The sequence below is a fragment of the Apium graveolens genome, unplaced genomic scaffold (genome assembly GCF_009905375.1).
Source record: "Apium graveolens cultivar Ventura unplaced genomic scaffold, ASM990537v1 ctg6069, whole genome shotgun sequence".
In the NCBI taxonomy this organism is placed as follows: domain Eukaryota; kingdom Viridiplantae; phylum Streptophyta; class Magnoliopsida; order Apiales; family Apiaceae; genus Apium; species Apium graveolens.
The window spans coordinates 10,395-82,483 of NW_027419210.1; the positions used below are offsets into that span (position 1 = coordinate 10,395).

General features: G+C 34.5%; 4 protein-coding genes and 1 long non-coding RNA gene across 6 annotated transcripts; 2 read left to right on the forward strand and 3 right to left on the reverse strand.

The window, feature by feature from the left end:
- The first annotated feature begins 23,175 nt into the window (after positions 1-23,175).
- Positions 23,176-30,302, forward strand: LOC141703001 (uncharacterized). The gene is made up of 8 exons (XM_074506623.1): positions 23,176-23,403; positions 27,563-27,642; positions 27,925-28,112; positions 28,679-29,072; positions 29,366-29,475; positions 29,649-29,708; positions 29,920-29,970; positions 30,177-30,302. Exons 1-8 carry the CDS (start codon positions 23,285-23,287, stop codon positions 30,267-30,269), a joined length of 1,095 nt encoding a protein of 364 aa, XP_074362724.1. The 5' UTR covers positions 23,176-23,284; the 3' UTR covers positions 30,270-30,302.
- Positions 30,303-30,369: 67 nt separating this feature from the next.
- Positions 30,370-36,482, forward strand: LOC141703003 (uncharacterized). 2 transcript variants are annotated; one of them, XM_074506624.1, is made up of 6 exons: positions 30,370-30,501; positions 30,840-30,905; positions 31,857-31,985; positions 33,756-33,878; positions 34,805-35,025; positions 35,960-36,482. In XM_074506624.1, the coding sequence occupies exons 2-6, from the start codon at positions 30,869-30,871 to the stop codon at positions 36,011-36,013; spliced, it is 564 nt and encodes a 187-aa protein (XP_074362725.1). In that variant the 5' UTR covers positions 30,370-30,501; positions 30,840-30,868; the 3' UTR covers positions 36,014-36,482. The 2 variants fall into 2 exon arrangements, with proteins under 2 accessions (XP_074362725.1, XP_074362726.1); XM_074506625.1 differs by lacking the exon at positions 35,960-36,482 and adding an exon at positions 35,569-35,771.
- A 1,136-nt stretch (positions 36,483-37,618) lies between these two features.
- On the reverse strand, positions 37,619-39,033 carry LOC141703000 (glycosyltransferase BC10-like). Its single transcript, XM_074506622.1, has 2 exons — positions 38,452-39,033; positions 37,619-38,269 (listed from the first exon to the last, which is right to left on the reverse strand). The coding sequence occupies exons 1-2, from the start codon at positions 39,031-39,033 to the stop codon at positions 37,619-37,621; spliced, it is 1,233 nt and encodes a 410-aa protein (XP_074362723.1).
- Positions 39,034-40,910: 1,877 nt separating this feature from the next.
- Positions 40,911-42,616, reverse strand: LOC141703005 (uncharacterized). The gene is made up of 4 exons (XR_012567328.1): positions 42,565-42,616; positions 41,543-42,197; positions 41,291-41,403; positions 40,911-40,985 (listed from the first exon to the last, which is right to left on the reverse strand). It is a non-coding gene; the product is annotated as an uncharacterized LOC141703005 (long non-coding RNA).
- Positions 42,617-44,147: 1,531 nt separating this feature from the next.
- LOC141703004 (berberine bridge enzyme-like 8) lies at positions 44,148-45,919 on the reverse strand. The gene has a single exon (XM_074506626.1). The coding sequence runs from the start codon at positions 45,836-45,838 to the stop codon at positions 44,243-44,245; it is 1,596 nt and encodes a 531-aa protein (XP_074362727.1). The 5' UTR covers positions 45,839-45,919; the 3' UTR covers positions 44,148-44,242.
- Positions 45,920-72,089: the final 26,170 nt, after the last annotated feature.

Here is a 72,089-nt window from a genome sequence, read left to right on the forward strand (position 1 = left end):
GGTTGGATAAAAATAAAAAGGGCAAGAGTGTAGATATCTCAAGTTACGGAGGGATAATTGGATCATTTCTGTACTTGAGAACAAGTAGACCAGACATCATGTTTGCAACTGTCTATGTGCAAGATTTCAAGCCAATCCAAAGAATCACATTTGATGGCCGTAAAGAAGATTTTCAGATATTTGAAGGGAACTCCAAACTTGGGATTATGGTATCCTAAGGGAATTGGTTTTGAAGCTATTGGATACACAGATGCAGATTTTGCTGGATGCAGGGTTGACCAAAAGAGTACCAGTGGAAGCTGTCAATTTCTTGGACAAAGACTTGTATCTTGGTACAGCAAGAAACAACAATCTGTATGAACTTCTACAGCTGAATACATAGTTGCAGGGAGTTGTTGTGCTCAAGTGCTTTGGATTAGAAATCAGCTAATGGATTATAGCCTAGTGTTACACAAAATTTCTATCATGTGTGACAATACTAGTGCTATATCTATAGTAGCTAATTCAGTTAATCATTCTAGGACAAAGCACATTGATGTGAGGTACCATTTCATTAGAGAACATGCTACTAATGGTACCATTGAGCTCATTTTTGTACCAACAGAAAAATAACTAGCTGACATTTTTACTAAACCTTTGGATGAAGCAACTTTTACTAGACTTGTAGGTGAAATTGGAATGCTCAATTCTTCATCCTAAGGCAAGAACTCAGCAAATATTGTGCAACAGATTAATCTCCATTAAATTAAAATTAATTTGATTAAATTGGAAATTAACTGAAATATGAATTATAAATATTTTAGAAATCTCTATATATTTGTCTTTCAAATATAGTTAACTTGGAATGTTTCAAATTCTGAGTGAACTGCTTAGTTGTTAATTTACATCCTTAATATGTAAAATTAACTCAAGGCAGAATTACAATAACCAAAAGTATCTAGAGAACTGAGTTCTCGATAAGTATAAAGTGACTTCTCGACAAGTCATTTTAGGACTTCTCGAGTCAGTCTTCGATAAGTCAACTTACTGACTTCTCGAGTGACTTCTCGATAGGTTCAAAATGACTTATCGATAAGTCCTTATAGAGTTCTCTAAAAGTATTCATTCACAGAGTTCTCTATAAGTACAAACTTTAATTTATCAATAACTCAGAACTGAGATAATTTAAATTGATAAATTATTTTAGTAAAATACTTTTGGAAAATGCATTCTAATTTTATTTTAAATTTATTCAAGTAAAAGTTCGAATTAATTCAGTCCACTTTTGGGGACAAACTGGGTATTTATTTGACATTTCGATAAGTCAAGTTTGAGTTATCTATAAGAGTGATTTAAAATGACTTCTCGATATGTACTTCACTTCTCTAAATGAGTTATCGATAGACAAACTCCAAATGTCTATTTTTGAGTTCTCGATAAGTCATCTACTTTCACTATAAATACCTAGACTTCTCGATTAATTTGAACTTTGAATTTTTTTTTAAATTCTAAGAAAACAGAATATTTATTACTTCATATCCTCAGTATATAAAGTTAATAAATAACAGATCAAAAGAAGCAAAAAGTATGAAAAACTGAACAAATTTATATCATAAATTATGTTCAGAAAAATACTTTTGACATACTTTGTCTCTAATTTCTCTGACCTATTGACACATTTACATACTCTTGTGATTTCTTGTTTATGTAAAAATAGGTTAGTCTAATGTTGGTAGACTAGTACATTATTTGTGTTGTTTTGAGTATGCTGATAGTGGTTAAATTATTTGACTATATGCTGATAGGAGTAGTTATTTTTTGTAGGGAGTACTTGTTTATTTGCATTGGGAACATTTATTCTAAATAGTGAACTAATATTCTTGAGTACTTGCATGGGGAATAGTAACTAATCATTTCTAACTATCAAATATGCTTATGTGATTATTACTCTTATTATCCGGGCAACTCAACAGTCTATTGGTTTCTATTTTTACTTCATCTATAAATTAAAACGCTTCACTCTTTATCATTTATCACTCTCCTATTCTCAACAAACATCTGATTTCAAACTCACCTCCTGTTCATCTCTCTCTCTCTTTCTCAAATGGATGCCCCGGTCTTTTACAGACTTAATCATGGAGCTTATGAACATGTTCATCATTTAGATGAAGATCAAATTTACTTTGATCCCTTCGGACTCTGTGTCCGTCTCAGGGGGGTTGTTTGTAGCCCCTTTGATATTCCAAGAGAGATCTTCGATGAACTCTCATGGGATTATAAACTCAGCATCCTTTTCTTTGAGATGGAAGTCTCTCTCAAGTAGGAGAGACGTCCAAGAGTAGCTGAGCAGCAACGCCTTGCTGCTCTGGAGTTGCAGGAGAAAATCATTTCTCCTGCACACTCCAGGTCCAGAGCTTATCAGCGCAGGGCAAGGAGCTTGGAGGCAGAGAAGAAGAAGTCCAAACTAGAGTAGTTAGGATTAGGATTTACTTAGTGAATCTATATCTTAATGTACTCTATTTCCATTATTAATGAAAATTCAAATTCTTCTCTAAGCATTCTTTTGTTTGTGTAATGATTCCTATGTGCTTATATCTGTATTGAATACTGTCTTCTCTGTAATAATGCTTGAAACTAAAATAACTTACAATGTCTTTGTCTAACGAAACTCAAAAAGGGGGTACATTTGTTCAATGCATTACAAGTTCAACACAACAGGGGATTCAGATAATCTATCCACAGGTATTAGTGCTAAAACTGCAACTAAAACATTTCAAAATGAAATTGCAGTTCACCAACACACATCAACACACACAAAAACTCAAACATAATCCCAATCAGGTAAATCCCAAAAGAAACCTGTTTTACAAAAGGACAAAATCCCCAGAATGTTCTTCAGTTGTTTTGTTGTTTGAGAAAAAGGAACTGGTATCACAAACTTGGAAACTTATTGATTTTTTATGAATATCACTCATGCACTTTCATGTGCAAAACAGTCTTAACAAACTGATAGGTTTGAGGGTAGTACTTCTGAGGGGGAGCTATCTAAATCCTCTCCAATTCAATTGGAGGTTCCTCAAGAAGGAACAACTCCCCTCATAACTCTAGCAAAAGCTGCCTTAGTCGTAAGAGCTAGAAGTACAATTGCCCATGATCGTGTCATGAGAAAGGCAAACATAGCACATTCAAGTGCCAATATGTTGCACGACATACAAGGGTTTGAGGCTGGTGCACATGGTAGTAACCCAGTCAAATCCCCTCCAATTTAATTGGAGGTTCCCACTATAAGTGGAGGACAACACACTGTCATAACCACAGAGCAATCTGTGAGCCAAATTGTGACCCCAGTCACAGATGCTTATGCACTCACTATTCTAGTGAAATGAGTATGATTAGGCCTATATGGATTTCCCCTAATCATATGATTATAGATTAAATCTTCTCAGTCACCTCTTATTTTTGTAAGACAAACAACAATTGAGCCTTTCATGTGAGAATGTGAGAAAAGATTGAGAAAATCACAGAAAATAAGAGAGACAGGATCTTTCCTGGCAAAATGAGAGGTAGATGAGTGTCTGGATTTAACAATCCTTGTGAGGTTACTCTGACTCTTAAAAGTCATGAGGATAGTGCACTGAGAAGTAGTGAGACTACTTATTCAAAAGAACAGAGAGCTTAGGAATTTCCTATTCTATTCTACTTGATAAACTCATCACTACAGACTTCACTAAAGCTTGAAGCTGCTGATAGTGTTCTAAATGAACATTGACAAAAGCTTGAACAATGTGCATCTAGCTGGATCTTTCTTCCTGAAGATAATGTCAAAAAGGGGGAGAATATATCTAAATTTCAAAACAGCTAATGGAAGTTGCCAGATAATAATATTCTTTTCTTGATAGGGGGAGAAGGAAGAATAAATCTAAATGCAACTCACAAAAGAAGAACAACCATTGGAGAACTAAATGGATGTGATTTGTCCATGTAAAACCGTTTAAGGACTTTCTCGGTATATGTTGATTGGTGCAGAAAAATTCCATCTCTTAAAAGCTCAACCCAAGGAAAAGTTTTGTTTTTCCAAGATCTTTCATTTCAAATTCTACCTTAAGATAATTAACAGTTTTTGGAGCTCTTCAGGAGTTCCAATTATATTTAAATCTTCAACATACACAGCAACAATAAAAAATGAAGACTCGGTCTTCTTTATGAATATACAAGGACAAATGGGAATATTTATGTATCATTCCCTTAACCTATGGTACCACATTCGACCAGACTATTTTAATCCATATATTGACCTTTGTAACTTGATCGCATAAAGATCACGAGGATGTGGGCTAGATATTTCTGGTATTCAAAATCCTTCCGAAATTCTAATATATATGTCTTTCTCAAGGGAACCATACAAATATGTTGTCACAACATCCATTAGATACATAACTAATCTTTTAATTACTGAAAGACTAATAAGATAACGGAAGGTCGTTCCATCCATAATAGGAGAATATGTTTCCTCATAATCAATGCCTGGTCTCTACGAAAAACCTTGAGCAACTAGACGAGCTTTGTATCATAAGATTGCATTTTTATCACTTCTCTTTCGCATAAATACCATTTTAAAACCAACGGGTTTTGTCCCCTTCAGGGGTTCGGACTACAGGTCCAAAAACTTTATGTTTATTAAGTGAACTCAATTCATTTTCGATTGCTTCTTTCCCCTTTGGCCAATCACTTCTACATCGACATTCATCGACGGATTTTAGTTCAAGATCCTCGCTTTCAATCATTATATCAAGCGCTACATTATATGTAAACATTTCGTCGACGGTAGTGTTATTTCGGTTCCATCTCTTTCTTGTGACAACATAATTTATCGAGATCTCTTCACTTTCGACATTTTCAGGTACCTGTACTTCTTCTAAGGTTTAATCTATTGTGTCACAGGTCACTTGAGGAGTCTCTTAAGGATATTTTATTTTCTCTATTTGGGCATCTCTACTCTTTGGTCCTTTTCTTTTCCGAGGGTTTTTATATTTATAACCGATCGGTCTTCCTCGCTTTATGTGAGGCACTTGTAATATATAATAGATAATGTCAAAGATTACTGGAGCTAACAATGTCATTAACATCCATGATCTGAGTGGAAGATTAATGAATAGTTATTTTCAGTAATCAGTTAAGCTTGGGGCCAAGCCTAAGTTAGTTGTATTGATATCTAAATTTGTATTCTATACTTGTAACACTTAAATCTGTAAAAATACAAAGAAGCAGACTGGAGTATTTTTCCTAAAACAGTATCAAACCTAAGGATTCTATCTGGAAGAAGATCAAGACGATCATGCCTCAGAAGAATTTTGAAGAAGCTTGGAGTTGAATAAATATGTTTGGAGAAAAATGTTCGAAGTCAAGATCTCTACAAGTCACAGATTTAATGTTATAGAGAAGTCATTCGAGAACTCCAGAATGACTTATCGAGAAGTCATTAAAACTCCAGAGAGTATTGACGGATAAGAAATATCTACTTGAGGATGAGCTATATATCCACTCGATGGATGAATAATATCTACTCGATGGATGAGCAATATCTACTCGACGGATAAGCTATACATCTAATCGACGGATGAGCAATATCTACTAAACGGATTAGCAATATCCACCGGGAGTGGAGAAGTCAGGAAAGCTACTCGAGAACTCAAAAAGATATCGACAAGTCATTCTTTCACTAGAGAACTCAGAGTTATCGACAAGTCTATATCCATTCGAGAACTCAGAGATATCTACAGGTCAAGTGAGGTTATGAAGGCTAGAGATCTCGATGAGCTGAAGACCTCTACAAGCCAAACTCATTATGGAGAACTAGAGATCTCGATAAGCCTTTATACTTATCGAGATATCAAGTGTTCAAATAAATCAAAGTGGAGATCTCGAAGTACAGTCTCAAAGTACAGAATTGCAGATCAGTTTAATATCCAAGATAAACAATCAACAAACAATCCAACAGCTGGATTGAAAAGTCTACAAAAAGTAGCTTGAAGTGTGTGCAAGATCAATGGCAAAGATTAACTGACAGAGGAAGATTAAAGTAAAGACAGGATACTAAAGATATGCTAAGCAAGAAATGGAAGATTTTCTTTTCTATAAATAGAAATGACAAGTGACAGTTTAGAAAAGATAATAGCATGTTTATTATCCACTATGTAAACCAACAGATAACTGAGCTAAAAAGTTAACACTGGTCCTCTAGTTAGAAGTAACAATTTAGATCAAAAAAATCTTGTAACACTCTCGAGAAGAAGCTGAGCTCTTTAACTTCGAAGAGCTTAAAAAATTTGTAGTAAAGCATCTTAATTTTTAATACAAAAATTGAGTGAGTTTTGAAGATCTGTGTTCTTTATTTTGTGCAAGTTTAATTTCTGCATGAACACTTTTCTATACAAGATTTAATTTACTTTGTTCAACCATTATCTTTCAAGAAAAGCCTAAAATCAGAAAAACACATTCACCCCCCCTCTGTGTGTGATTCATTACCTAACAGCACTGATTCACTTGCATTAATTATTTGTTCTTCTGGGACTTCTATTTTTACAGGATCATTTTCAGCTGGTATGTGTGACGTAGTCACTCTATTTATATCAGTGAATACATCAGACAACTGATTCGCAATACCTTGTAGATGAATTATTTTCTGAACTTCATGTTCACATTGATTTGTACGGGGATCATAACTATTCAATGGTGATGCATCCATGTAATTCCTTTTTTCAGCAGTTTAGTTTCTCCCCATATTCCAAGAATAATCTTATTCTCTCCTCCTAATCTAGGGAAAACAGTTTCATCAAAATGACAATCAGCAAATCTTGTTGTGAACATATCACCTATCAATGGTTCAAAATATTTTATTATAGAGCGAGACTCACAGCCAATATATATTCCTAATCTTCTTTGGGGACCCATCTTTGTTCGTCGCGGTGGAGAAATTGGGACATATACCGCACATCCAAAAGTTCTCAAATGAGAAATATCAAGCTCTCTTCCAGAAGCCAATTGTAAGGGAGAAAATTTATGATAACTTGTAGTTCTAATGCGTACAAGTGATGTTGCGTGCAAACTAGCATGCCCCCAAACTGAAGTGGGGAGATTCGTTCTCATAATCAATGGTCTGGAAATTAATTGAAGTCGTTTAATGAATGATTCTGCTAGACCATTCTGTCTATGAACATGAGCAATGAAATGTTCAATATTAATTCCAATTGACACACAATACTCATTGAAAACTCATGATGTGAATTCTCCAGCATTATCTAAACGGATCGTACCGATATTATGATCCGAAAATTGTGCTCGTAATCGAATAATTTATGCAAGTAATCTTGCAAAAGCCAGGTTGCGAGAAGATAATAAACACACATATGACCATCGTGTTGATGCATCAATTATTACCATAAATTTTTAAATAGTCCACATGATGGGTGAATGGGTCCACATATATCACCCTAAATCCTTTCTAAAAACTTAAGAGATTCAGTTCCAACTTTTGCCAAAGAAGGCTTGATAACTAATTTTCCTTGGGAACAAGCAGCACACGAGAATTTATTAAATTGAAAAATCTTCTGGTTTTTCAATGGATGTCCATGTGAGTTTTCAATAATTCTCCGCATCATAATTGAACCCGAATGTCCCCACCGATCATGCCAAATAATAAAATTATTTTGGTGCAAGAACTAACTTCCAGACATTGCTTCTTTTAAACTAATTCAGCTCTTCTTGCATGGCAGATATCCAGTCAGGATCCAGCAAAGCTTCATCAATTTTCCTAGGCTCTGCTTGAGACAGAAAATATGCATGTAAGCACTCATTAGCAGTTGCACTTCTAGTCCTCACACCAGCAGTAGGATCACCAATAATTGCTTCTCTGGTGTGACTTTTATCCCATTTCCTAGTGTGAGTTTGTTGACTTGTATCTTCATTATTTTCTTCATTATTAGTATGACTGGTGGATCCTTCTTTTCTTTCTCCCCCTGAGTTTGTTCCATCAAGATTAGGTGTCTGAGATGAGCTTCCATTACCATGATTTCCCTGTTCAGTAGACTCTTCTTTCATCATTTGTTGTGCATTGACATCATCTTCTCCATCAGAATCACTATCAATGTTGAGGTTTTAAAATGTAAGGGCTTTAACTTCTTTATTATCAAAGCATTCCAAGCCTGGACACTTGTCATCATCAAAGGTCACATCTGGGCTTTCCATAATCTTCTTTTGATTAGTCACATACACTTTGTAGGCTGTTCTTTCCGATGAATATCCCAGAAAAATTTCTTCAAAGACCTTTGAGTCAAATTTTCCCACATATTCAGAATTATCTTTCAAAATGTAATATTTGCTTCCAAACACATGAAGATGCTTTACAGTAGGCTTTCTCTTGGACATGATTGAGTAGGATGACTTGCCATGTGCCTTGTTAATGAGATATCTGTTCTGAGTATAACATGCAGTGTTGACAGCCTCTTTCCAGAAACTTGTTGGCAACTTGGCATCTTGCAGCATTGTTCTAGCAGCTTCAACCAATGTCCTGTTCTTTCTTTCAACTACTCCATTTTGTTGAGGGATCCTGGCAGCTCAGAATTCTTGAACAATGCCTTTGCCTTTGCAGTATTCACATAATATAGCATTTCTGAATTCTGTTCTATTGTCACTTCTCAGTCTTTTCACACAATTGAAATCTTCAGCCTACTTTTCTATCTTCTTGATGTGCTCAATTATGATATGTGGAGTTTCATCTTTAAAGTACATGAACCCTACCCAAGTGTATCTTGAGAAATCATCCACCATCACAAGTGCATATCTGTTCCTTGAGATTCATAAGACATTTACTGGTCCAAACAAGTCCATGTGTATAAGTTGCAAGGGTGCATTAATAGAATTCACATTTTTTGACTTGTGACTAGATCTTTTCATCTTTCTTTTCTGACAAGCTTCACAGACTTCAACTTGAGCAAACTCCAGCTTGGACATGTCTCTTACTAACTCCTTTTTGACTAAGTTGTTAATTGCCTTGAAATTCAAGTGAGACAAGTTCTTGTGTCATAGCTTACTTTGTTCTTCTGATGCCTGGGTGTAGAAGCAACAAATACCATCCTTATTTGTTGAGCCCAAGTCTGCAACAAACAAGCTTCCTTTCCTTGCTCATTTCAAAGCAATATCACCAGTTTTCTTGCTGACAAAGGTGTATTCTTCTTTGTTGAATAAAACTTCAAAGCCTTTGTCTACAAATTGGCTAACACTGAGAAGATTCACCTCAAGACCAGCTACTAGTGCTACATCATCAATGACAACATTTTCAGAAACAATCTTGCCATATCCCATTGTGAATCCTTTGCTGTTGTCTCCAAAGGTCACCAATGGGCCAGCTTTCTCCTAAAACTGTGATAGCAGGGTCTTATCACCTATCATATGACTTTCTTCACTTTGTCCTGCACACAATGAGATTCATGTGTGTTTAGTAACCCAAGCAGTGTTGGGTACTTTCTTCTTGTTAACTGATTTAGCAGAAGTAGAGTGATTTGTTTCAGATCAAATAGAGTTCAATAATTGTTGTGCATTTTCCCTTTCTGATATAGACTCAATTTGTGTTTCTTTTAGGTTTACTCTCAGTTTGTGACAACTCTTCATCACTTTCAAGTTGCAAGGGATGCAATCAAACTTATCACCGAATGAGTAGGGATCATCTAAATATGCTTCATTGTATTTGCAAGTTCCTTGAGTTGGCTTACTAACACCCTTTTTACAAAGATGGGTTAGATGATTTGTAGAACTACATATTCCACACTTCTTGCCAGGAATATCTGCAACATAGTTCAGATTGTTGCTTTTATTTTTCCCAATTCTTCCCCTTCTATTTTTTTCTTCTTACTTGCATCTTCAATCTTGGTTTCTTTGACAGGAGTCTTGGTACTTTGGTTGTCCATGCGATTTTCTTCATCCTTGGAAGATTGAATTGAATCTGCATTCTTCTTTTCATTATCCTCATCTGTAATTTCTTGCTTGATAATCAATTCTTCTTCACTGAAGTTTACCTCACAAGTCTTAAATACCGGTGACCCAACATTTTTCATCATTGCTGGAACATTTTCACTCTTTGTTGCTTTTCCTCTATCACCGGTGTTTTTCTTCTTTGCGTTTAAGGTATTATAATCAAGACCAATGGCAATGTTTGCACATGGTTTGTTTTTCTCATGGTACTGACCAACCAATTCAGATGCATTCTTCAAGGACTTCAACTTTACTTCACTTTTCTCCAATTTTCTCTTAGCACACCCTCAATCTCATTTACACACTTGAGCTTATTTTTCAGATAGCCATTTTCTTGTTTCAAAGCTTCAAGCTCCACTATCAACAATTCAGCTTCTTGTTTTTCATTTTCAAGCTTCTCATTTAACTTTGTTAATCTGCTAACTTCTTCATTAGTAGCAACCATGCTTGTATGAATGTGAAACATTTCTGTGCTCATTTTCAGGGTCAAAATACTCAGCTGGATCTTTAGGAGCATAATGAGCTGGTATGACCATGTCTCCATCTGTAGATTCCTCAACTCTTACCATAGGAATGAAGGGTCCATTCTTGAGAATTTGAACATAGAGTGGATTGGTCATCTTGATAAACAACATCATTTTCTTTTTCCAAAGAGTGTAGTTAGCTTTGTCAAAGGTAGGGATTTTGATGCTACTAATTTTCTGTGTATTCATTCTTCCAAGATCTTAAATCTGTTTTATTTCAGATTTTGCTCTGATACCACTTGTTAGGTAATGAATCACACACAGAGGAGGGGGGGGGGTGATTGTGTTTTTCTGATTTTAGGCTTTTCTTGAAAGATAATGGTTGAACAAAGTAAATTAAATCTTGTATATAAAAGTGTTAATGCAGAAATTAAACTTGCACAAAATAAAGAACATAGATCTTCAAAACTCACTTAATTTTTGTATTAAAAATTAATATGCTTTGCTACAAAATTTCTAAGCTCTTCGAAGTTAAAGAGCTCAGCTTCTTTACGAGAGTGTTACAAGATTATTGTTACCTCTAACTAGAGGACCAGTGTTAACTTTATAGCTCAGTTAACTGCTGGTTTACACAGTGGATAATAAACATGCTATTATCTTTTCTAAACTGTCACTTGTCATTTCTATTTATAGAAAAGCAAATCTTCCATTTCTGGCGTAGCATATCTTTAGTATCCCGTATTTACTTTATTCTTCCTCTGTCAGTTAATCTTTGCCATTGATCTTGCACACACTTTAAGCTGCTTTTTATAGACTTGTCAATCCAGCTGTTGGATTGTTTGTTGATTGTTTATCTTGGATATTAAACTGATCTGCAATTCTGTAGTTTGAGACTGTACTTCGAGATCTCCAGTTTGATTCATTTGAACACTTGATATCTCGATAAGTACAAAGGTTTATCGAGATCTCTAGTTCTCCATAATGAGTTTGGCTTGTAGAGGTCTTCAGCTCATCGAGATCTCTAGTCTTCATAACTTCACTTGATTGTAGATATCTCTGAGTTCTCGAATGGATATAGACTTGTCGATAACTCTGAGTTCTCTAGTGAAAGAATGACTTGTCGATATCTTTTTGAGTTCTCGAGTAGCTTTCCTGACTTCTCTATTCCCGGTGGATATTGCTTATCCGTTGAGTAGATATTGCTCATCCGTCGAGTAGATGTATAGCTTATCCATTGAGTAGATATTGCTCATCCGTTGAGTAGATGTTATTCATCCATCGAATGGATATATAGCTCATCCGTCGAGTAGATATTGCTTATCCGTCGGTACTCTCGGGAGTTTGAATGACTTCTCGATAAGTCATTCTGGAGTTCTCGAACAACTTCTCTATAATATTAAATCCGTGACTTGTAGAGATCTTGACTTAGAACATTTTTCTCCAAACAGATTTATTCAACTCCAAGCTTCTTCAAAATTCTTCTGAGGCATGATCGTCTTGATCTTCTTCCAAATATAATCCTTAGGCTTGATACTATTTTAGGAAAAAGACTCTAGTCTGCTCCTTTGTATTTTTACAGACTTTAAGTGTTACAAGTACAGAATACAAATTTAGATAACAATACAACTAACTTAGGGTTGGCCCCAAGCTTAACTGATTACTGAAAATAACTATTCATTAATCTTCCACTCAGATCATAGATGCTAATGACATTGTTAGGTCCAGTAATCTTTGACATCAACTATTATATATTACAAGTGTCTCACATGAAGCGAGGAAGACCGATCAGTTCCAAATATAAAAACCCTCGGAAAAGAAAAGGAGCAAAGAGTAGAGATGCCCAAATAGAGAAAATAAAATATCCAGAAGAGACTCCTCAAGTGACCTGTGACATAATAGATGAAACATTGGAAGAGGTACAGGTACCTGAAAATGTCGAAAGTAAAGAGATCACAATAAATTATGTTGTCACAAGAAAGAGATGGAACCAAAATAACACTACCGTCGCTGAAATTTTTGCATATAATGTAGCGCTTGATATAATGATTGAAAACGAGGATCTTGAGCTAAAATCCGTCGATGAATGTCGACGTAGAAGTGATTGGCCAAAGTGGAAAGAAGCAATCGAAAATGAATTGAGCTCACTTAATAAACATAAAGTTTTTGGACCTGTAGTCTGAACCCCTGAAGGGACAAAACCCGTTGGTTTTAAGATGGTATTTGTGCGAAAGAGAAGTGATAAAAATAAAATCTTAAGATACGAAGCTCGTCTAGTTGCTCAAGGTTTTCCGTAGAAACAAGGCATTGATTATAAGGAAACATATTCTCTTGTTATGGATGGAACGACCTTCTGTTATCTTATTAGTCTTTCAGTAATTAAAAGATTAGATATGCGTCTAATTGATGTTATGACAACATATTTGTATGGTTCCCTTGAGAAAGACATATATATGAGAATCCCTGAAGGATTCTGAATACCAGAAACATCTAGTCCACATCCTCGCGATCTTTATGCGATCAAGTTACAAAGGTCAATATATGGATTAAAACAGTGTGGTCGAATATGGTACCAAAGGTTAAGGGAACGATACATAAATGATCCCATTTGTCCTTGTATATTCATTAAGAAGACCGAGTCTTCATTTGTTATTGTTGCTGTGTATGTTGAAGATTTAAATATAATTGGAACTCCTGAAAAGCTCCAAAAAACAGTTAATTATCTTAAGGTAGAATTTGAAATGAAAGATCTTGGAAAAATAAAACTTTTCCTTGGATTACAAGTTGAGCTCTTAAGAGATGGAATTTTTCTGTACCAATCAACATATACCGAGAAAGTACTTAAACGGTTTTACATGGACAAATCACATCCATTTAGTTCCCTAATGGTTGTTCGATCACTTGATAGGAAAAAGGATTTATTTCGACCAAGGGAAGAAAATAAAGAATTACTTGGTCCTGAAGTACCACTTCTTAGCGCTATCGGTGCACTTATGTTTCTTGCTAATAATACATGACATGATATAGCATTTTCTATGAATCTATTGGCAAAACATAATTGCGCTCCAACTCGGAGGCATTGGTATGGAGTTAAACATATTTTTCGGTACCTTCGAGGCACAACTGATATGAGATTATTTTATTCTAATAAATCTAAATTAGTACTAATAGGTTATGCAGATGCAGGATAATTATCTGATCCAGATAAAACTCGATCACAAACAAGTTATTTGTTCACTTATGGGGATACAACCATCTCATGGCGATCCATAAAACAATCTTTGGCTGCTACCTCTTCTAATTATACATAAATTCTTGCAATCCATGAAGCTAGTCGAGATTGTGCCTGGTTGAGATCAATATATTAATATTCGGGAGTCATGTGACATGCATCATGACGGGATAGTCCCGACAGTGATGTTCGAAGACAACACAACATGCATTGAGCAGTTGGAGAAATGTTGTATCAAAGGTGATACTACTAAACATATCTCGCCCAAATTTTTCTTCACACATGATCTTCAAGAGAATGGAGAAATTAAAGTCCAACAGATTCGCTCAAGTGACAACCTTGCAGATCTATTCACAAAGTCAATACCCCCATCGATTTTTGAGAAATTGGTAAATAAGATTGGCATGTGTTGACTTAAAGACTTAAAATAAATCTCATAATCGATGTACTCTTTTTCCTTTACTAGAATATTTTTTTTCCAATGAGTTTTTTCCTATAAAGGTTTTAACGAGACACAATTATTGAAAAATGGACATCAAAGGTGGAGTGTTATGAATATATGTCCCTGGATTTTTATAGAACAAACCTTTGGTCCTCCAATTTCTCGACTTTTAATATTTCAAGTTCATGTATTCATTTAAGAGACTTTTAGATTTTCAAGTTCATATCCAACACCTATAAATAACACCAATGTTGAGCTTGTAAAGACAATTGAGAAAATAACATATTTCCTCTCTTTTGTCTCTTTATCCTTGCAATATATATTTCTAATACACAATATATATTTCTAATATACTTAATTTTTATACTTAGATTTTGTCACTTGGGTGGGTGCAAAATAAAATGTAAACACGGGTCAAGCACCTAATTTTTTAGAAATATTATTTAATAGAGTCTTATTATGATCAAAACATATTTATATGAATCTAGAAAACCTATTTTAACTAAACACATGTAACTTAGGTTGTGTTTGGCATTGTCGTTATAGAGAAGCTTTTCATTGAAGCTAAAAAATTATTTGATAAAATTCAAAAGCTACTTTAATTAAAAGTGTTTTTGACATAAAAACTGCAGTTAAAAATAGTAAGATTTCATACTTTTCGAAAAAGTTGTGTTTGAGTTTTGCGAGAAGCAATGTTGATTTCTCCATTAAATCTCATCAAAAACATTTTTTTTATAATTTTTTACATCAAAATATATACAAATTAAAAATATTATCAAACAGTCCTTTTATTTGTTTAACATCACTTTTTCATCGGTTCTTTTTATAACATCACATCAATTTTTAACAGAAATCTATTGTCATTAACCTACTTATTTTACAAAATTATTAAACTCAATCATATATAAATAATTTATTTAAAAACATCCAATACCAACTTTGACATGTATAATTCATTAAATGATTTAATATAATTCCTATTATTGATAAAGAAAATTAAAATATTAAAAGTTGCTGTGCATGCCTAGTATTAATTTTATCCATATAATAATTTAACTAATATATCGGGGATGAGCGAGAATCGTCTCGGGGTGAGCGAGAATTGAACCTAGAACCTGGGACGACAAGTGATAAGTCGAATTATCTGGACTATTATCCATATCTTAGTCACCAATAAATTGAAATTAACACTAACACTAAAAAAAATTAAAATATAAATATTAACATTGTATTAATCATAAAAATATGTTTTGAAAAACTATTGATCAGCCGGAAAAATAGGCCTTGACAGCTGACGATTCATCAGCAACAAGTTAGATGGGAAAGGTCGATGATCAAAACCCTAGCTTCTTAGTTCTCAGGCTAAATATTGAGCAGATAAGCAATACCCTCTATCCATTTTTCTTACTTGTACTTGTTATTTGTATATAAATTGCCCTTATATGTTGCATATTACTGTATTAGTCTGAACTTGCAAGTAAGAACATATTAAAGATATTAGTCAGGAACCCAATACTTGAACATAACCAAACTGGTTGTCTTTTGATTTTTTACTTGATCAAAATTTTTGAAATTGAGTTTTCACTGATATTCAGGGGTCATATTCTCTGCTTTTAGACCTAGTATGTACAAATAACATGCACACTCTATGTTGTAAATTTTATACAATTATTAATTCTCTGCTGCTGAAAATTACAGTACATGATTAGTTTGCTTATAATTTGGTTTAAGTGAACTCCGTCGGAGTAGTATTTCTCCATCCAATAATTTGCAGTAACTGGTCGACCGATCTTACTTCTCTAACTACTGTTACAGGATATATATATCCTGTGTTTAATTTCATAGATTAAGAAGCAGAAAGAGAGATTTAGAGAGAGATGAGGAGAGAAATTTAGAGAGAGATTTAAGAGATAGTTGGGATGAGGAAAAGCAGAGTTTTGTTATTAAATTTTACATAACCTCTAAATAAATTACATGCTCCTCTTTATAGAAGGAGAAATAAACTCCCCTAACACTAACCGATAATTTGATTGAACTCTATTAATATATGTTTGTGCATACTTAGTCAATCTGTTGATGGAATGACCAGAAACCCTGTCTAGCATGACATTCAATTATCTGGTACTAAACAAAGTGCGTCAGCACAGTTTAGGCTCTAAATGTGGCACCTTAACCAAAAACTGTAAGGCTGGAAGCAGGGGCAAGTTGATAGAATTTAGTGCTAGCTCAAATTAGTGTGACGTTGATGCACAGAATTTGGAAATCCCTAGCTCAGGAAAATGTATTATGGATGATAAAAAGATCATAAAAGCTGATATTATCTGTGTGTGGCACATGAAAGATTAGAGGAAGGTATTTATGATATGTACACATGCATCCGAGGATTTATATGAAACTGACTAAGGAGTCTGGAAATGGAAAAACAAAGAAGCGATATACAACAATGGTGTGAAGACTTTGGCACTACAAAGATATAGATAAATGGAAAGTTCATGGCTTGCAATTGGCATCTCGCAAAAAAAAGAACACAGCAGGATAATTATCAGAAGACAACACAAAAGGTTCAGAACTATAACTACAGCAGAGGTTTATGCTAAAACACTTTAATTATCAGAACCATGCGGTCTAGTTCGAGTTCATAATTAACCTGTGGGAGACTATGGCTATCTACAATCTGCTAAAGATTATTGAACATCGATTCCAGATAAGTTTTATTAACTTGCTTATTTTTCCCTTGCACATGCATTTGCAATAGCCTATCTTTTTCGTTGACAATGTTTATGGATTTGTTTTAACATTATTACTATCCTATTTTTTACATTAGGGTTGCTTGTTTGCACTGGGGCATGTCGGAAGAAAGGAGCACTACAATAATAATTTATTTACAGGAAAAAGTCATACTTGAATGATATCAAACTACAAAATTAAATAAACTAGACGACAAGAGGGTTGAAGCTAGATAACTCGCACCAAGTCATATTGGGGTCGGCATTAGAGAATCCGGCGAAGGTTCTCAAGCTAACAACTTAGAATGAATTCATTAAATGGTGATCCCACATGCAAGCTAATGAATCAAGTCCAGTAGATGTAGCCAGATTTCCCTGATTTTGGAAAGATAGCCTATACATGCTCCTAAGTCGACCCTCTAGAAGAAGCATATCTTCACCAGTTTCAGCGTCCCATTATCTCCAGGTCTTGTCAAAGCTTGTTGTACCCTAGTTAAGTACTTGTGTCATAAGTGAAATGCAGTCTGAGGAAGGCAATCCAATATGTCCTCTAAAGTTTTTAGAAGTAAACCTGCACTTTAATTTTCACAACCTTGCCGTGTAATTAGCAAAAGCAGTTACCGAATTATCAAAAAGTATTTATAATGGGTGAGAAAGCAACAACAGTACCATGCTCGATGTGTCTCTCCAAAGTAAAAAAATTTCTTATCTAAGGCACTGCAAGAAAATCAGAACTTGTACAAAAATGGGCTTTCAATCATACGAAGTTGCTAGCATATGAACGAGCCACGAGAAGAGCTTGGTGATTACTGCAGCCTACAATGGGAAAAAGGAAATATATGATACTCTCAGAATGTAATCAGTTTAAAAAACAATTACAAAGTGATTCAGGGAAAGAAACAAGACGAATGGCGTCCACCGCAAAAGAACAAGAGGAAAAAAATGTTATTGTAGATGTGATGGTGAGACCTAAAGCAGCAAACAGTTTTGATGAAGAAAACAATAAAGAAGAGTTGGAGGATGTGGGTGCAAACCAGTTGATAGAAGTGTCAATTTTGCAAGAGGACACATCACATATAATATATAACATGGCAACAGATGGAAATGGTGCTACAAACGGAAGCATGAGCCTGCAGAATACAAAGAGAATCAAATTTGGTGAATGTTCAAACAGTAGTAACACAAACAAATACATTTTTGCTAGTCTGGGAAGAAAGAGCTAGTGGTTAAGAAACAAAGGAGCAGTACTATCAAATGAATAGTAGTATGGAGGAAAAAATAGTTACCGGAATTATAACATTTAATGCAATAAAAAATGTTATAAAAAATGGACAAGGTGGCATGTTTTTCTATCATAGGAGATGTCGCAAAGAACACAATGCCAGTGCATGCTAAAGAAATGGAGATCCACAAAACTTATGTTTTTAATTGGATTCACCGGTCATGAACATCAGAATTTGATCGCCAAACTCGAAGTAATTTTTAAAATTTACACTTCATATTTTATGTCGTGCATAGTTTTTTTTGCATCCCGGTCAATTATGCTGGCTCATACATATATTCTAAAAGAAGCATATTTCATTTATAACTCTATTTGTGAATGCATATATTTTGTTCTCAGCATTTTTTGACCTTGTAATATTTGTGACTTGCGAATTGTAATTGTTAAACATTACTGCTAAAATAAGTTCTGCAGTGCCACTACATAAAAAGACAACAAAACAACAAAAAAGGTCAAATCCACAAAAGTTGAAGCAATAAAATAGTATAAATACATCTTCAATAGTTAATAAATTTTAACCCCGAAACACTTTTTTAACTAGTCATTTCGTCAGAGGGTTTAACTTTTTCATAGCCCTTGTTGATAGCCTAAGTTGGGTCCTAAACCGAGTTCAAAGGGGGGGATGTAACTCTACACAATTTTCGAAACTGAAATGCCGAATATTAAATTAAAGCGGAGTAACAAAAATGATCAAAGAAATAAGTACAAAATACAAAAATCACCAAGGGTTGCTTACACCAACAATGAAATGATCGTTGCTTCAAACAAAATAAATGCTGCGCACTTGGTACAAGATAATAATGCTCTCTAGTATTTAATTCTATCTCTATCAAGAAAGCAACTCAGGTTTTAAATAGTCAATAAAATATTTTTCAAGTAGCTTTCTCAATATTGCTCTCAAAATATTTGTAAGTCTTGTTTGTAGATGTGTAATTGACAGCTCTCAATAATGATATGAGCGTTCCATTTTTGAGATCTACTTTTGTGGTTGATATAGGTTGATTTCCGGAGAGAGAAAGTGTAGTGATATGTGGCACAATATCTATTACTCATTTTAAATTTACAAGCTGTGCGTGGAGTAACATATGTGCGCCTTCTTATTTTATGCCTTGATAATAACTTAAAAATAATAGAAGTATGATTTTTTATTCTGCGCCTGCAAGAATATAAAGAGTATAGAGTATTTGAGCACATAGAAACAGAGTAGAGAAGGGAGATTAGCACCCATGGCCCCCCTTCAATTCATCAAAATGCTTCCAGGATCACATATGTGGGCCAATGCATGTATATGTATTAGTACAGGCACTTGTAGAGTGCTCTCATGAAGCATTTGCACTCTTAGGTGGTGTAACAGGTTCAACACTTCAAAACATTCTTCTTTGCAACCAATGTGTTCATGAAAAGTAAGCACGTGTATGAGCGGATATACGTGTATTACTTAGCCAAATATTGTTCCTTTCACATGTATGTGCTCCGCCAAGGTGGTCTTCCATAGTATGGGTGCTCATACCTCTTTTACTTCACCATGTTTATTCATTTTCTCCATATGGGAGCTCGTAGAGCGGTCCTGGCACCCATTCTCTTAATGCTTAGCCATTATTGAGCTTCTTAACACCTATATGTTCCCATAGAGTGTGTGCACTCTTTTGAAACACATAATTCCAATACCTTCCCAATTTTTGAGCTTTAAAGCACACATATAGAGTGTCCACTTTAGTGGAACACATTCTTGACTTGAATTTTTTTCAACTTCTTTCCTTGCTCTCCTCATACATTGCAGACAAAACTTTCTTCTCGTACATCCGGACCCACTTAACAAAATTTCTTTCTTTTTCGTTGGCAAACTGTTGACGCCTAGTGCAACGGTCTGGTAAGAAGACTAACACATTCGTGCAAGATCTTTGTATCTGGTCTTTTAAGTCCATTGTTAAGTATTAGTTATATATAGTCAGTTTCATTGAAATCTTCCAGTAGTCTTCACACTAGTCTTCACACTGAATCCTAATAGTCACTTCAAATATCTGACCCTCATTTCATTGAAACCTGAACATATTAATGAATTTCATCCTGTGGCGTATAAAAGGCTTCTTCAATGTAGTTAATCTAAATTCATGTGTACAAATATTCATTTGGGATAGATTCCTTTGAACGTAGAATTATTTACGAGTCATGTTCTACTGTTGAGTTATGTTATTAGTCCTGCCAAGTAAATATATACAACTTCAACCTTGTTCAACAACCAATGTTTAGAGTACTCGGTCAATAAATTGGTACATGAGATTTGATAAATCCAACATAAATCAAATGAAAACAAGCCTTATATTAAAACTTTTTGTTTAAACATATGATTTGGCTAGCATAAAGTGTTTGCAGGGCCTATCAATAGCAAAAGAAAACCTAATTTCTTGATTGTAAAAAAGAAAATCCATTTATATAGATTATATAAGAAAAACCTAATTTTCTAAAAATGATGTTTTTGACAACCTATCGCGATTTAAGAGAGTGCACATATTGAGCAAAAGCTAGTCCTTGAGGGGTAATGACACCTATTAGAAGATGGGTCATTGACTTTTAGCCTACATAGAAATTATACACTGAAACCTTCTATTCAAAGATAATTGCTTTTAAAAATATGAGTATTGACCTAAATGAAATCCTATATGGAAAAAGACAAAAAGTAGTGTACTTTGGACCAAAAAAGTAGTGTAACTTAATCTAACTACAAGGACTCCATTTCTAAATAACACCGTACAAAAACATTTTGACCTACTCGTTTTCATTCCTGTATCAACTTTTAGCACAAAAAAATGTTTTAAGTTTTCACCTTTTATTTTTATAAAATAATCTCTTAGATACAAAATTTGAACAAAAACTACCTTATACTGAATTATTAAGTATTTAGCACAAAAAAAATTGTTTGTTAATATATTTACCTTTTATGTTTATAAAACTATTTGATTTCTTTGTATTTACTATTTATAAACACCTTACAAGGTACATGGACCCTTGGTTCAAATATATTTTTATTTGAATACATATATATATATGTATATATATATATGCATATAAATATATTTATGTATACAAGTAAGTTCTAAGTTCTATGGAGTTCCTTATTTTTGGAAACCTGAAGTCTATATATGTTTTGCAAGTAAAATATTACGTAAATATTTTAAAATGTATTATTTTGTGACTCATGCCCTATAAACTTCAATATTTTAATGAAAATCTTTCAAATTTCATACATTTTCAAGTATAACATGGCAAAATATATAATTCTGTAAAACATGCTTAGCTTGTAAAATATTTATGGTCACATTGCAAAACATGCATGTTCTACTTGTTCAACATTAATGATAAAACACCACTACACACTTTATACCCTTTAGCTTATTATATTTATATTAAATTGTTAACATACATAAAACTTGGACCATTAGATTGGATTGTAATAGTTGGTCATGATGTTGGACTCCATGACTTCAAAAAAAAGGACACGATAGAAATTTGTTCTTTATATATATACGTATATATAAATATAAGTATCTATATACCCACATATATATGTGTGTGTTTGTGCATAACAATGGTCTTCTTTTAAAAAATTTATTATAATATACATTCACAAAGTTTTCTTAACTTCTTTAAATTTGAAACTCGATTAATATTTGTAAATCTAATAATTAAAATATTTTTTAACAAACTCTTTTTCTACATTAGTTTAAAAAATGTGGTACTAAAATCCCGGTACCATGATATTAGTTTAAAAAAAATGATAGTTTGGGAAACGTTAAGAAATTTAAGAAATGGTTGGATAATATGGTGCATATATTATGTGACCATTGAAAATTTAATAAATAATGCAAATAAATCATGGGGTTTATATGGATTTGTGAGGCACAAAGAACCCTATACATTCGTCTTGTATATGTTTTTTTAATTCCAAGTTTTCTTTTAATTCTAAGCAAAATCTAAAAACTAAAAGTCTGGTAGAGTAAAATAAAAAAGAAATTCCTTGGATTCGTAGAAATTAAAAGTGCTTGGATTAGAGAACTAAAAAAGAAAATAAATATCATGAAAAGCATAGTGTATATAGTTTAATATTCATCATTATGATCAAATAGATTATATCAACATTCAAAGAATAAAATATTCAATTAAGATTTTAACAAATTATTATTATTCCATGGATTTAATATGTTGTAGCTGATTTAATATTCTACAAAGGATATATAATATTGGTAAGTCCACGCATGTGTCGTAATGTCTACATAGAATAGAGCCTAAATTCAATAGAATCTCTTGTACTTATGTGAGATTTGAAAGAGTTTAAAATATACTGCGAAATTAACAAAATCCAAAATTTTTCATTATATGTACAAAATTTGAGATTTGATAGAGTTTGAAATTTGAAAATTTTCTATATAATCTAGATTGAATACACCCCCTAATATTTTCCATTATATGTAATAATTTCTAAAGAGAATTGTTAAATAAGCTCCACTTTTTACTATAAAAGTTCGACTTTTAAATTTTAGACATGTTTAGTACACATTTGCCCATAATTTTTAATAGTGAAATTCTTGGAATTTGTTGTTGCTATGGATAGTTATGTCATTTGCAAGACACCTGGAGATTAAATAGTATTTTTTAAAGTTTATTTATCAATTCCCTTTCTAAATTTGGCATTAGTTTTTCTACAAGTTATTAAATTTAAAAATTATACTAATGTTTAAATTTTATTATATGATCCTTTAACTATAATATCCTTTGTCTAGAAAAGGGTATGATATAGTTTGTTATTATTAATAATTACTATACTATATACTATTTATTATTATTATTATTTATAATATATTACTAGTATTATTATTATAATTATTATTATTCTAGTTTATTTATTATTATTCTTTTGCCTCCGAGTGGTCTTGTTGCTGGGCTCATGGGCTCATATGGTCTAGAAATGTCTCCCAATCAAGCGGCCCACAAAATAAAATCTCAAAACCCTAATCTTGGCTTTATAAATTTATATACAACCTTTGCCCACCTATCTTTGCACCATTCCTTACATTCATCAAAATCCAAAATCAATTTTCACGCTAGAGGTGCCACAAAGCCATCACCACCTTTGCCATCATGATGAATAATAGAGAGGAAGGTCACAGAGGAAGAAAGAGGACACAAAAATGTGTAACAAAGGAAGAATGGTGTTTTTTATGCTATGTTGGGGGACTTCTTCTATTTTGTGATCAAGAGTAAGTTCCTTGAACTATTTTTATGATATATATTTATATACACACACTGGTCTATAACTCGTGCGGTGCACGATTGTTTTAATCCTTATATACTGTAAATGATAATTTTAATATGTTATTTCTGGGATTTGAACATCACACCGCCTAATCATAACAATAATTTTTAGGATTATATTATATGGTTATTTCATTTGAATTATCTAACGGTTGTGTATTGAGTGACCAAATTATGAATTGACCAAATAATCGACGAAACTTTTAATGTTATGTGGATGAAACTTTTAATGTTCGCACTTTAATATAATAGTATATATTTATATCATTCTCTGTGTGTGTGATGTATGATTTTGAGATAGACCACTTCAAATAGGGAGGAATTATTTTTTGTTTGGGGCTGCAACATAGAAGGTTTAATTGAAAATTTTGAGATTTGGGCGAGGAGATTGATTAATATCCCAAGCCCGACCCTTGTTCCCCGCACTGCTCTTAGGTAGTAATAAAATGTAATATTTATATAAGATAAGGTTTAAGGGAGAACTTTTGTAAAAGGAGAACCGAGATAACGATCTTTAAAAATTATTTATGAAATCGAAAAATTGAGTAGTTTCAAATATTTACAATTCTTCCAAAAGAAACCAATCACAAACAATTTTTTTTCAAATATAAAAAAAGATCACGAGAAAACCTCATAATCTGGGAATTTTAAAGATTTTAAAATTCTATTTTTGAATCACATAAATTTTACAAGTTTTTTTGAATCTCGGTCAAAAATTTAGAAATTTTAGATAATTATTTTTATAAAATTTAATTACTGATTCAAATTTTGATGTTAAAAAGAAAATATAATGAAAACCAAAATGTTAATATACATTTATTTCGTAAAAAGAGGAGAAAAATATTTAGAATCTCGTTTTAAATATCAGGTTTTTAATTTCTCTTTCTAACATTAAATCTTACTAATATATGAGAACCCACACTTATGTGATATATGAGAACTAATCTCCCCTAAACAAATTTAAAGCTACTTTTAATCACCACATCCTTCCTCCTCACCTCACCCCTCCAGCCTATACGTCCGGCTACACCATCCCACACCTTTGTCTAGCACCTATCCCTACTGTCTTCCCACCTAAAATAACCTAAAATCATCAATGTTGATAAAAAATTACCAAAGTCAAAAAAATCACCATGGTTGTGTTAGGAGGAAATATACACATAACGAGATTCAATCTACCAATGCGGAGTACACACAAAACATGTATGACACGAAAAATCCGCGTCCCAACTTGTATTATTAATCCAAACAGTTATCATTAATGCAATAGATACATAACACCTCAATGGTGTCCCAAGCCAAACAATGCTCAACCAAACAATAACAATCAATCAAGGATGTCTAAGCCCAATACTTAAGCATCCGCTCACGAGCGATACTTAAGTCTACATCTTAGACACTCCTCTCATCAATCAAACACAATGACTATTTATATATAACCAACAAAAAACTTAGCCAAAAAGACATACCTAATCCGATTATAATAATAATTGTCTACTCGTATAATTATTGCGTAATCCAATTGTGATAATAATTTCCTACCCATACAATTATTACACAATCCAATTATTATAATAATTATATTATTACCCAATCCAATAATATCTTGTATTACCAAGCCCAACCAGTTACATTAGGTTGAAACCCAACAATCCTCCCCTTTAATCTAATACTCTAGAGTAGATTAAACGGAAACCATCAAAATATCAACGTCTCTTCGCCGATGCCTCCCGTTGAACAAGAATTCATTCATCTCATTCTTCCAACTTTTGAGAATCACTAAAACCCGTATAGTGACCATTAAACTATCGTTCTTCATAATAGCGACATATCCATCCACAAAATCACATGCATCAATCATGAATGCTCCTTTCATCATTGAGTCACCCAATCCTTGCTTTCACAATCCTTTGGCCTCTTGAAGAAGAACAACAACATTAGCCAAAATATTCGCCTGATTGATCAAGCCACTAAATAAATTCCGATAATCTCTTTCATCTCGTGTCGAGTCTAAACGATTTGATCCAGGTTGCAAGTCGACCGTCATGCAGCACTTAACTTTGTCTCTTCCCTCGTTAGTATGCTTCCTGTCATTAAATCCATCATCGTAATCTGCCATGCCAATTGAACCTCAAACTTTCATCCAACTCAATTCACCAGGAACCTCGATTCTGATACCACTCGTTAGGAGGAAAACACACAATTTTTCGAGATTCGATCTCTCAATGCAGAGTATAAGACATTTATGAGTTATGACACGTAAAACCCGCGTCCCAACTTGTATTATTAATCCAAACAATTATCAATAGTGCAATAGTTACATGATACCTTAATGGTGTCCGAAGCCAAATAATGCTCAAGCATACAATCAAACAATAGCAATCGATCTAGGATGTATAAGCCTAATACTTAACATCCGCTCACCAGTACTTAAGTCTATATCTTAGACACTCCTCTCATCAATCAAACACAATATGACTATGTATATATAGCCATTATGAAACCTTGCCAACAAGACATACCTAATATGATTATAATAATAGTCTACTCATACAATTATTACACAATCCAATTGTGATAATAATTGCCTACCCATACAATTGTTTCACAATCCACCTATGATAATAATTATATACCCATACAATTATTGCCCATCCAATTATATCTTAAATCACTAAGCCCAACCAATCACATTGGGTTGAAACCCAATAGGTTGAACTACTCCTACCACCGCACTGCAACTACGTACATCCGACCACCCTCCGACCACTAAAATCAAAAAAGTTACCACCGTCAAAAAATAATCACTGCAGTTAAACATATAAATCACTAGAAGAAAACCTTCATAACCACCACACAACAAGCACATCTGTCCATTATCTTCGATCACCACCTAAACTCATCCAACATTATACTTAAATTATTATATGTAAATATAATTACTACAATCGACCAAAAAATCACTGAATTAAATCACCAACTGTATTCAGACAATCAGGAAAAATCATCGAACTTCGAACGAAATCACCAAACATTCATATATGAGAAAAATCGAAACATAGGTCGGAAATTTGAATGGCGACAATAGTAAAGAAGACAGAGTGGTGCATTTTGAAAATAACAATTTTATAGTGAAAGAAGAGTGAGAAAAAGGAAGTTGAGTCAAGAGAATGGCGATACAAACTGACAAAAGGATATGTGGATTAGTGATGATCGATCTAAAAATGTATTGTTGAATAGGGGATAATAAATTCGACCGGAATCTGATGAAGACCGAAATTTGATGACGAAGTATGATTCAATGAATTTAGGAATTTTTTGGTTAAAAATAAGGGAATTGAGTTATTTTCTATGATGAAATTCGTGTACAATAAACAATTATTTAACCATTAAATATAATTTTATAAGGCGGAGAATTTATATTATTGTATAATATTTTAACATTTCCGTTTTTTTGGGTAGACTACTCAATTCGAGTTTACACCAATAAATTTGAGTATTCGTTATTCAGTAGTCGAACCGAGTCGCGTGTTGATGTATATATATATATGTGTGTGTGTGGAATACCTAAAATGGTAAACAAATCTGTCATCTACTATTTTTCAGAAATGGGTTATGGTTTTTTGTTTTTAATTTACATAATCTTTTTCCCTTTCTTTTTCTTTTTGTTATTATTCTACACAGATTTTATCGATTTTTTTAAAACTAATTGTTTCAAGTACAGTCTCAACATTCATACAATTATTTTGAAAATATATAGGTAATTACATTGGTTTACATGTTGACAATTAATAAATTTTTTCTGGGTAAAGTTTAACATAAAAGAAACATTTTTCTTCAGAAATAGGACATGCAACTTGTTTAAAATGCCAGTCAGAGTTAAATCATCGGAAACCAACTTGATTTTTCAGTACATATATATACTATTTCCATGAACCATGATGACTATATGAAAGTTCATTTTATGTTATTAGTTCCTGTATTTTGTGTCATTAATTTCCCTAGATATTTACCATGTAATAATTTTAGTTTTAGTGCACATTTTATCTCTTTCATTCCTGAGTAGAGCCATTCTCTAAGTAATGTTGTTCCAAAATGTTTCAGAGATTGCATAAAAGCATGCCACCTTAAATGTATAGGCAAGGATGATTCAGTCGTCAACACCGGAAATTCCTGGACTTGTGGTATGTAGTTAAATATTTAGTTTTTTGTTTGCAGTCTTCCTTTGCCTCATTTGAATGTGCTCAATACATGCCATATGGGTCACCGAGGAGAGTTGATCTTTGTGTTCACATATATTTTATTAAATTGTTGTTTTAGCCTTTTTAATGTTTTTGTTTTAAGAACAAATTTGTAATTTAATTCAGTGGAATATCATAACGATGTATTTTTATCTGGAGCTCGAATGTTCATTAACCTGTCAGCAAAGAATTTACTAACATATAAAACTTATGCTACTGCTTCAGATGCTCATTCTTGTTTCATATGCCACAAAGGCCAGGATTTTATTTGCGTGGGCTGTCCAAAGGCTCTTTGCAGGCACTGCATTGGGCAAGTTGAATTTATTCAGATTAGAGGAAACAAGGGTCTATGTCATCTCTGTTTGAAGTATGGGCTACTATTTGAAGAAAAAAGAGATGGTGATTATGACAAGGTACGCTTACTTTACAGATAATAAGTAGATACACGAAATTATAGTAATATTTTCCAATTCCTTTTACCTCTAAAATTTTATCGTTTGTGAATACTATTAAATTTGAAGTATTTCAATCAGAAAGTTATTTGAAGAAAATATTTGCTGTGTCATCTTCAGAAGCAGGAAACATATATAAAATATATGTAAAAATGAAGAAGAAATTGACCATCTTGGAAGTTTCATTTCTCGCATGTGCTTCAAAGTTACCTTATTATCTCATATTTATAGTATTTTCTTCAACTTAAAATTGAATATCACGACTGTCTGTTAGGTATTTCTACTTGTCCATGGTTCTTGCTTGGTTTATGGGACGGTAAATTTTTTTACCATGGAATAATTGTAGATAATAAATATGATCACCTAATTGTTCTTAGCGTCATGTTCTTTATCGCTGGGGTGAGGTGGGGTTGGGGCGGATTAAGATCAAGTTGGAGGTGAGATGATTGATACAGGTGGTTATTCTATGTTTTGTACTATAATGGCTATGAATTTTCTTTATTACTTGTCTTACTGTTTGCATGCAGAAATTTATGGAGCACTTTGGTTTAGCTTGGAAAATTATTAGGGAGAGAGAATCCTTGACTCTGAAATATCTCCGCTCTGCGGAAGATAGAATGAAGAAAGGTGAATTCTATATGTCTTGCTGCGACTCAGATGAGAATGATGGTGTGAAGTCAGATATATATGACAAATTCCCTAAGGAAAACTTGAAAGCTCGCAGGATTCCTCCACTCCAGTACGCGTCAATAGAACCTGAGAACATGACTCTGGTCTACCTAAAGAGGGGGTTAGTTAGGAAACTTCTAAAGGGACCCAGGACCTTATTTGATGACAAGTTAATCGGAAGTTTCGTTAAAATCAAAGCAGCTAGGAATGACCGTTTTGACCAGAACATTTTTAAGCTCTTGCAAGTCACAGGTTAGTGTTGTTGTGTTGGTAGATGCATATGTCGTTCGAAGTTCGAACTGGGTTCCATATTATTTTATAATGGTACAAAGTTTGCTTCTTAAAGACTATAGGCCGGGTCACATGCATTCTGTCCTTATAGTCTAAATTTAACTCTAATATTGTTGAATTATTTAATGAAATTGCAGATTTTAAAATAATTGACTTGTATACCTGTAGTTTGTCTCTTATGATTGCTGGATCTTAACATGATATTAGTTACTATAAACAAAAGCAGTTCAGTTTATTCCTTCATGGATTTTCAGGCACAATATGGACTTACAATGGTGAAAATGATCCCGAGGTATTACTGCATGTTTCAGGCATGGAGAATAAAATTAGTATCAATTTGCTCGAAAACTGCAACATAACCCAGGTAATTATATTGGTTTTAGTAAGTTTTGTCTAAGATATTATGTCTTGCTAAAAAATGCTTGATTCATGCTTACCTTTTTTTCAATGTTTAAAATTATATTTGTTTTGTAAAATTTTCAAGCTTATATTTGACTGTGAGGAATTTGGAACTTTGTTGCTTCTATTTATTTACAGGAAGAGTGCAAAGATTTGCAGATACGCATACAATGTGGCCTTTTAAAACAGCCTACTGTAGTAAGTACTGTCCTTAGTAGTAGTATTATGTTATGATTTGTTATTTATTCTGTATCATCTCATTGAGTTTGACATCATCCACTATTTTATCTACCAAAAAAAAACATCATTGGCTATCGACTTTGTAGCATTCCTTATAACCATGACTGTGATTGTCCTTTATAAGCATCTTTTAGTTGTCCAACATTGAGCATGTATTTATATTTGACAGGATGAGCTTGAACAGAAGGCGATAATTTTGCACGAGGATATAACGAAACATGTAAGCATGTGTTTAATATTGATTGTGCTTAGTGGACCATTTTTATTTATGCATAATATCTTACATAAAGTTGATCAGTATATTTAACCTTTCTGAATTCCTCTTACTTCTTTCTGAATCTTCTATTTAATAAATTGTTGCGCTCAATAGTTTCCCTGTATTAGCTTAACTCAATCATTTGGTACATGTTCTGTTTTTACTTCAAGTGGATTGCTACAGAGCTGCAGAGGCTTAAAAATCGTTTTGATCTAGCTTGTGAAAAAGGGTGGAGAGGACAATATCCTTTATTATTAGAATAATTCCTTACATATGCTATTTATACTACAATTATTACCTCAATTGTTCACCTTCACCCATTGACCTTTATACAATGATTGAATTTGAAAAAAAAGAGAGACCTTCTCCTGAAATCTGATGAGCAGGCAAAGTTACTGAATACTGTTCCCCATGTGGTCGCTGCTGCTGAAGGGGAACTTGAACGTCTTTCTAGGAACTGTTTGAAGGCTCCAGTTACTGGCGGAAGTAGATCAGGTACAACATATACACTGAGTAATAGTAACAGTATAAATACTGATCTTAACTTTGCATGTTCCAATATGGAAAGGTTATTAATTTTGACACACCTATTGAAATATATTTAAGCATCCTTAATTTAATAGGCTACTGCTGCATTTAGCCATTTTAAAACCTAAACTTTGACAAGTTCTATTTATACCTAAATAATGTGAATTTTAAAAAAAATTAAACTGACCCCTGTCACGCTAGTCCCGGCTTTGTGGTTGGTTAGTAGATGATACTTTTCTAAATTATTTATATAGGGGTCATTTTTACGAATTTCCAAGGATTTGATTCGATCTTGTTATTCTCAGGTAAATTAGCGGAAGATAATAGGCCACCAATGGAGGAAGAAGCCGAGACAATACTTCAAACAGGAGGTCAGAGGTTCAGACCCTGTGATAGTCCATAGGACCCTGAGTTGTGCATTTAACCTAATATCAAACATCTCATTTTAAATTGAGATGCATGAAAAGTTATACTGAACTTCTATTAATATTTGTTGAATTGCTCAACAAATATTAATAACACAATCATCGTATCTCCATGTCAACCTACCCGATTCTTTTTAAGATCTAAGCATTAATATATAGTTACTTAAAATTATCTCCAAAGGTTGGACTTTGACAAATCATCGTAAATTATAATTTTTACCTTTTCTATGCAAATAATTTTCGACCCTTCTCCTAAAAAATGCCCCAAATGTTGGCACCCCTTTAAAATATTTATATTATTTAGTTATACTAATATATTGTATTTTTAAATTGTTATCCATATTATGATAAATAAGTTGGCACCTTGCTCAAGGGATGCCGACTTTTGGCACCCCATCAACTTTAATAGAGAGCCAACAAGGGTGTTGTGCCATGTCATGCCACGTGGAAGTTGGCACGCCTTGTTGGAGTTGCTTTAATGCTATGATTTGTGCATGTCTACAAATCCATATAACTAGCTCTATTTGAACCTAGTTGACATAGTATTACTGTATATCGATCGGCTTAAAATCATATCTTCTTCAATTTTGTCTGTTTACACACATTACAGATAGAGCATAACATACATATACTTAAAGAATATTGCAGAGTTCAATACTTAATGTGCCAATTCAACAGTTACAAACCCATTACCAAAAAGGAAAACTGTACTTGATATTATTATATTATATTTATGTTCTTTAAATCATTGATTATTACATAGTGTAGTTGAGATATATTATTTCAATTGGCCTTTTCCACTCATAGTTCGAGGTTTATGTGCCAACTATGCATGTGTTCTGCTTATTATGACAACCATCATTTGACAAATACTTGTCATGTATGTCGTATGTGTAGGAGATCAAGTAATACACAATCCAAGCGCATCTCTAGAGAGGACTCAAAGTATTGTAATCGGTCCAGGGAATGATGAAGCAATCGGGCATGAAAAAGCTGAGGGTTCCACAGCAAAAGAAGTTACAGAAGGCTAGTATATGAAATTAGTTAAATATTAATGTCATCAGTATTTCGTTCTTTCTTCTAGTTTTTACAATTCTTTCAGTCTTAGTATCAATGGATGACAAAGGTATACTATTGTGTATTCTCCCGCTAGTCATGCGTAAATTAGAAGACTAGAACCAACCAAACATACCCAGTATATCCCTGAGTCTAGAGATGGTGGGATGTATACAGACCTTACTCCAATCCCAAAAAATGAAAAATTTCTAAAAGGACTCCCGGATAAAACAATCCACTATGAGAAAAAATATATAAAGAAAAGAATAACTGGTCTCGTGATTCTAATCAAGGAACAAGAATATATTAAACATAAAGCGGTAATAGCACATGTGTAAAATTTTAAAGTTTCAAGCATGCAATATAGAAGGAAAGGGGGATAGTAAGCAAATAAGATGATCATCACACTCTATTGAGAACTTCAAACCCTGTACAACCCACGTCTTGCACCCCATGATACGGGATTTGTTAAACTTACCAAAGATCACCTAGTTTAGTTCAAAGTCTCTAAAAAATCCTATTGGAGGTCATACCTTCTTAAATCTAGCCCTCTACAGATCACTACGCCCTCTAGTACTGCCTCCTACAAACATGACCAGACAAATGTTAAGCGCAGCTGACATAGTATTATTCTATCGCTCTAACGTCACGTTTTCTCCATAATATCTCTTTTACACACAGAAGAGACACTACATTATACAATACTTGCACAGTTTATACAGTTCACAGCTCAATGAGTCAATATCACAACCCAGATTTTACCTGGGAAAACTTATTGATAGCCAGAACCTCAAAACTCTCAGTCACAATGTTGCTTCTCTAAACATGTCAGTGTTATTGTAGTCCAGATGTAATATGCATCGTCCTGTATATATACCAAGATAGGAACCTGTACTTGATATTGTAATATTATACAATATATAAGCACGTTTTCTATTAAAATAAAGTAAAATTGTTGATAACATCATGTATCATAAGGCTTATTAGGAATGGTGTGATTATTTATCCCTCCTGATTTAATTTCCTTAAATGTGTTATTTAGTATCCATTTCTAGTGTTCAAGGTGCAATGCACTACATTTTTCACGCTGTGTGAAAATTTATTTATGTTCTGTTATTCTTAGTCAATGCACACATTTACCTCTATATAAATATGTTTAAATGAAACCATGTTATGTTATATCCTGTGGAAAAGGAATTTTTTTTTAAGTCAGACATTTTTTCCTGACCACATCAATACAAGTGACAAGTATTAATAATTATGTAAATGCAGGCTGCCTACATTTGTCGTTGACTCCCTATTGTATTCTATGTAATGGTAGAATGTGCTAATTAAGATATATTCAGTGATTTTGCACTATGCGCAATATGTCGTGCTATTATACGTAATGCGTGTGACGTTCACTCCAAGTCCCCAATATATATATGTCGAATCCAGAAAATGAAACCATGATTTTATATGTGCAGAGAAAAAAAAATATAAGTCTTATATTTTGACAACCTATACTAATACAAGTTCTCAGTATTATTAGTTATTTAAATGAATTTTACCTATATGTGTCATTGGTTCCCTATGATATTACATGTATTCTCTGAATTTCTAATTATTACAGACTGCAGATGAGACTTATTCTGTGGAGTGGTCATTTTCGCTCATAATTCAAAGTCTTATGTTCCGTCTATGCATGTGTACTGCCCATTAAGACAAGCATCATTTGACAAATACCTGTCATGTGTGCAGAAGATCAAGTAGTACTGGATCTGAGCAAATCTTTTGAGATGACTGAAACTGTTGCAATCGGTCTAGTGGATGATCATATAGTCGAACAAGAAAAATTTGAGGGCTCTACTGCACAAATTACAGGTGGCCAGTATAAGACACTATTTCGTTATTTATGACATTAAAATTTGTTTGTTTCTTTTAGTTCTTAAATTTCTTCCAGTCTTAGTATCAACAATTGAAGAAGCTACACCATTGGCTAGTCTCCCGTAGTTTTGCGCACATTTGATAAAAGACTAATATATTGTAACGTATATTTAAAAAAATTGGCAATTTACATAAAAATATTACAATGATCATATCTCCCTGTCAATTTTCGAATCTCTTTTTCAGATCTCACCATTACTTTCTCGTAACTTAATTTTTTCCCTTTCAAAACTATGATAGTGTTTCTCTCAATATTTATTGTTTGTCTCCAAATAATCTGTTTTACATGTATTACACATGTAGGAGATCATACATAATACTTGTATAACAGAGCTCATTACTCGATGAGCCAATTCAGCAAATTAGAAAATATCAATTATCTAGGAAAACTATATGTCAAGTACAACCTTAAAACTCTTACTCACGACATTTCTTTGAAAGAAACTTGTACGTTATTGTGTTATAGTATATTTTATTGGACATTCTACTATAAAAAATATTTTCCTGACGAAGTATATGTCGTGATTTTCTTATTTACTCTACAAGTCCTTTTCGAGTTCTTATTCGCAATGTCTAATACATTTTTAGCTATAGCTCTAGCTCTGACGCAATGCGATAATTTATTTATACTATGTAATTTAGTGCTGTGTGTAAATTTATTTATGTTATGTTATTTTCACTCAGTGCGGGCCTTAACTCCATATCCAGTAGATTTGTTCATTCTAGAAAATTGTTTATTATATATTCTGCGGCAGAGGACAAAAGAATGCAGGTCTGATAGGTTGTCTGGACCATATTAAGACAGGTGATCAACATTTAGAATTTTACTCATAATTTCGCATTCTTGACTTGTTTACTCTCAGTTAGCAATGATGTCAAAGATAACGGTCGACCAAGCGTTCCAGTGGATCATCAGGACCTCAAATGGAACATTATAACTCCAGCAAGGGTAGTGAGCGGTCCTTACCATATTGACGACCTTAAGTGCATGTCCGGAAGGGAGCTAGCAGAAATTCTGCAATCACGATTCATGACGCCATTGATAAAGAAAACACAAAGATTTCTACCACAGACGTTACTGAAGGTTAGTATAGGATAGTATTTTACATTGTGGTTTCAAGAAATTATATATCCATACCAATATTTTGTCTCCCAGAAGTTTTGCATGTATTAGAAGACTAAAATTCATAATGGATGTCAACAAAAAAACTAGAACTCAAAAGAAAATATACAATGAGCGTAACCCTATGCCATATTACGAAGTAAAAGCTACCTTTTTATAACACATCCTGGAAATTGTTCATTGTACGCTGTAGTCTTGATCAGTATCTAGGAAAACATTCTCATAACTACAATATAAAAATTGTGACTTACTATATTGATGATAGGGATGAGAAAAAACCAGAATTGTGACAAAACCGCACCAAACCAAAGTTATTACATCATTTTACGTAACAAATAAAAGATATTCTTAATACTGTAATATACTTTACTGAATTTCTGTGTATGAAATATATTTCATCTATAGGTATGTAAACATGTTTCCTTTTGTTAAAATATATGTCTATATATACGGCATTTAGTTGACCGTGATTTTCTCTTACAGTTTATTACAAATCCTTTTCAGATACTGTTATCCGTTGTTCATGTCTGGTACATTTGTAGCAAATAGCTCCCGATAAATGTGCTGATTTATTTTTATGCTGTCATCAATTTTCGCACGAAGCACTAAATTTCTATATTTTGTGATTTGCTGCGCAATGCAACCTCTTAAATCCATGTCCAATAATTTTTAGTTTTTCCGGAAAATAAAAGTAAGACAAATTATGCAACAGATGACAAAACATAATGTGTATCATTTGGTTAAATTTGTTCAAACCTCTACCTGATACCTATGTTTGTGATTTTGGTTCATTTTAATATGATGTGTATGGTTCATCTTTATTTCCTACCTATGGCAGATGAGATCTATTACTGCATCACGCATAATTTGATGCTTTTCTATTGATTATCCTCAGGTAATGAGGAAAATAATGGTCAAATATTTGACAAACAATTGGAGGCACTTATGATCAAGGAAAATAATGGTCAAATATCTGACAAACAATTGGAGGCACTTATGAAAGATCTAGGCGAGACATGTATCTTAGCTACAACACCTCAACCTGCCACAATATGTGAAGAGGATCCCAAGTGGAATATTTTACTTTCAGGAGGGGTAGAAAAAGGTCCTTACTCGCTCAGAAGCCTAAAGGGCGTGCACCACATTTCTTCTACCTCTTCACAGTACATAAAGGTATGGAATGAAGGTGAAAGCAAAGAAACTGCGATAACATTACCTAATGCATTAAAATTACTTTCTCAGAAGAAGTGAGGAGTATATGCACAATTTTATCATGGACTAATTTAAGTACCGTAAAACAAAGTTGGTTAAAAGAGATACAGATGGAGAGTCTATATCTTGAATTACTCAATTTTGATGTTATGAGGTAAGCAATAGTAATATTTTAATGTTCTTTGCGGAAGATCGGAAGAGGTTGATTTGATGGAACTATAGAAAAATTATTATCATATTTTAGATATTTGTTTTACAAATGAAAACTTCATTTCACATTCGACATTCATATTTCTAATGGTGAATTGTAAACGTTTATGTGATTTTAAATTTTGAACTTTTAAATATTTTTGTGCTATTCAGTGATTTTATTCAATATTAAAATTTCTGTTGATCCATCAGGTTAAACACTCTAATTTAACTCAATATAAATTTGGGGTCCTATATTGATCTCACTAGAAATTTGGGTCAACAGATATGAAGTTGATAATCGGTGTTGTGTGAGAGCGTCCTATATTGCGGTCCTATATGGATCTTAACTGATTTCAGAACTTTAAATACTCTTTGATTTGATTGTTTATAATTTATTCCAGTTTTGCACTTATTTATATTTTATACTTGCGATTAATTCTATCTATATTTTTAAGACATCAAATTATACTAATTCAGTCCAAATAATGCTTATTCTGTTTGGGCGTTTTTTAGTTTCAAACGCGAAGACAACTTTTTTTAGATCAACTCTTTTTAACTAGGCTTGTTTATCCGAAAAATTTATTGACAATTTATTCCTCTTGCCTCATACTGATTGCTTTATTTGAAATAAAGGGTAGATCACTAGTCCAAGAAAGGTTATGAAATAGTTTTAAACACAAGTTCTTAGATGAATATATTTAAAAGAAAAACATTAAGATTTTTATTGATCTAAGACTTCTTAATTGTGAGTTCCACCAACTTACTGCCAGTCCTTTCATCTGGAAGCATTACAAATGTTCGGCTGGTTGTGAGGACTCGGGATTGTGGTGTGGAATCGGAATCGGGAATGGAATTGGGGTAAATGAAGATGAGAATGATATACAATGTTAAGGGGCGGTGAGGGTATGATTTTCCCTTCTTGAGGGAATGAGGTTCCATTGCATAAATCAAAATTACTAACACATACTAAACCAAATACTAATGCATGGGATTAGGTTTCCATTCCTGTTCACCGGGCTCGTTAACCATGAACTAAACTGCCGGTATATTTTCCAGATTAGATATTATGTGACAGTAATCGCAGTGAACATATCAAGTGAAAAAGGTCTGCCTGAAGAACTTTATATATATTCATACGATTTGAAAAGAATCAGAATTCTTGAAATCCCAACACAGTTGAGGTGAGGTTAAGTAAGGGGTGCAATGCACTAGGAGCAAATTTTCTAGCAAAAAGATGACAAAGAGGAGTCCAATCCCCATTATATTCACAGAGCAACCCACTATTCCTTATATATTGCATGAAAGTGTCCGTAATATTTTCTGCTGTAAATGTTGCGGGGTGTGGTCCTCCTAATGTCCAATCAACATATGTCACTGATCGATTCGAATTACAAGTTCCGTAAAACATGTGAACATAAGTTGGCAGGTAATGTTCATCTGGATAACAAGCAGGCAGACAATACTTCTTGAACAGTGCGTAGTACTTTGTATCCGACACAACTTTTGTAGCAAGATCACGGTTAATTTCAAACCATTGAGACCCTTTCCGCCAGTCCTCAAGCTGAATATCAGGCTGCATTTTGGAGCTGTAACGCCCACGCCCATAGCGGGAGGGATCATCGAATGACTGCACAAAACTCTGTTCGGATCCAATGAGGTACCTGTAGACAGTTGGAAAGTTGTAAACTGGTATACAACTCTCAGACAGAAGAACAAATCGCTCGTTGGAGAAGTCTAGAAGAGCGTTGGCCAGAAGACGCCTTTCTGCTCCGGTTAGAGATGCAGTTCCCCACTCGACTTTCTGAGAGGAGACACAGTTAGAGAGAAGCTTAATAACAAACTATACTGAGTTTAAATTCACGATTTATATACATTTCTTACATTCTCGACACAACCTTTGGATGCAACTAGGTAGCCTAAAATTTTAAAAATTTGAAGAAGTAATAAATTTTGTATTCTAAAAAAAAAAAAAACTAATCATACTTCACTAGGTATCCGGCGACCATAGAAAACAGAGGTATTGGTCACACTATTCTCGAACACGGGAAGCGCATGCACATAGATAGTATACAATTTCGTACTTTGTCCTTCAAAAAACTTTTCCCACAATGGCAACATAGGCAACGGCCCTCTAGTCAAGAACATAAAAGCCACCTTTGGCATTCTAGTGTAAGGATACTCAGCCTGCATTGGCACCAAAGAAGCTCTCCACTGTAGCTCATCATCCGACATGTGGTGGCTCACATTCTTCGGCTTAAAAACACTTTCGATACTCAAACAATCCTCCTCCTCGCACATTTCCTCAGTCGGACAATCACTGCACATATTATAAGCCTCAGGTACTAATGTCTGATGAGTTCCATAAAAGCGGTCTGCTTGTAAACGAACTGGCTGATCAACGCGACTGCTTAATGACAGTCCAGTAACAATGCCGGCCACCAAAAAGATGATCAGAAGTAGGACTAACTTTAAAAATGAATTTTGCGGTTCCTTTGCTTGTACCGGATTTGGAATTGGAATAGGAGGCTTAAGAATCATGTTATCTCTTGATCCTCTACTCCTCATTTGGTGCTTTCACCACTCCAAATATGATAATCTTACACATTAGATCAGATTCTAATTAATATTCCAGTTTGTTTGTCATTTGATCCGAAGTAGAAGAAGTGGAGTTGTAATTCTGTATACGTGTGCTTGCCGTGAGAAAGTACTGAAGTGTGTTTACCGAGTCATAAGTAGTTTAGTACACAACCAAAAGATTGGAACTATGCTTACATGCAATCACAAATGACCTAGTAAAAAGTCTCCTCCCACTACAAGAAAAAAGTCCATAGACATCGGTTTTTGGCCGATGTCTATGCTGTTTAGCAACCGATGTTGATGTCGGTGATGTCTATTCTAGACATCGGCCATAACCCGATGTCTATACTGGCTTAGACATCATTTCTTGCAAAAAAGCTGATGTCCATGCATTGTTTTTTTACAAAAAATGTTAGAAATAAATAATTTAATAAATAAATTACACCTATTACAACAGATTAAACATATAATGAGCTATGTTTTTTTCCACATAGACATCGAATATTTTCATTTATGTGATGTAAAATCAGATATTAAACATCAATTTTTTTACTAAAAGGTGATGTCTATATTGGCATATAGACATCAGTTTTATCCCAAATAAAGTGATATCTATGTTCAATTTAGACTTGAACATGTCATTCTTTGACATCGGTTGCTTATCTAAAAGCGATGTACATTAAATTTTTTGACATCAATTTTTCTTCTTTAAAAGTGATGTCTATATTGTCACATAGATATCAGTTTTATCTCACAAAAACTAATTTGTATTTTATTGTTGACATCAATTTTTACACAATAAAAGTGATGTATATTTAGTTATTACACTACTTACACAATACAAAAAAATCAAATTATTTTTACACCAAAATAACAACCAAATATTATCATTCTCACATTAATGAGTAAAACAAATATGACTTGCATATTCATATTCTATTAAAACCAAATTGTTAATACATTGATCTGTAAAAATATTTCGAGTTTGAATTATAGCTTCTAAATGTTGTTAGAGGCAGTACATGACCCGACTCAGTGTATTCTTCTCTGATCGAACGAATCTACCTCGCGATCATCAACTGCACAAACATATGAAACATTCACTTTATCATATCAAATGACACAAAATATTGTAAAGTTTGAACACTAGTTGAAGATTTAAGAGTGGAAAAGGTAGAACATACTTCCTCGGGAGGTTTTGAGCGGTCAAATGTCGACATATACACTTCAGCAGCTAAATCATATGCCGTCTGACATTCTGCTTCTTCTTCACTATGCAGAACTTACATAGTTCAAACAGATTTTAGACAGCATACCACTTAATATGAGCTCCTAGAAGAAAATCTAATATGCAGCAGCAGAAGATACACTTTACTTGAATGAATACACGCATAAATACAATCACAAACACAAAAATATTGGAAACCTTTTCAGAAGTTTCTTGTTCACTTTTCTCATCTCCAGCCGATAAAAATTAGAGCCACATCGATTTTGGCTTTATATCAATGGTAGGAAATCCGTTTCTAGTAATCACTATTGTAACACTTTTGACTTTGGAGTTAAATTAATATATAGAGTTTCATGCACTAAAAAAAGGTTCATTCACTAACGATCCAACCAGGCTGACCTTCATAAGTCCCCTGTAATAAAATTAGTTTTAAACTATTTCAGGTTATCATCATGACTGGTTCAAAAAGCATATCTGAGACACTAACATGGGCCGTGTCATTACTACTTAACAATCCAACTTCCCTAAACTTAGCTAAAGAGGAGCTGGACCGCAATGTGGTAAGTGGCAAATGGTTGAAGAATCAGATATGAAGAACTTAACATATCTACAAGCCATAGTAAATGAAAGCAACATTGCACCTCCTACATAGATTATAGTTCATATAACTTTCGCTTGCCCTGCTCTACTCTTGATTGCAACACTCTCTATTCTACATAACACAAAAATTGATAAACAAAATAATCAGGGGTACAATCATGTGGAGATGTAAACAGGTGTCACATAGATCAACTACAAAGCAGTAGAAAATATTCAAAACTTTGAAATGCGTATTTGGAACATACACATCGGATGATAAGATAAAACCACCACCTTGTACTCTACGCTACTAAGAAATTTGTATCTCAGTGTGGTGTTTCGGATCAAAAAATTAAATCACAGTATAATTTTCTTGGCAAAGGGGATTTAAACCGAGCTAGCGAAGAAGATGAAACAAGAAATAAAGTAATTACTGACAAGGAACAACCATGAGGAAAGTGACAGCCGGAAGTAAGTTTGTCAATGCGCAAGCTACTGTTGGTGTTGAATGTTTTAGCCCAACAAAGTATGTAATCTGGTTCAATGTCATCCTGCACAAATATATCAACACACAACTCATTGTATATTGCAAGTTTGCGACACACTGCTAAAATCTTTTAACACTATGTAGTAGTAGCTAGTTTATATATTATTAAAACAAAAGATTTGAAGTTTAGTAGGTGATGATACCCAAATATAGAAGATAAAAAAATCTGAAAGAAAATAGGTACTGTCATCCTGAGCCTTGTTTTCCTGCATTAAGATAAATAAATATATTTAAAACAATAATTAAATTATATATCATCTAACTATACTACACCTAATAAAGAGAAATTAAATGAACCATTTTCATTTAACGTTTATGTTTACCAGTTTACCTGTTCTATCTGTCAAGCATGAACTATTATTATAGAAATGAGTTGAAATGCAGAATAAGATGTTCCATACAAACATAAAGCATAACAAATACAAAACAAAACAATTTAACATGTCACAAAAGACCCAATCAGTTGTTTTAGGCCAATTAGTGTCTTCTTATACTTAAACGAAGATGAAGAAGATGCTGAACTCGAGTCGTGGCCTAACGCTTGTGATTTCAGAAATAAGACACGATGTTAGTGTTTGGCATGATTTGACAAGGCGTAGAAGCGTAGTGATGAGGTGGGATGGTGAAGTGAGGATAATAAACACCAGCTGATGAATCAGTAATCTTTGAAGTAACGAATCCTGATGATGCTGCAGTCGAGAAGAGTGGCACTGAAGTCGCTTCAGCATAAGGTCCTTGATCACTTCACGCCCAGGGTGGCTGCGAATCAACTCCTATACTCTTCTTTATTTCTCTTCCCTGTTACATGATCACATATAGGATAGAACACATATAAAACTGAGACCAATTATACAAGGCCTTACATCGACTTGTCATGTTCAAGATGAAAGTATACCATCTTAAAAAAAACCCTGATATATGTGGGTTGCATAAGCCCTCTTCGTTCAAGAAAACAGAGGTGACTGATATTTCAGGTAATTTAAATAACTATGTGGTAAGGAGATTGACAACTTATGGGAACCTAGCTATCATTAGAATTATTGATTTTCTGCTTCAGTGTGACATAAAATTTGAGAAATTGAAGTACTAACCAGTCACTTATAGTCAAGTATAACTGGAGCAACATAATGAACAGCCATGGCAACATAATGTACATTTTATATACCTCAAAGACAGGAAGAAAACTTGAATTTACACCACTCCAGAAAGAAGGGTGGTGCTCTAGTGTATAAACTTGGCCTAGAGGCAGTTGAATGCCCATTATTGTGGAAGCAGAACTCTCCTCTTTTCGAGTGACCTTCTGCGGATGACAGAGTATTACCGATAAGCTAGCTTTGTTGAAATGTAACTAGGTATTGAACTACTAATATTTAACTTACCCTAGATTTTGAAACCTCAGGGGTTTCATCTAAATGATTCTGGAAACTTAAACTCCCAAAATCATCCATCCCTTTAGCACCATCAGGAAAATAAGGTGGAGAAATTAACAAGTTCAAATCTAGATACTGACCACTGCCTGCATATGATTTATCAACTGATTTACCAAAACATTATTATAGAAAATGTTTGATCTATCAAGCATGAACTATTATTAGGTGTAGTATAGAAAGAAATGAAGCAGTTACCTGTTCGAGCACCCATACTAGAAGTTCTATCTCGGTCCATGGACTGGCCTCTAGCCACCATCATCCAAAGCACAAAAAAGGAACTGCATTAACATCAGGCATACCATTATATCATTATTACTTTAAAAAGGCTCCTTATAACAAATATTATAATTTAAAAATAAAACCCTTATTTAAAATTAGGGTTCCAATTTTCAGAAAACCCCCTTTACAAATGCTTACATACTCACCAATTCGAGTTTCGAAACTCCAAATCAATATCATTTCAGTTCGAGCTTCAAACTCCCAACCAATATCGTGTTGTCAGAGATCAATAAATTTCGAGCTTACAATTCGAGTTACCCATTCGAGATGAAACAACCAAATCGAGAGAGGTTAAAGTCGAGAGAGACCAGAGGAGAGAGGTAAGGAGAGGACAGAGAAGAGATGGTTGAGAGTAGAGATAACGTTGCAGATATGAGAGTTGAGACTTGAGAGAGAGAGAGAGAGACAGCCAGAGAGGTGAGGGTCGAGAAGAGACCAGAGAAGAGATAAAATATATTTTACTTATTTTGTTTGTTTAATCACAAGATAGTGAAAAAAAGAGGGGGAACAAAAATTTAGCTGAGGCGGTATCATTTGGTAAGTAAGCGGGGAAAATTTTAACAAGTAGGGGAAAATAATTTGAAGTGCCGCGCTTTGAATTTTTTCAGTATTTAAGACATCGGTCTGTTAAGGAAGTGATGTGTTAATAATACAAAGACATCACATTAACGCGGGATGATGTTAATGAAGTTTTTAACAACAGTGGCATGAATGACTGATGTCTAATGTGTGATGTCTATTATCTTTTTTCTTGTAGTGTCCAAATCTTACGTTAGTACATTGTTTCTTTAGGACCAAGTCATATACTCTTTTTATCAGGCAAATCAGAGATAGCTGCAAAATTTTTACACTTCCAAACATATTGGTATCGTCACAGGGATTGAATTACGTTAGGCAAAAATTCTGACAGCGTTTTTTGTTTAAACTTGCAACAGACCTTGCGAAATAAGTGTTATGTTATTTTTTGTTACACAGTTTAAGATTTTTTTTGTCAGGTCACAGTTTAAGTTTAGTCTATCAAAGAACAATATTCTTTTTATTGAACGGTATAAGTTACATATATAAGTATACATGGCAACCCTATGTTTATTTATTGAGCTTAAGCATATTCAGGTCATCCACTTCCATTCCGTATTAAAGAGGAGGAATACTCTGCTCATGCTTGAAGAAGTTGCCAGGATCAACTTTAGACTTCACTTTAATTAGCCTATCGAAATTATTCTTCAAGTACTTTTTTCCCCATCTACTAGCTACTGCATAGGTTGTTTTTCCTCGCTGATTGTTCACTCCAAAATCCAGATCGTTATAATTCACATATGCACCTCTTGGAGACTTGGAAACGTAAGGAGTGAAATACTGGTACAGACTTCGAATCCACTGTAATCCTGCAGTGACATCAGTGTCCAATGTTACCCCCATGTTAATCATATATAAATTTCCAGCTCTATGTGGGAATGGAATTGCTGACTCTGAAATCTCGTACATTCTTCCTCCCCATGGTGTGATTTGTAAGGTTGCTGACGTAGGTGCAACTTTGTACAAAATGTCCCATAGCCCGTTAAGGCCATTTATTGGAATCGGTTGTTGAACGAAGTCTGAGGTTCCCTTAAAAGGAGATTTTGTTAACGCATTTCTGTTAAGTAATATTTCAGGAGATGTTGTAACTGATAAATTTGAAAAGAATGGTGTGGACTGGATCCAACTGACTTCAGAGCAATCTTCTTTTACCAGTCCCAACTCCGGAAAGTTTTGCTGCATAACTTGAAGTAATGTACTTGCTCGGCCAAGAAACAGTGATTCAAATAGGATGGAAACTGTTCTTTTATCTGCTCGAGGGCTGAAGTTGCTCAGGACACTTGATATGTAGCACCTGATGTCTAGATCTTTTGGAAACTGAGGAGCAGCAACTTGGAATCGATGAAAAATGTTGGTTGCGTTTTGTTCTAAAGTTCTGGTCACTCTAAAAACTGTCACAAGGTTTGGAACCGGAACCAAGTTTATTTTCCACGAAAGTATTACACCAAAGCTAGAACCACCACCTCCTCGAATGGCCCAAAAGAGATCTTCGCCCATTGATTTTCTGTCAAGAAACTTTCCATTTACATCGATCATACGAGCATCAATTACATTATCAGCTGCAAGCCCATATTTTCTTCGCATCATTCCATATCCTCCACCACTGATAAAACCGGTGATGCCTACACTGTACCAAAGACCAGCACCAAATCCAAGAGTATTACTTTTCTGCGATATTCCATAATAAAGTTCCCCCAATGTTGCACCAGCCCCCACCCATGCAGTTGCCCTTGTGGCATCGACATCAACTGATCGAAGATTTATCATATCAAGCAACACAAATGGTACTTGTGATACATATGAAAGACCCTCAAAATCATGACCTCCACTTCGAATTCTAATCTCCATGCCATATTTTTTAGAGCAGAAGATGACAGTTTGGATTTGTGACGCATCAACAGGGGTCACGATAACTCGAGGCTTAGGAGTCGATGTAGAGGAGAATCGCAGATTCTGTATGGTAGCCTGCAATACATTTGTGCAGGAAGAGTTATCAGGAGTGAAAATTACTTCTGAAATTGAAGAGTTTCTTTCAGAATTAATCGTTATTAAACATTGAAGGAAGTCTTGATTTCGTTGTTCAGCTGAATCAGTTGTTGAGAGAAAAAGGATAGCAAGCAAAAACAGAAGGCAACAAAAAGATTGAAACTTCATTCTTTCTGTTACACTTGTTTTCAGAACTGAACAAGCTTGTTTATGAATATGGGAGGTAAACTAACATTTGACATGCCTGCTATTTATACTGAACTACTGATGCTGTATCTAGTTCTGTTTTCTAATGTTGAGATATAACATGTCAACTGATCTAGAAATTAATAAAATAAAAAAACTAATCAGAAGTTGACTTGCACGAAAATATTTATAAGCCGTTAGTGATGATGTACCATTATACCATTAATATTTAGTGAAAATCTTCTCCCCGTTCTTTCTAGATTGTCTTTTAACCCTGGAATTCATTTTGTAACAGCTTGACCCCGCGACTTTGATCGATTCTCAACTTAACTAATTTGGTTTCAAATTAGTCTTATAACATATATACACTTTCACGTTCTACACTTCTTTCCTGTGTGCATATATTCTAGCAATGTTGAAAAATGGGAGAATACTTCGGGGTTTATGATCTATAATTCTTGTCTTTCTTTGTTGTTTACTATTAAAATCTGTTAGAAAAATAGAGTTTTAGATCATTAGTTTTATTATATTCTTCATATTAATTCTAAAATCTAATTATTCAAAGTTGTTCTTTGATCATGAGTTTAAAATTTTTCTTAATGAAATTCATAGCTAAATAGAGTAGAAGCTAGAAGTGTTGGAAACGTGTATGGGCTTTTACACCTAAACTTTGATAATATTAAAGCACAAATACAATAACACTACACTTTTATTTTGATGAATAATAAAAGTACAACACATAAAGGCTACAGCCTTGTTTCTTTTCTTACAACAAAAAGCTTCTGCTTTTTTTTCTTCTGTTTTTCCTCTCTCGGTGTGTGTTGTTGTTTTACTAATACTGGTAGAACTGCTATTTATAGGCTCTAAAATGCTTATGTCATCGCTTACATATGTTGCTATATGTTTTCCCATGCAGCCTACCAAAAACAACTGTCACCTTTCAAGCTGTTCTTATTTTTCTGCAGTGCCCACCTTAATTTCAGGAGTTACTGTTTCTTTCTTTGACCAAGCCTTCTGGATAACATCTTCTTGAGGTTAATAGCCTACCTTATTTTTTTAAACATGATTCCAAGACCTGTAGCTTGTTATTATTGACCATGAAAAATTGTTGTATTTTCTTCTTTTCTCATGCACAACCATCTTTTATTTCTCCCATGTACAGCTGCCATTTTTCTAACTTATAATTTTCAACTGCTTTGTTTTATTCATTTAATATCCTGATGGTGAGTTTGATTTTTAACACTCCCCCTCAAACTAGACTTTGCATTCCGAGCTTGTTTTTCATTTTGTAAAACACATCCGGCTTCAATGGTTTTGTGAAAATATCCGCTAAATTTTCTTCAGTCCTGCAGTGCACCAACTCCACAATTTTCTCATTCACTTGTTCGCGAAGAAAATGATACTTAATATTGATGTGCTTGCTGCGACTGTGTGACACTGGATTTTTCGCGAGAGAAATAACGGATTTATTATCCACATAAATTTGAACTGGACCTTCCTTCGCAATATTTAACTCGCCCAATATGTAGCCTAGCCACATAGCCTGACATGCGCATGCTGCTGCTGCCATGTACTCCGTCTCACATGTTGAGAGGGCAACTGTCTGTTGCTTCTTTGATGATCATGAAAATATTGTTGAACCGATATGAAAAGTATATCCCGATGTGCTTTTTCCGTCATCCAAATCACCGCCATAATCACTGTCTGAGTAGCCAACTAATTTCGAATCTTGAGAATGCGTGTAAAATAAGCCATGATCTAGCGTACCTTTTATGTATCTCAAAATTCTTTTAGCCGCCATGAAATGATCTTGCTTTGGCTTCTCCATGTACCTACTAACCAATCCAACTGCATACATAATATCTGGACGAGTAAAAGTTAGGTACCTCAGACTTCCACCCAAACTTTTGAATAGTGTCGGATTTACCGACTCCCTCGTTGAATCAACTCTGAGCTTTATGCTCGGTTCTGCTGGCGTGCTCACTGGTTTGCATTCCTCCATCCCGAATTTCTTTAAAATCTGCTCTGCATATTTTTTCTGAGACATAAAAATCCCGTCTTTGTTTTGCTTCACCTCGACTCCAAGAAAGTATGACATTTGACCAATATCTGTCATCTCAAATTCGTTAGTCATAACTTTCTTAAAATCATCAAACATACCAGGGTTGTTTCCTGTAAAGATCATGTCATCCACGTACAAGCACACGATCATAATATCTCCCCCTGAATTTGTCTTCGTATAGAGGGCATGCTCGTATGGACTCTTTACAAAACCATTTTTATGGAAGTATTCATCAACCCTTGTGTTCCATGCTCTCGGGGCTTGCTTTAACCCGTATAGTTCTTTCTTCAGTTTGTAGACTTTATTTTCCTGGCCTTTTTGAACATATCCGGGAGGTTGCTCGATGTAAACTTCTTCTTCGAGATAACCATTTAGAAATGCCGACTTCACATCCATCTGATAAATCTTCCACTGATTCTGAGCGGCAATTGCTATAAGAAGTCTGATTATGTCAACTCGTGCAACTGGAGCAAACACCTCATCATAGTCAATGCCATATCGCTGTTTGTAGCCTTTAGCCACCAACATTGCCTTATATTTCTCCACTTCTCCATCTTGATTCGTCTTGGTCTTGTAGACCCATTTGACACCAATTGCTTTGTGTCCTTCTGGAAGATCTGTGAGCTCCCATGTATCATTTTTCTTGATTGCGCCAATTTCTTCATCCATGGCTTTGTTCCATTTGTTTTCTTCAGAAGCTTCCTCAAATGTAACTGGGTCACATTCAGCCATTAAGCAAAACAATGAATAATCAAAGGATGTTTGTACCGGACTTGTAGCTTCGTAGATATTATCCAGACTCCGCATCTTTCGTGGTGCTCCCCCTGAGCTGCTGCTTCCTCCCGTGGATGGTGTCGATCCAAAAGTTTGTTAATTTGGACTTGGTGGAGGAGTTTGATCATCGTGTCCGTCATCTTCAATGTTCCGGTTATCACCGTCATCGTCATCACCATTGAAAAATAAACCAGCAACTTTTCTTTCATCCTCGCTCCATCTCCAGTAATCTGATTCATCGAACTCAACATCTCGAGAAATGATTAATTTCTTCGTTAGGGGATTGTAGAGTCTGTACGCCTTGCTTCTTTTGTCATATCCGGTAAAGATGCATTTCTCGCCTTTATCATCCAGCTTCTTCCTTTTCTGATCGGGAACGTGGGCATAAGTAATACACCCAAAAATTCTGAGATGTCCAACTGATGGTTTGCTCCCGCTCCATGCTTCATTTAGAGTTTTATTTTTGACACTTTTTGTTGGACAGCGATTCAACAAATAAACTGCACATAGAACGGCTTCGGCCCAAAAAGTTCTCGGTATGTGCTTTGCTTTCACCATGCTCCTTGCCATGTCAAGAATAATGCGATTCTTTCTTTCTGCAACGCCATTTTGTTGAGGAGTATAAGCCGTTGTCAACTGATGATTGATTCCATGTGTTTTACAAAAGCTTCTGAACAGATTAGAAGTATACTCGCCTCCTCTATCTGATCTGAGTACCTTCAAATAATGACCACTTTGCTTTTCTGCCAGTGCTTTGAACTCCTTGAATTTATCAAGAGCTTCTGACTTTTCTTTGATGATATACACCCAACTTTTCCTGCTAAAATCATCGATAAATGTTAGGTAATATCTATTACCTCCAAGTGATGAGATATCAAATGGACCAGCAATATCTGTGTGAACAATCTCCAATGGCCTCCTGGCTCTCCATGATTTTCCAACGGGAAAACTTTGTCGATGTTGTTTTCCCTTTACACATGCTTCACACAAATTTTCTGGTTCATTGATTTCTGGCAAACCGTCCACCATTTTTGTTTTTGACAATAATTTCAGGCCAGAAAATCCAAGATGACCATATCTCAAATGCCACAACCACGAGTCATTTTTAATGACCGACTTTAAGCACTTCTGCATATTCGTTTGCATATCAAACGTAAACAATCGATTCTTTGACATCTCCACATTTGCAATCAATTCCTCAGCTTGATTTCTGATGATGAGGGAATTGTCTTGCATCTGTATATTATATCCTTTCTCCACAAGTTGGCCAAGACTGATAATATTATTTTTCAATGCAGGAATATAATAAACATCATTTATATATTTCTTTTCACCTTTCTTTGACATGATCGTGACAACACCTTTTCCTTTCACCGGAATCTTTGACGAGTCACCAAAAGTAACTTCTCCGCTGATGGTGTCGTCAATCTCCGTGAATAATTCCTTGTGACCAGTCATGTGATTACTGGCCCCTGAGTCAAGATACCAAACATTCTTCTTGCTTTCCTCGTCTCCTTTGTAAGTGAGGAACATAGCAGTGCCAACATCTTTGTCTTCTTTTGCTGCTGCAAAATGGCTTCTTTCTTCCACCTTTGGTGCTCTACACTCATAACTGAAATGACCATATTTATTACAGTTATAGCACTGATATTGAGACTTATCACCTCGTTGTTGATATCCGCCTCTTCCACGGCCTCTGAAATTTTGACCATGACTAGATGGCCGATACTCTTCAGAATTATGGCCTCTATTGAAGGATTGCCTTCCTCGTCCTCGTCCACCACGGTAGCCATCTCTAAAGCCACCTCTTCCACGTGCAGAACTGCTACTGCCAGAACTGTCACCAATAGACACCTTACTTTGCAACGCCTTTTCTAAATGGCTTGCATCATCATACTGGTTCATCCGCTGCTCATGAGCTTGAAGTGGACCTACGAGCTCATCAGTAGAAATTGTGGACAAGTCCTTTGATTCCTCGATAGAAGTAACAACGTAATCAAATTTCCTCGTCAACGAACGGAGTAATTTTTCCATCACCCGAACATCATCGAGACTTTCACCATTTCTTTTCATCTCGTTTGTCACGGATTTCAAGCGCGTAACAAATTCACCAATATTTTCTGAATTCTTCATCTTTAAATTTTCAAATTCCCCGCGTAACACCTGGAGCCGCACCTTTTTGACTTTTTCGACTCCTTGGAATGATTTTTGCAGAATCTCCCATGCTTCTTTCGCCGTTTTTGCATTTGAAATTTTTTCAAAGGTTGATTCGTCAACTCCTTAAATAATTGTTTATAACGCCTTTTTATCTTTTTTTCGGGTCTCTTTCAAAATCATCTTCTCCGCATTTGAAAGGGCCGCTTCAGTGGTAGCATCTACGGGCTCGTCATAACCACTTTCAACAATATCCCAATTATCGTATGAACCGAGTAACACCTTCATTTGGATACTCCAGTTCCCGTAATTTGTTGCCGTCAATTTCGGGATTTGTGGTTGCACCATCGTCGCCATTTTTCACGAACGGAACCTTAGCTCTGATGCCACTTGTTGGAAACGTGTATGGGCTTTTACACCTAAACTTTGATAATATTAAAGCACAAATACAATAACACTACACTTTTATTTTGATGAATAATAAAAGTACAACACATAAAGGCTACAGCCTTGTTTCTTTTTTTACAACAAAAAGCTTCTGCTTTTTTTTCTTCTGTTTTTCCTCTCTCGGTGTGTGTTATTGTTTTACTAATACTGGTAGAACTGCTATTTATAGGCTCTAAAATGCTTATGTCATCGCTTACATATGTTGCTATATGTTTTCCCATGCAGCCTACCAAAAACAACTGTCACCTTTCAAGCTGTTCTTATTTTTCTGCAGTGCCCACCTTAATTTCAGGAGTTACTGTTTCTTTCTTTGACCAAGCCTTCTGGATAACATCTTCTTGAGGTTAATAGCCTACCTTATTTTTTTGGACATGATTCCAAGACCTGTAGCTTGTTATTATTGACCATGAAAAACTACTGTATTTTCTTCTTTTCTCATGGACAACCATCTTTTATTTCTCCCATGTACAGCTGCCATTTTTCTAACTTATAATTTTCAACTGCTTTGTTTTATTCATTTAATATCCTGATGGAGAGTTTGATTTTTAACAAGAAGGTGGTGGCTTGAAAGAGTTTGAAGTGAGAATGTATTATTTGTCCCACATTAAAAATAAATAAAAAAGGTGTTGACTTTATTGTATTACACACATGACTAGTGTACGACTGCTAAGATTTCTGATGGTGCATGGTACTTTTATTTAATTCAAAAACATCAGTTACCTGCCTCTTTGTTACTGTATTAGTTTTATTTCCAACAAAATCTACAGTAAATACTATGTAGTTTATAATCTGATTAAATTGATTAAATTTAAATCATAAATTTTATATAATGTTATCTTCATCATACTCGATATTTTATTTGCCAAGTTCATCATACCTATTGTTGTTTAACTATAAAGAAAATAAATTACTGCATATGAAGAACATAACAGAACTTCATTAGCCATCCAGAAAATATGATGCTAAACTAGCGCAATATGTGAACACAATGGTGAACCTTCCTCAGGTTGGCCTTGGCCTTGGCCTGTTTATATGTTTACATCTAACAAAATCGACGTGGAAGGTGAATGTGTTATGATGTTTACACTTTTTTTTTGGTTTTTGATAAAAATTAAACTAAGGTAAGCAAGTAAGAACAGAAAGGAAATTACATAAAAATAAAGATAAAAGATAAATATTCATTTCATTTCATTTGATAAATGTACAATGAAGAAGAAGGTACAATATATATACATCAAGACTCCTTTGGTGACTAAATTATTGGCCCGAACTAACTAATAACCCAATTTCAAAATTGACCCAAACATAATATTAGACCCATCATTGTCATTGTCATTGTCAGGTAACTCCAATAGTGACATACTCCGCTCCTTCAAAATATCATTATCCTCAAGGATGCAATTAAAGAAACCTTGTACCTGGTTTCCACCATGACTTGCATATAACTGCTCTTTATGTACCGTTTTCTTATTGCATCAGGTTTCGTGTATTTCTTGGCACATACAACTTCAATATTTATTGCTAGAACAAAACATATATCTTCATCTGCCCTCATTTTTACAGGATAGAATTTAAAATGATGAACCATAGTAGCTGGAGTTGAAATCTTGAAGTTTTTACGGCCTTTCCAGCTAAACATCTTGTTTTCAGCTTTTTCAAACTGTACCACCTTCACCATGTCCGCCTGTTTTGAAACCATGTTTTCATTTTTCGGTTCACAATTGGTTACATCAAATGACATAAAATTCTTACTACAAGACCTTCGTGGTAATTCAACCAAGACCTACCAAAGACTTCCCTATATATAAATCAAAATAATTCCAGCTACCTTTTCCAGTCCCCTTAATCACATGTATCTTCACATAACTCCTATATGTTTGATGGTCCCCTCATATTTTATTACACTTCAAGGATACTCTGATCATCTCATCAAGGCGACAAATTGATTCAAGAAATGTAGCTTCACTTGTCCAAGGAAGTATTGAATACTCAGTTTCTTGTAAAATATCTTTAATCATAGATTCCTTATTCAAGGTTTCCCCATAAAACTTGAGTAATACAAGGTCTTCTTCTACATCCAATAAGGTAAAATAGGATCTGACATCTTTCTGAAAAAAGGTGCAGCGCACTCAAATTTACAGCTTCTCAAGTACATATTAACCAGTGTCAATTTGATAAAGTTAATCATTCCAAAACCAACATTGATTACAAATTTTGGTATCCCATCATGTATCCATATTTCTATTAGCAACCTGTAAGTATTTACAATACTAGCCATAGTGAAATCAATTCTATCTCCTGCCATTTCATTGAACAAATCCCAAGCTACTGATCTTCTTCCAATTTCACATAATCTTGCAAATAGAGACTTTAAGGGAACTTAATTCTTTTCCAGCATCTTGTTAAAACTCTTAACTGCGAAATTGACCAAGAGACCATATTTTGACAAATAAGCAAGAATTTCTTGACCCAACTTACGCAAATCCATTATCTAAGCAACCATATTCTTAGAAGGCAATTCAATAATTTTCATTACTCTTTACGCCGTCCTTTTATATCCCCAATACAAATACGGTTCAACAAGTTGAAATTTATCTTTGATCTGCTCGAGAGCACCATGACCTTTTCTGTCAAAATAAGTTAAAGCAGTACACTTGTCAAATGGATCAAAAGGAAGAAAGTGCACATCCTGAATGCCAACACGTGCCTCCTTTGGGTTAGCCAACATCCCAACTTTGGAAGTATATGTGGCATCCTGGTTTTCCATTCGTGAGGCTCGAGCTGCTATAAGAACAACATTATCTGCAATCATCACAATCCAAAGAATAGAACCTTTCTCCATAACTAACTCAAAAGCTTCACGAGATTCATCAACACAACCCGACTTAGCAAGCCCACTAATCAGAGTTCTCATTGATACAAAATCTCCCTTAATCATCGTATTAAAAACCCTCATAATTTCCTCTTAACAACAAAAGTTCACATATATATGAATCAAATTATTCTGACAAAATCCATTATATATCGACCTTTATTCATTTCATTATCCTTCCCCGTACAATATTTACCATATTTGTCTTCATGAAGCTTGTAACACAAATTTACAGGAAAAATATTAGCTACTTTGATTACATTCTTATAACGGAAGATTTTCCAAGAACCTTACCATATTCATTCTCGTGAAGTTTAGATATTAGAATAATGTCATACCCGGTAAAACGATATACAAATCACTATATATATTTTTCCACTTGACTCCACAATAAAAATAACAAAATCAATCTGAGGACTCGCATCAAACACTTAAGGGGAATATTTAGCAGCTTCTAAGACTTGAAACTGTTTCAAATCCTCGCTATTATCATCAACTATTTTCTCAACTTTACACAAATCATCTAGACTATCAAGAGTAGAAACATGAGTAGCCATATTAGAAGATTGATTTACCTTACTTGAGGACATCTCCTTAACAGGATTAGAAAAATTAGCAAGGCTCTTCTGTATTTTCTCAAGTGTTTGAATGATTTGAATACGTTTGTTATTCCCTAACAATACAACAAGAATTACAGAAAGGGGGTTAAGTGTAATTCTTGCATCCTTTTTAGATTTTAAGAATGTTCTAACTCAATATATATATAACATTGTTTGATTTGCAGTAATGCAGAATAAAAGAGCAATATAAATCAAATCACTAAGTAATAAAACACACGTTTTAAAACTTACTGGTGGATTTGAAAGTATCCACCATATATATATATATATATATATATCAGATTGAGAACTCTGTGAAGCTTTGAATAGCTCACAGCTGCTTTACAAGTTGAACAAACAAAACTACAGAGAAATTCTTACAAATTTAGCCTTATCTGTTTCTCTGAAAATAAGCTTGCTTAGTTTGTTGTTCTACTTGCTTCACCTGGTTTATATATTACCAAGTTTACATGACAATTAGACAAGATATTAAAAAAAAACTATATCTAGTCTAACTCCATGCTACTTGATTACTCTATTCCAACATCTTTAAATATCTTCTTAGTTGCATGAAGATGGTAATGCTTCTTTGCTCTCTGAAACCAGCAATTAGGATACCACATTCCTTTTGCATATAATCAACACATGTGACTGTCAAGTCATTATCAACTGCTCTTTGAATTTGAACATCCGTTGGAACTTCATTGGATCATCCGTTGAAGCTGTAGTTGATCATCCGTTAATACTTTGGTTGATCATCCGATGAAGCTTTGTAGATCATTCGTTGAAGCTTTGTCTGAGCATCCATTGAAGCTTTGTGAAACATCCGTTGAAACTATTTTCTTAACAGTTAACTCCATTTCACTTATACAAGATTACAAGGCATCATCAATATATAATTAACCAACCTATCTTGCATATCAATCTAGCAGTTAACATGAATTAAACATTTCTCAAAAATATAGATCACTAAGCTTATACAAGTATGCATAAATTTGCTACTAAACTTATTTACATAAGCTACTCTTTCAACGGATAGTGAAAGTGATCATCCGTTGAAAACTACAAATTCACTTAGTTAAATCTACTAAGGTGTTTTGTTTAACTTATCATCAAGTTCACAACATATTCCTAACAATCTCCCCCAATTTATGTCTACTGGAATTGCAGCCATAAATTAAGAGAAACTTGATGATAAAAAAAACATCCGTAATGTACAGATTGAGATATAGTAGATAAAACTGATAAGTGCTACAATATTTATTGAAAACTGAACAAAGCAAAGATTTCAAAGAGTTCTCACAATCATTATCAATGTGCTCCTCTAGACTGAGCAGATGATTCTATTTCCTTGATTGTTTGGATTTCTTCCCAAGCTTCTTGTTATTTTCTTCTATTTGATTTTGAAGTTGTCTGTGAAATTCAAGTTCATCAACTTCAGATAGATCCAGCTTTTCTTGTATTTTCCAATAAAGTCTCATTGCTAGAGATACTCAATTGGTCATCCACTCTGAAAAATCTTCTAACACCCTTGTCATCCATGAATTCCATCAGCCAATAAGGCCTCAAATGCACTCTACTTCCTGTGAAGGAAATTGTTAGGGTTCTTGGAAGTGCATTTTTGGCTTTATTACTCCTTAGATCTTCTATCTTCTTTAGGACCAATTTCCTTGCAGTTACATTGAAACCAAAGTTTTTCTTGAAGGATGAGAAGATCTTTATCAGTACATAGCAGCTTTCCTGAAGAATCCTGTGAAGAGGCCATGTGATTTTTCTCCCTCCCTTGTACTAAAACACTAGTCTTTCAGGAAGATGACTATGCGCATCAATCCCTCTTACTTCTTCCAATTCATCCAAATAGAGGTTTAAATATGAAAACTCCTTGATGTCACAGATATATAAAAGATCTCCCTTGTTGACTATAGGTTGAGATTTGGTTAGGGTCTTGGTTCTGAGAGTCATAGGCTTGACCTTCTTGGTTGCTTTAATCTTTGTTTTCTTTGGCTTGTAGAAGATAGGTAAATTTAGTTCAGGGCAAACTTTCCCAGTCTATTGGCTCATCCTTGGGAATTATAGGCTCACCATGAAAGTTCTTTGTTGGGTCCACCTTGAATTCCTCATGTACCACTGAGGGCTTGGATGTTTGAGTAGAAGTTATAGACTGTTTGGGAATGTAGTCTTCCATTTCCTCATCACTACGCCATAAGTGCACATAGGCAAGCCCTACTATACAGCTACATAAGGCTCAAATGGTGTTGCATAAGGTAATAGGCAACAACAAGGGGGGGTTGCCAATGTGGAAGTGGCCTTAGACACCTAATACAATATTTTGTGCAACACCTCTAAGTATTGCATTATGCTGATTTTGCAACAGTAGAGGCAAATATTGGCAACAACACTTAGTGTTGCATAAGGCATGATAGGACACTAAACCAGGTCCTACGTGGCAAGTGACACATCAGATGCCAGGTCAGCAAAAATAACCACGTCAACATGCTACGTCGGCATGGGTCCACCTGCCACGTTAGCTGTGGGTCCCACTTTGCCACATCAGCAATGGGACCCATATTACCACGTCATATGTGGGACCCACTTTGTTTATGCAACACCATGTTAGCGCATATGCCATATCAATTTCATTCAGTTACAACAGTATATATAGCTTTATGAAACAACATTTTTAAAATTACAACAGTATTATAATCAAGTGCAACACAATATAATGTAATATGCAACATCATATTCTGGAAATGCAACACTTGCAAACATAAAATTTGGACATAACTGGTCTGTTTTTACATGATACCTGCCATAAGTGGCATCCAATAATACAGCCTTATTAGGCATCTAACAAAAACAGCCCTATCGGGCATCCAACATAAACAGCCCGCATCCAACAAATTCTAAATATACGAAAGTACCAAACTACATACACCCAATTATAAATTTAAAACACTAAAAGTACATCAAATCTTTCTTCAAACGAACAGAAATACCAAAGAACAAAGTCACTAAGAAGTTGCGCCTTGAGTGCCTTGAGTGACCGGAGTACCATTTTTCTCTTGATCAGTGGAAACCGTGGCACATACGTCTTCAAGATTGAATGTCATACCAGGATTTACTTCTCCCAATTTTTTCACCATCCAAGCCATGTTCTCCTGCAATTTCCTGTTGAACTTGGCCTCCAATTCGCTCTCAAGGACGCTTATCTCTTCAGTTAACTCTTGCACTTGCTGTGCAGTTGAGGCCTTAGTTGACGTCGAGACCGACTTAGTACCGGTCCTTCCAAGTAGCCAGTTAGGTGCATGGGCCTTTCCATCAGAAGCAACTGCATTTGCTTCAGCCTCCTTTCCCTCTTCCATCAACTTCTGAATTTTTTCCTGCAAAAATTGGCTAGTGTAGTAGCTAAATATGCCATTAATATAAACTGCCTCTATACAATAAAATATACTAACAAGTTTCTCCTTTATTTGTTCAGTATTTGACTTGTATTCCCCCCTTCTTCTCGCTTACGAGTGATTGAATATATTTGAGCATCACTTGCATGCTCAAGATTTGGATCAGCCTTTTTCTGTCAAAAATGTACAAAATTAGTCCTTTAAATGCCTGAAAAATAGGGGTATTTAAATAATCAAATATACTAAGCTGATCAGCGTAAAATTATGGTTTTTAAAGATTGATCGATCTCGATCAATACATATGGAGTAATATTTAGCATTACAGAATTTAGACCAGAAAAAGACATAAAACTACGACTGTACAATCAAGACATAATCGTTTATCGAAAAAGACATAAAGCCGCAACCATACTATAAAAACAGATTCAAAACAAAAGATACATAGGCACTTAAAGCAAAATGTGAAATAGAATGCCTGAAGAAATGTAATTGCATAGCTTATTCAAATACAAATGCTACAAACAAAAGTGGATGCCTGTTATGGTTTGGTGGTCTGATTGATACAAGAGGCTACACAGAAAATACATTTAATCTATGTGAGGCTTGTTGCCTCTGAGTTAAGTGACTCATCTTTTTCCAAGCTATTATTTCTTATAATATCTTCAAATTTTCATACACTTGAGCAAGTTTACATTCACCATGGTTATGATTTGTTATGCATCAGGAAACAAGGGTTCCACACAAAAGAAGCGAGTTTAGCTCATATTAATATAGGTCTTTACAGCAATAAGTTGTTACGTCAAATTCTGAATGTTTGTTCCATTCTTTTAGAACTAAGTTAAAAGAGAAGCATGCGTGAGTAAATATCCTTCAGAGGACAGCATGCGGCAAACCTAATATCAGTAAAAATAGAAAGGAAACAAGATTTTGAAGTGTGGATGCAGGAGACATTTAACCTGGAAATATGTTTGTATTAACTATTTAGTACTCCTACTGTCATATAGATAAAAAAACTTAACTTTAGACTAATCTTTGTTTCCCTAAACAAACAAAAATCTATTTAACAACCACACTTGAATAAAACAATCACACTTAAATAAAACACCCATCATGTTATAAATAATATATAAAAATTCTTACATAACACAAGCATACCTAAAAGGACACGATAAAATATATTTACCTATTTACGATAACAAACAACCATAATGTAAATTATTGTGTTAAAAATAAACTTGCAAAACGAATAAAAATACCAAATTTTCAACAACTAGGGCAATAGGTTTACGACCCAACGTGTGCGTCTCAACCAATGACTTATGATGCTCGGCATTTTCCCCAACCAATTTCTGTAAAATTACAACAAAATACACAGATCAGACCAATTTTCATAAAATAAAAACAAGTACACAGATCATGCCAGTTTCTGTTAAGCAACTATTTAAGTAATTAAGATTTTTCTATTTTCTACCTGAACCGCCTATCCCCCAGTACTTTCACAACATTTTAAAATCCTCCAATGGGACCCGGTTTGGTCTATTATCCAGTCTGTCCTCATCGATGTTGTATTTAGTGTAATGAGCTTTTTTTACACGAGCCTTGTATAGTTTCCAAGCATTAATAAGGGTAGTATAAACCCATTTCCTTCCTTCACCGGGAATAACATACTTGCCCTGTAATATATTAAGCATAAAAAGAATGACTATAATTTATTAATATAATGTAGAAATTTGGAAAGTGATTTAATCTATATTATAGAGCATAGAAATCACCAGATTATACTCCCACAATTTATGTTTCAATTGATCGGGAACAACGTGCCAATTGATATAAGTCAGCGACACATTATCCCTTGCCAATGTCCCTAAGAAATTACGTAGCTCTGCTATATCTCCTTCTATATACGAAATTGCTTGACCCTTTGCAATCAAAGAGATGACCACTTTCTCATTAGGGTTCCTTCCATGAACCCAAGTCATTTTTGTCGGTCCTCTACATTCTCTAGGAGCACGTACTTAATATACCAGGTACAAATAAAATAAGGCACGATCAGTGAAACTGTATTACTAAACATAAAATGACAATTAACCAAAAAGACGAATACATGTTACCTTCTTGGACTTTCTCATCTACATTCTGTTCCATTTCGAATTCAACAACATTCTCATTCATCGGAGTTTCATCATTATTCATTTGACGGTCTCGTAATGCGAAGTAAGCAGCAAACGTACCAAGAGCTGGTCTATCATTGCTTGACTGTCTAAAAATATTGGTGGATGTCGGTTTAACAGGTTGTGGATGATAAGCCCTTGTAGCTGCCCTCTCAGTTGCAGTGCCAGATTTTCCAGGGGCTGGCTCGTGAACGTGTCCTTGGCCCAACATCAATTTTCTTTTGCTTAACAGATTTAATGTGCCTAGACATTTGTATTTAGAATTAATTAACCATACTTGGTATTAAAGTGAATTAAGCCAACAATAACCAAAAAACAATTAATTAAATAACGTATACCTCGGACGATCATCGCTTTCAACGTCCTCTTCATTTGCCGGAACAAATTATGAGTCGTCTTCCTCAATAGCTGTCTCTTTCCCTTTTTTACCTTTTAATTTACTACTCAACTCCACTGCATTTTTAAAAGTAGAAATCATCTGAGGATACCCTAGTAATTTGTAAACTTCATTATTTGCCCTCATTTTATCCAGTTTTAACTTTTCATACTCGCATAGTGGTGGAGGTGGTGGCAACTACAAGACATCAGTATACAATTATATAGATTATAAATTTAAATAGGTGAAAATCAGAAAAGGTGACTAATCGATCAAAAGCAAAGGTAATAACTGAATAATACCATTTTATCAACATCCCCTCTACATCGAGCCTTTTTCACTTTTTCCATGTTTCTTTTGAGAAACATGGGGAGCAGTGATGGTGGTGGTAACTACAAGTGTAGATAAATAAATAAGAAAAATGCATGATTAATCGACTACTTTATTGGGATGGTAACAATGAGAAATTATATAGTATATGATTATTAGTGAAAGTTACTGAATATTAGAAAATAAAACGCATCATTCACGATCATCTGAAAAATGATTGATTGAGCATCTAGCCGAATTAATATTTAAATTTCGCATATTTATTTTAAATAAAGACGCAAGACTCAAGCATAATTAACAGATCTGTATGAAAGTCGTTTGGACTTAATCAGAAACAATATACATTTAAATTAGAACATGCATGATTAACAAATGAGGTCGTTTGGACTTAATCAGAAATAATATACATTTAAATTAGAAAATGCATGATTAACAGATGAGGTCATTTGGACTTAATCAGAAACAATATACATTTAAATTAGAAAATGCATGATTAACTTCTTTCTCACAATATATACAAATTGTATGCACATTACTCACTGCTATACACATAAAGCACCACCTTAATGAAAAAACAACATCTTTGATCTTTAAAAATAAAAGCTAGCGCAAAATTAAAGCAACCCAACTAAAGATTAGCTTCAAGATTCTTGATTATCATATCAAACACTTTAAACAATAATAAAAACACAATCTTTATCAATTAGGGCAAAATAATAAGCAAGAAAACAATTAAAAAAATTATTGCACACACAATAAAATCATCATGCATACAGAGAGAGATATACATTTTCTTTTTTTGCTGCTGGAGTTGATGTGTGGTAACAAACTTACGCTTCAGCGGTTTCTCAGGGGAAGCTGTAGCAATTATCAATAAAATACTTTAGAATTCAGTGTACATACCATTATATGTGAATTAAACATTACATATATAAATACCTTGGATGAAGTTTTCCCTAGGCCGAGTGATCACATGAGGTTGCATTTGAGGAGCCGGCTTAATTTGTTTGTCAACAATGTTGTTGATGTAGAAGTTCACTATATAATTAGGAGCACAATCTTCCACAAGAGCCATGGCTTGCTTATCATTTGACAACAACTACCATCATTTTCCAAGCCTCGCCATCAACCGGGTGTCTTAGTTTCCCATCCTTTTTACGTCCCACTGCATGCCATGTCATAATCTTGGAAAACTATTTGCACATGAACATTCTTTGCAACCTTGGCTTTGATGGAAAATACCTTATTACATTTGCCGGCACTTTGTGAATCAACTTCTCCGACTCGTTATTAACACCACTGCCTTTTTTCTCTTGTACAACCCACCTTGAAACTCCACAAGTGTGACATTCATCTTTAACTTTATTTTCTGCCCAATATAACATGCAGCTATTTGGGCATGCGTGTATTTTCTCATAATGAAGACCTAAATCCTTAATGACATTCTTTGCAGCATTGAAGGACAACGGCAGGTGGGCTTCCGGAAATGCTTCTTTCATTAGCTTAAGCAACTCCCCAAATGCGGACTCACTAATTCCATGAACACACTTTAAATGATAGAGCCTGATTATGAAACCTAATCGAGAAAAGTTATTACATCTCGGGAATAATGGTTGTTTTCCTTCCTCAACCCTTCTATAAAACTTTTGTGCCTCTGCATTTGGTCTTCCTTCACAATTTTCCCACTTTTTACCCATACACTTGAACATCTCGTCTAAGTTATTCCCAAAATACATCCCCTGTTTCGTAATCCATGAAGTTACTACTAACCTTTGGCTTCATTGTGAAGTTTCATAAATCCATTTGACATGTGTTAGGGAAGGACCACTACAAACAAGATGGTCATTGATGACCTCTCTTGTATGCCATTTACGATCAATACATTTTTTGCAAGGGCACTTCATTTCGTTGCCTCTGACACAAATTGGGAAGCCATTATCTAAAAAAGTTGTCACCCCTTGTCCGTATTCTGCACTATATCTTGGTAGTCCTATCTAAACGTTACTCTCAGAGTCCATTACGAATGTCTAAACTTAGTTTGAACCTATCTTCACCTAGAAAAAATAGAGTAGATGTGACAATGAACTTAAGGTTTTATACTTGACTAACAGAGAGCCTGCGAATAACACAAGGTATACAAGAAGTAATATGTGGCATGCAGTAGTTTAGAAATAGTTGAACAAGACATATGGTGGTACAAGTAACAAGAGAGTGATGAAAGTAAATGGAGTTGCAAAAGAGGCAATGAAGCGGTTACTGGGAAACTATTATCAGTATGACGGGACTCCAATTCTCAAGGCAATGTACAGAGAAATGAAGGAATGCATTTATGTAGAGAAAGATGAAGGTGAGACCAAAGGAGTCTACTGGTACATAAAGGAATTTTAGGTTGATGAGCCTTATTATCCTAATGGCGAGTATATAATTCTATTATTATCACTGCATTTACTTTAGTAATTTTAGATTACTTGCAAGTCAATGTGGTATAATAAAATAAGAGTTATACAGTAACTCGATGAAATGAAATAAATATAATAACATTTCGGTTATCCAAGACTTTCTAAGCTCACTAGTAATTTTTCCTATTGCTTCAACTTTCTGATTCTAATCTTTAATGCTAGTGACATTAAATTGAAAACTAATGATGAACACAAGTGCATAGAAATATAAACAAAGCTTCTCAGGGGAACTAAAAGTGAAAAGAAAGCTACTGCATCCAATAACATTAAAAATAAAAATACATCAGAAGAACATAAAATTCATAGATTAAAGTACATCAGAAGAACATAAAATTCATAGATTAAAGTACAACAGAAGAACATAAACTTCAAAGTGTTAACATTACAATCTAAAATCACCACTATTGTTGTAAAACTGAATAGCATATGATCATGACATCTTTCTTTATTTATACTATTGTAAAAAGAGAGAAGTGAGTGTAAATTAATACCAGAAGAAGCATAGGGCTACAATTGTTCCTAAATAAAACATGAAATCAAATAAAAATAGTACATACATCACCAGCAATGCACAATCCATAACAGATCAAGTTGATTACTAAAATAATCCGCAAAATCATATCAAAATAACAATGCACACAAATACGCAAAGCTAGGGTTCGAGTATAAACTGATGAGATTCTTCGAAGTAATACCAAGCGCTTTAATCGCAGCACCAATCAAGCTACTTCCAATAATATAAATCCCCCTATCAAACACACAATACAACATCGATAAACATTCAAAATCAAATCAAACTAAATTATAGTTATACATATATTATTATACAAGCCTAAAACACAGAGAAAAGAAACCCTAAATTATAAGTTTGAAATACCGAAAAATATAAACCCCAAATCAAAAGCCCTAAAAAATAAACCCTAAATCAAAATACTAAAGCCCCAAATCAAAAGCCCTAAAAATAAACCCTAAATCGAAAAAAGTTCAAAATATCTGCAAAGTTACCTGCAAAATCCACCAATGTAAAGCCCCCAAAGTATCTGCAAGTTGAAAACGAAGCATAGATTTATAAAATGTTGCGCAGATTTAGAAAAGGAAGCTCAGATTTAGAAAAATGTTTCCCATACTTACCAATTGAAAGAGTTTAAAGAGTGAGAAGGAGAGAGTGAATATCAGCCTTCGAATATCAGCTCAGATATTTGGCCGCTCAAATATCAGCTTAGATTTAGAGAGAAAGAGTGAGGAGAGAGTGAAAAAGAGTGAGAAGGAGAGAAGAAAAGTAACCGTGAAAAAGGAAAGATAGTGAATTTTGTTAGGGGAAAAGAGCCGCCCAATTTTTTGGCCTGGGAAAGTGTGTAGATCTGTGTCTCAACATTATTTAATTATTTTTTTTTTAGTTTTTTATTAAATATTTACAATTTTAAATATTATAAGAAAATTGTATAACTAATGTAAAATATATATGTCAAAATAACACGACAATGATAAAATTAATCGGAAATATTATTTGTATAATTGAATTATCGAACAAGAATTTTTAAAAAAATAGAAATCATTGGGGACAAAAATCTACAAGGAACCCGTGTTGACCATAATTTGACTATTATAAAAACACACGATATAAAGTCTAAATTTTTTTAAAAGAAATTACACATCTCTAAAATTAGTAGGTAATATCATCCGTACAGTTGGATCGTTGAACAAGAATTTTAAAAAAATAAAATCACCGCTCGGGACAAGGCTTGGTTATAGGAACCCGTGTTGACCGTAATTTGACTATCATAAAAACACACGGTATAAAATATAATTTTTTTAAAAAAAATTTACACATTTTTAAAATTAGTAGGTATCATCATTCGTATATTTGGATCGTTGAACAAAAATTAAAAAAATAGAATAATCACTCGGGACAATACTAGGTAACAAGAACCCGTGTTGACCGTAATTTGACTATTAAAAAGCACGTGATATAAAATCTATTTTTTTTAAAATAATTTAAACATCTCTAAAGTTAGAAGGTAACATCATCCGTACTGTTGGATCGTTGAACAAGAATTTTCAAAAAATAGAATCACCACTCGGGACAAGTCTTGATTATAGGAACCCGTGTTGGCCGTAATTTTACTATTATAAAAACACACGATATAAAATCTAAATTTTTTAAAAAACATTTAGACATCTCTAAAATTAGTAGGTATCATCATCGGTACGGTTGGATCGTTGATTTTTTTTATAAAAAATAGAATCACCACCCGGAACAAGACTATGTAATGTGAACCCATGTGCACCGGGGTCTGACTATTAAAAAAACACGTGATAAAATTTATTTTTTTTTAAAAAATTACACATCTCTAAAACTAGTAGGAAACAACATCCGTACGGTTGGATCAATTAAAAATTATTTAAAAAAAATTAGAACATGAATATAACAAATAAATTTTAAGAATAGTACAATAACTAAGGCAACACTAGATAACCTACTACAACGCCAGAAAGCAAATGCAACGCCTGAAGTGCCACACCAGCTGCCATGTCAGCAAGTTGGCCCCACTGTGTGCCACGTTAGCATGCCACATAAGTATTTTGGGTGTCACATGTGGGACCCACTGATGCCACTTCAGCATGCCACGTCACTAGTGGGTCCCACATGTGGGGCCCAAAATGCTAACGTGGCATGACACGTCAGCACCCGTGGGTCCCCAACATGCTACCTCAGATTTATTTTCCATGTCAGAATTTATTAAAAAAAATATCTAATACAACGCTATGACCTCTACTGTTGCTTGCTGCGCAACACTAATAATTATTAGCAACGGTAGCTTAAATGTACTGCAACGCTTTCACCACTGTGTTACAATAAACTAAAAATTTTGTAGATAATGCAACGCTTTTCGTGCAACGCTGGATAAAAACCGTTGCCTATGTGCACTTATGGCGTAGTGTATCACTGAAGTCCAATTTTCTTTTAGAATGAAGCTTGTATCTGAATTTCCTTTTCTGTTGAGGTTCATTTTACATTAGCTGATCTTGAGCTTCAATAATCACATGTGGTTTTTCAGAGATTTCAGTTGCAGCTTTCACAGCTTGAAGCTTGGCTACTATATCAGCTTGCTCTTTCTTTTGTTTGAGCTTCTTAGCATCTAAAGCAGCCTCCCTCTTTTCTTTCTTAATTCTTTCTTTTTCTTCCCTTTCTGCTGCTGCAAACTGAGGGTGTCTAGCCACCACCCAAATCTCTTTTCCATTCATGTAAATTTTGGCAATTCTTTTCTTTTGTACTGAATCAGATGGATCTTTATAAAATGCTATGGACCTTGCCAACAACTTTTTTCATCTGGTTTTGGAGGTGGAAGTTTGTGCAACCACCAGCTTTTGTAGAAATTGAGTTTGATGTGCTTGATGTAGATGAATAGCTGTGAGAGAAGTTTCAACTTCTTTCAGTCTAGTGTCCCGGGATTCCATTTTAGTTGCAAGATTAGAATTCCTTCTGAACTATATGTTGATGTCAATCATTGTTGTATTTGGAAATGTAGCATCCAATCTTTCAGAGACACTCTTCTTGACTTGGTCAATCTCTGTTTTGATTGAAATGACATCTTAATTATGTTGAAGAGCTTGTATTTGATGTAGTTGTAGAGAGTTGAGGTGTGCCTGTAGAAGCTTCTTGGTGCTAGAATTAGTGGTGGCTTGAAGAGTAGTGTGTGTATGTTGAATGATGTGAAATAGAGTTGTCTTGAAATGTTGTTCATCACACTCTTTAGAAAACATCCAAGGTAGAATGCTTGATCTAGAGCTAGGGCCTGCTTCTCCCCCTATGTCCATGAACACTTCTCCATCACCATCTTCATCTCCAAAGAACTCTTAAGACTCACCAGTTCCATAATCAATATCACCAGCCGTGGGAGGCATGGCTGAGATGGCATCCTTTACTATTTACATTGAAGCAGTTATATGCAGCAAGTTAAGCATCTTTTCTGCATTCTCATTGCCCTGTCCAGCAAAAAGTTGATACGCTGTAACAGGATGAGTAAATGTCTCAGCATCCAAATAGATGGAATCTATGACAACTTGATCATGCTGAAATAGTTTCTCTTTGTCTGCATCACTGGCATTCATTGACTCACTAATAATGATGTCCATCCTTATTTCTCCTGTACCTGTATTTCTCTCATTTTCTCTATATTCTTGCATCAAGGGCTCCCTTTGGCTCACCACCTTCACACCCTCACCTTCACCTACTAAGGTAGGACTCCTCTCACTCTCTTTTGCCAGGCTGGAAGAAATAGCCTGTATTTGATCACTCTTTTCCTCTCCTTTTGCCTGGGAGCAACCCAGCCTCTCGCTCAATTCACTTCCTTCCCTCAGTCCTAAGAATGATTGTACTACTACTAGGTCATCTGTACTTGTAACAATTGTTGAGATTTGAAGTGGTGCAATGACTGTCAACGGATGAGGAACATCCGTTGAAGCAATCATATTAAGTGTCAACGGATGACTACTGTTAATAACATCCGTCGAAGGACAATCACTTGTCAACAGATGAACAACATCCGTCGAGATAGAAGAAATGAATGAGTTTAGAGTAGAGACTACTGTTGCATCTGTGGTGATTGATTTGAGATTTTGCACAGATGTTTCAGTAGACTCAGAAAGAAATGGCAAGTGAGCCAACAAATCATCTAAAAGATGATGCTCACTTGTTGGATTTTTGGCTTCTCCAAGAGAGTTAAAGATGGAGAATTTTGAAGTAATGTATGAATCATATCTACATCCAATGAGTGTATGGGTGAATTTGGTGTATTAGGTGCTTCTACAATTAATGAATTTGGTCGTGACTCCACATTTGTTGGAGCCACATCAAGATGACTTTGTGATGGTGCATGTACTGAGTCTTTGACTGCAGTAGGCACTGTGTGTGCACCCTGTATATCCCCAGTTGGTTTAGATTTCTTCTATCTGGAATATGTTTGGGGTGAGCTAATGTCCCTTACCCTCTTGGCCTGTGCTCTTGGCTGAGAGTTTTGTTCAATAGTTACATTCTTTTGGGAGGATGCAAGTAGTAATGAGCATAAGTCCTTTTTAAGCACTGCAGTTTGTTGGGAAACTGCAGTGTGGCTAGGCTGGGAAACACTCACCTCTCCAACCTTATCCTTAGGGCTTATTTGATGTTCACCCTATCCCTCACCCAATTCACTCTCCTTCATACTCCCCTCTTGGTGTTTGGTAGATTTTGCAACTGGTTTCTTTTGAGAGAAACCAGAGGGGGCTTTCTTTGATTTTGATTTAGAAATTTTTGGTTTGGTGGCTTGGGTAGGCATCTGTTTGGTCACATTCATAGATGCCATTACCACAGTTGAAGGGAAATAAATAGGTTGAGAAGTAGTGGATATAGGGGTGTTTACCTCACTTACCTGAGGCTGTTCCATGATGGGCATGTATACAAGTGGAACATCTTTGTGATGATTGGTCCTATCAAGATCAGCAATAACTCTTCTCTCTTGGACCCAACAAGCTTATTTGTTGGGTTCTCAATTGAGAGATTCTCAGAAACAAAATTAGCTAGCATCATGAAAAATCTAGCATAATAGATATTTTTAGACTTCTTCCTAATATCCCCTAACTTACTCCCTATCTCAAACATGACAGAAGTGCTAAAGTTGAGGTACTTATCACTAAGAAGCATATAAAGCATGTGCACAAGTGAATAAGATACAAAATTAAAATTACTTACTTTACCATAAAATACTTTGATAAAAGAGTCACACAAGAAACTCCATTCTTTTCTAAGGCCTAATCTTCTTACTTCACCTAACTTAGTGGCAGTTAGAGCATAACCCATAGAGACTAGCATGTTACTAACATCAGTGTCTGTGTATGGAGAAAGTATGTTATTTTCAGGTAATTTAAAGCACTTTTCAGTTACATCACAGTTGATACAGTGTTCATTACCTTTGAGAGTAAAGGTAATAGTCTTGTCATTGGGGCTGAACACTGTAGTAGTCCAGATTTCCTCAACAACTTCATAGTAGATGGTTGGGGATTCAAGCATGACATAATTCAATCTGCAATTCAGTATGAAGTCCATCATCTTGTGATAATCTTCAGATGCCGGAATCTGCTTGTTCACCAAAGCTACAAAGTTGTTCTTTTTATAGACAAAGCCAGTTGAGGACATAATCTTGACTACGAGTGCCATTCCCGTGATTGAGTTTAGTTGCAGAAAGAGAGTATTTGCTAACTCACTTACCAACCTAGAGAAGGCGGATTCATCAAGTGGCTTGGTAAAGATATCTGCAAGTTGCTTCTCACTTGGAACAAAATGAAGCTCCACAGTGCCATTCATTATATGCTCCCTAATGAAGTGATACTTGATATCTATGTGCTTTGTTCTTGAATGTTGTACTGGATTTTCAGTGATGGCAATTGCACTTGTGTTATCATAGAAAATAGGAATTCTGTCCACTTGTAGACCATAGTCCAACAATTGGTTTTTCATCCATAAAATTTGTGCACATCAACTACCAGCAGCAATATACTCAGTTTCAGTTGTAGAAGTAGAAACTGAGTTTTTCTTTTTACTGAACCAGGATACTAGCTTGTTTCCTAGAAACTGACAAGTTCCTGTTGTAGTTTTTCTATCTATTTTACAACCTGCATAATCTATATCTGAATAACCAGTTAGATCAAAACCAGAATATCTAGGGTATGAAATGCCATATTTTGGTGTGCCCTTGAGATATCTGAAAATTTTCTTAATAGCTACTAAATGAGATTCTCTAGGATCAGCTTGAAATCTAGCACAAAGACAAGTAACAAATATTATATCTGTCCTACTAGCTGTTAAGTACAAAAGTGAGCCAACCATGTCTCTATAGCTTGAAATGTCCACATACTTTTCAGTAGTGTTCAATTCAAGTTTAGTTGCAGCGGTCATGGGAGTTTTTGCAGATGTGCAATCCATTAGATCAAACTCTTTAAAAGATCATAAATATATTTGGTTTGACTAATGAATATTCCATCACTAACTTGCTTAACTTGTAAACCAAGAAAGGAAGTTAGTTCTCCCATCATGCTCATTTCATACTTAATTTGCATCAATTTGGAAAACTTTTTGCAAATTTTTTCATCTGTGTAGCCAAATATAATATCATCTACATAAATTTGAACAAGTATACTGGAGCAATTAACATTTCTAAAGAATAGAGATTTCTCAACAGTACCTCTTGTGAAGGATTTTCTAAGAGAAACTTTGACAAAATATCATACCAGGATCTAAGTGCTTGCTTCAATCCATAAAGTGCTTTCAACAGATAATATACATATTCTAGAAAATTTGGATCTTCAAAACCAGGAGGCTGACTGACATAGACTTCCTCCTCCAAATCTCCATTAAGTAAGGCACTTTTGACATCCATTTGATAGACTTTAAAATTGGCATGGGCTGCATAGGCTAAGAAAATTCTGATGGCTTCAAGTCTTGCAACAGGAGCAAAAGTTTCATCAAAATCTATCCCTTCTTGTGGACAGTAGCACTTAGCAACCAATCTAGCTTTTTCCTGTCAAATATGCCATTTTCATCAATCTTATTTCTGAATTCCCACTTGGTGTCAATTTGATTCTTTCCTTTAGTCTTGGGTTCTAGCTTCCATACCTTGTTCCTTTCAAATTGGTTTAGCTCCTCCTGCATAGCTAAAATCCAATCAGGATCCAACAGAGCTTCTTCTACCTTCTTTGGTTCTTCCTTAAAAAGAAAGCTGCTATATAGACATTCTTCTTGAGTTGCTTTCCTTGTTTGAACTCTAGAAGATGCATCACCAATAATGAGTTCAAAATGGTGATCTCTAGTCCAATTTCTCTGTTGTGGTAGATTAGCTCTAGATGAAGAGGCCTGATTGTTGTCTTGATGATTAGTCGAATTTTGATGATTAGAAACTCCCCCTGAGTTTATGGATCTTTGACTTGAAGAAGGGGTTCTTTCCGATTGTGATCTTACTTGACTCCAAAATCCTATTGAGGGATCAACGGATGTTGCTCTTTGTCTGTCGACGGATGATGTTCTTTCCCTGTCGACGGATGATACAGATTGTCTTTCAACAGATGATGCACTTGATCTATCAATGGATGTTGAGTTATGTGCTTCAGTATTTGTAGACTTTTCTGTATTGTCCTTGGATATTGGTTCTTGATCACTATCATCATCACTATCTTTACATATCATCTCCACATTATCAAAATTGAGGCTCTCATGGAAATCTCCATCTTACAGTCCTTCAATCTTTTTATCATCAAACACAACATGTACAAATTCCATAACAATGTTGGTTCTTAGATTGTAGACTCTATATGCTTTTCCAACATCATATCCAACAAAGATTCCTTCATCTGCTTTGGCATTAAAATTTTCATGTTGATCAATTTGATTTCTTAAGATGTAGCATTTACAGCCAAAGACATGTAAGAAATTTAGAGTTGGCTTCCTATTCTTGAACAACTGATAAGGAGTCATGTATTTGGCTTGATTAACCAAAGAAATATTCTGAGTGTAGCATGCAGTATTCACAGCTTCAGCCCAAAAATATGTTGGTAACTTTGAT

What these genes read in the sequence shown, in the direction of transcription:
- LOC141703001 (XM_074506623.1), top strand. Translation starts at nt 23,285, where the DNA reads ATGATGAATAATAGAGAGGAAGGTCACAGAGGAAGAAAGAGGACACAA. An exon ending in CTTCTATTTTGTGATCAAGA is followed by an intron (nt 23,404 to 27,562) that starts GTAAGTTCCTTG and finishes AAAATGTTTCAG; the next exon opens with AGATTGCATAAAAGCATGCC. An exon ending in CGGAAATTCCTGGACTTGTG is followed by an intron (nt 27,643 to 27,924) that starts GTATGTAGTTAA and finishes CTACTGCTTCAG; the next exon opens with ATGCTCATTCTTGTTTCATA.
- LOC141703000 (XM_074506622.1), bottom strand. Translation starts at nt 39,033, where the DNA reads ATGAGGAGTAGAGGATCAAGAGATAACATGATTCTTAAGCCTCCTATT. An exon ending in GTCGCCGGATACCTAGTGAA is followed by an intron (nt 38,270 to 38,451) that starts GTATGATTAGTT and finishes GTCTCCTCTCAG; the next exon opens with AAAGTCGAGTGGGGAACTGC.
- LOC141703004 (XM_074506626.1), bottom strand. Translation starts at nt 45,838, where the DNA reads ATGAAGTTTCAATCTTTTTGTTGCCTTCTGTTTTTGCTTGCTATCCTT.
- LOC141703003 (XM_074506624.1), top strand. Translation starts at nt 30,869, where the DNA reads ATGGAGGAAGAAGCCGAGACAATACTTCAAACAGGAG. An exon ending in GACAATACTTCAAACAGGAG is followed by an intron (nt 30,906 to 31,856) that starts GTCAGAGGTTCA and finishes TCGTATGTGTAG; the next exon opens with GAGATCAAGTAATACACAAT. An exon ending in CTCTACTGCACAAATTACAG is followed by an intron (nt 33,879 to 34,804) that starts GTGGCCAGTATA and finishes GTTTACTCTCAG; the next exon opens with TTAGCAATGATGTCAAAGAT.